This window comes from Nyctibius grandis, chromosome 10, assembly GCF_013368605.1.
Source record: "Nyctibius grandis isolate bNycGra1 chromosome 10, bNycGra1.pri, whole genome shotgun sequence".
NCBI lineage: Eukaryota > Metazoa > Chordata > Aves > Nyctibiiformes > Nyctibiidae > Nyctibius > Nyctibius grandis.
This window is the reverse complement of record NC_090667.1, coordinates 15,176,688-15,248,776: the sequence shown is the minus strand read 5'-3', so window position 1 is coordinate 15,248,776 and position 72,089 is coordinate 15,176,688. Positions and strand designations below refer to the sequence as shown.

General features: G+C 42.3%; 1 protein-coding gene across 1 annotated transcript; it reads right to left on the bottom strand.

The window, feature by feature from the left end:
* Positions 1–28,757: 28,757 nt before the first annotated feature.
* Positions 28,758–65,993, bottom strand: ABCB7 (ATP binding cassette subfamily B member 7). The gene is made up of 16 exons (XM_068409443.1): positions 65,826–65,993; positions 58,153–58,230; positions 56,447–56,533; positions 52,162–52,281; positions 43,993–44,125; positions 43,285–43,553; positions 41,976–42,064; positions 41,805–41,892; positions 40,658–40,832; positions 39,037–39,194; positions 38,328–38,491; positions 38,027–38,156; positions 37,366–37,537; positions 34,499–34,602; positions 33,256–33,363; positions 28,758–30,661 (listed from the first exon to the last, which is right to left on the bottom strand). Exons 1-16 carry the CDS (start codon positions 65,991–65,993, stop codon positions 30,476–30,478), a joined length of 2,229 nt encoding a protein of 742 aa, XP_068265544.1. The 3' UTR covers positions 28,758–30,475.
* Positions 65,994–72,089: the final 6,096 nt, after the last annotated feature.

Genomic DNA, 72,089 nt, shown 5'->3' with positions numbered 1-72,089 from the left:
GGAAGAAAGTTTTACAGACCAAACTTTGAAAGGTTGTCTTATTTTTTCAGCACTTAAGAGTACGCAATCTAAAATGTGCAGGGTCGGGTTCACTCGAGAGTCTAACAGTTGGCTGGTCCAAAAGGCTTCGCCTGCAGTTGCATTGGGGCTATTTGTCCTTCAAGAACACACCTGCGGTCACCACCTAGTCTCAGTACCAGGGGAAGTATTTCTCTCTCAAGATCTCATCTCACACCCCCAGGTCCATCCCCCCATACTCCCATTAGCCTGTCTGCTTCCCAGCTTTCTCTAAAGACGCAGCTAACATTGTCAGAGCTGTAAGGGTCCCTCCCAGTCTAAACACCTCCTTTAAATAGACGTGATGGAGTATCACTGCAAATGTGTGTCAATGCATACATGACCTGCAGACATTGCTCAGCTGGGAAAGCAGCAACCATGAAGTTCCATCAGCATAAGTCTTTTTGCCTCCTATTCACATTTTGTGTAATAACATACATACAAAAATCTGAATCTCAAATACAGGATAAAATACAATGTTTTACAAAAAAGTATATATACTGAAAGAGCCTAGGGATACTGCAAACAAACACCAAAAAAAAAATGTGAGGAGTAAACTCCAGCAGAAGAGGAGATATTTTTGCTAAAAGAAGTAGAAAAGTGTTCATAAAGCAGCAGTTGTAATAACGATCAGCACGGAGAGACTTCTTCAACACACTTTTCAAACCTTAACTAATTTTCACAGCACTCCTGGGAAGCAAACACATCCATATTAATAATCCCATTAAACAAGTGGGGCGAGCAGGACAGAAGAATGATGGCACTGTCATACGGCCAAGAGAAGTCAACGTTGGTGCTAGGGCTCTGGGACTCAGTTTGTTGGCTGATGTGCTCACACCACTAAGTGATACCTCCTTTGCATTTGAAATGTAAACCTACTTCCCTTGTCAACTGTTCCACTGTCATAACGCATTTTGGAAAATAGAATCTAATGCCAGAGAGGGGGACAGTAACTTAAGGCCACTGCTTCAGAGCATAGGTTCTGATCCCATCTACTTGTTAAATACTTGCCTGCCCAGCTCAACCTGCTTGGTCATCTTCCCTTCTAGACAACGGAGTATCTTCTACTGGAAATGTGTCCTTCTGCTCAGATGAGCATTAAACAATGCAAATAATGCTTGTCATATGTTGTTTGTTCTCTCATCCTCTCTGCAGGAGAGAAGCACATGCAACGGTTGTGATGTTTTTGAACAAATATGTGTTTGCAGTCAGTGTGGCACAACAAGACCATAACATATGACTGGTAAGAATACAAATACCAGCATACATGTTGCTACATGCTTATGCTACATGGCAAAGGCAAAGAAACACCCCCCACATCCAAACCAGCATTTGTTTTGTAGCTGTCTCTTGTTCCGGCGTTCATGATCCTACCGTCCTGAGCAAGCACTCCTTCCAAGACACGGTTTTTTCAACGGAGTGGATTAAGACCAGGAAGTTTCGCTCTTGCCAAGGAAGCAATGCTGCCAGCTACAGTCTTGATCTTGAAGACTTGTTAGGTCTTTCAGATATCATATGCACAAGGCACTTGCCTGAAGATAAAGACATTGAACTCCGTTCAAAATTAGGCAAGAGGCTGACAAAAAAAAAAACCAAAGCTTGGCCGGGTTGCAGTGGGCTATGGCGCAGTGGGCTGCACCCCATCTTTCTGCCTAAATGCTGAAGACTTCATGACCCGGTGTACCATACTGCTGTTATGCAGCCAAGGGGGACTGAAAATCTCAGATGAGGTCATTGTTCACCACCATGAGACAGACTCCTAACCCCCAGTGACAGCAGAAAGCATCACTCAAATGTATCGCTACACTGGAGCTCATCATCACTGCCTGAACCAGGAGCACTCCTCAGCTATGGACCAAAGGGACCAGAAGGGTGCCGGCTTTCCACCAGAGACCCCACCACAACTAAAACGCTTTCAGTGTCTTCCTCACCCGACCAACAAAGCCCACATGTAACTTGCTTTGGGTTTAAATTTTGGAGGCTGACTCTAATAACGTTTCTCGTACAAGAATGCTCAGCCTAGGTTTATTTCAAGCACAACTGTAACACAACTACTTCTTATTACAACACATAATTAGTGGCTAACTTTCCAAAATAAAAACGCCTGTGGAATTCAGAATAAGGCTATTCCTCTACAAAACAGTGATTTTTTGGCTCAAGCTCTCCCCAAATGTAAATCCACTTATGTTGACAAATGCCGTACAATTACACCTCTGGCCTACTGGCTTTATTTAGCTGATGTGATTCAAAGACCAGAAGTCCTATGCTTACAGACACTCTACTCTGCACATACATCCAGAAAATAAATACAATATGTAGATGTAGTAAACAGATTTGTAATGAGTATCGCTTGTCCCTGTCAACTGTGCTGATGAATAACGCTGTTAAAACGGATCAGAACGCCCACCAACTACGATCACAGCCTTCCCATGTCCAAAAGCCACGTGCTTCTCCAATTAGTTGCTCAAAACTAATTGTCTGATGTAATTTTCAGTCAGCAGTTCCTTCTTCCTTCCTCCTCCTTAATGTATTCCTTTCGCACACATTCCCCACAGCACCTGACTTGCTCAGCAATCTTTCCTCCCTGCCTTACACACTCATGCATTATGTCTTAGACCTAATCTCTCCTTACAGCTTTTGAGCAGAGCTCTTCCAGGCAGCTGACATATAAATAAGCTCTGTATTGACTTTCCTCCGCTGTACCTCGAGTCCTCCTTGTTTTCCTTATGTTCATATTCCAATTCAGCTTCTGTGCAGCTCCTTCCGAGGGTAACGGAAGCGGAGCTCAACTGATAATCAATAAATACCTTTACCCTGCAATCCCTTACACGTAAAGCCCAGAAGGAGATTCCACTCTCTTCGCATGCATATTCACTATTTTGGATAAACTTAAAAGGCAGAAAATGGTTTTTCCCAAATCTGCAGCATGTTTCAGACAACACTAAGCCTGTGAACTTTCCTTTAACTCGCATTAAACCGATACAACTTTTAATTAAAAAAGTAATTTTGAGAAATTGCTTGTGCGGTGCATAAGGTGATGTGCAGACAGCATCACTGATCCCTGGAGTTCTGCAGCCTTGAGTTTAATAAACTGAATTTTCAAAAGTAAACACAGCTTGCATCAGCATGAACCTTCTATTCTAGACTAATATTTTTCATCCATTTCTTTATTAGCCAGAAGAGGAAGTTTTCAGAGCACCACATGCTAAACCTTGCAGGGGTGTCACTGGACACTGGAAATGAAGAATATCTCCAGACCCTGGAGGAGCTTTGCCCACCTCCAGCCGAGGAAGCCTTGCCTCTGATGGAGCGCGGCAGGCAGGCGAGACGTCCTCTCTCCCATCCAGGAAGGCAACATCGACACCCAGCACCAACACGGCTGTAAGGACAAAAGGCTTCGGAAGCCCGGCTGTGGGAGCCGAGGCACGAAGTCACAGCCCTCCTGCTTCTTGCTGAAGAAAAGGCCAGGCACGAGGACTCCCATAAGATTTGCACCTGAGCCTGCACGTAATCCTACACTCACATAGCAGCCCCTGCTTCTACAACTATAATTTAGGATTTATTTTGCCTAATTCATTATTTCCTGTAGTAAGTAATCCAGCAGAGGGGAAGGGCAAAGGGGAAAACAAAAGCAAAATAAAAATCAAACCAAAATATTTTGCCCTAGGCAGAAACAAGTAAAAAACACTCTCAGGTTTCCTGCTGTTTGTTTTTATAACTGTTCACCTGTTCTTTTTGAAGTTCTTCTAAATGAATCATTTGAATTATCTTTAATCCAAGAGTTCAAAAAGACACTCAACAACAGTAGGTGTCATTTCCCCCTTTTCCCTCCTCTTTCCCCCTTATCAATCTATCACAAACAATTATCCTATTACCCCGCACACACGCACAAACGAGAGCTGGGAAGTCAAGATTCTCGGGTTCATCTCACGACTGCATTTCTAGCAGGTCATTAATTTCTCCATGAGCTGGTTGGCTCCTCTATACAGCAGGGAGAGGTGGGTTGGGCAGCTTTATCCAGTGTTTATAGAGTTTTGTGAATCGAGGCACCCTGTGCTGATCTGAAACATGAAGCACTTTGTTATTATACATAAATAAATATAAATATAGCCTTTTATATTACGTTACAGAATAGTCTAGTCTATTAATATAGCATTTACCATTTTCATCTCTACTTACTTGCATTTCTACTATTTTAAAACTTCTACTATTGTTAGAAATGCCAAAAGGAGACGACTTTATCTTCTCATGCCTATCCCACCAGGAAACGGTAGGCCTGCATGTAATTTCTTCCTTGCACTGAAACCCAGTGTATTTCTAACTGTATTTCCTCAGTCAAACCTTCATAAGAAAACAACTTTAAAGGTTCTGTTTCCAGCTGCAGTAATATAAACACTTCAACATTCAGTACTAACACCCACTGAGTGATGTATTTCATCTTCATGTCCCTAACTCTAAGCACCATTCCTGATTATCCTGCGAAACTTAACTTTGGGCAACATCTTATCTTATTAAACACATGTTCAGATTGGGTCAATATTTAAGCACATGCCTAAACATTAAGCGTGCAAGCACTCCACCGAGTTCTGGTTTTAGGCTATCTGGTAACACATACACCAAACCTCACAAGATCCAACACTCATTCTTTATCTGAAGAGCTCCACTCCACTGATCAGCCTTTCAGAGATGTGCCAGCTTCAGCTCTAACAAGCTCTTCACACTTTTTTAAGACTAATGGGCTCCACATATTCATCTCCAAAGAGTATAAATTCCCTTCCTCCCTTTCCCTTTTAAATATGCCAGGCAACATTACAAAAAATAACATCTGTGCCACAGTTATGCAAGAAGCAGCATGATAACCATTAAACTGCACTTTATAAGAGCAGGCTGAATTAAAATTAAAAAAAAAAAGCAGGAAAAAGAAATTCACCTTTAAACCTTGAGATCAGGGAGGTTTTCAGTACTGTCTCTCTTCCTTGCTTCTTCTAAACTCCCTGTTCTGCTGCCCCTCTTCATTGATGTTTCATGGCTATTAATGGGAAGTCTGAATATACATGCTAGGAACAACACAAACGGATTAAGTCTGGCTGGAAAGGGCTTAAACGTTCAGTAAGAAGATGAAGAATCCCCAAAGTGATTTTAGTACGTGTATACATTTCATCAGAGTATACAAACAGCACTATATATTTTCTTGCAACAGTTAGCAAGCCTTCTCTTTTCATAAATATAGGTCAACAGAGCTAAACTCTGTTTTTGCCTCAACTCCCACTTTAAATGCATAAAGAATTAGATTTTTAGGGAGCAGAATGAAAGAAATTGTGTATTTCATGCTATTATATACCCAGCCAAGGATCCCAAAGGGTTTGTTTGGGCTTTAAAAACAAAACAAAACCCTTGGCATTTGTCAGACTAAAACCATTTTTCTTTGCTCTTTGCACAACCATCCCTTCCAGATTTGAATAAATAACATCAAACAAATTCTTTTGACTTCCATTACCATGCAATGCACAGGAGTTGTTCAAGGAGAGATAGAGCAGGGTGTGAAAGCATTTGATAGCAAAGGACTAAGAGGAGAGCCCTGCACAACCACCATCAGATCTGGAAATGCTCCTTCCAACCCCTCCGCTACCCTTTTGTTATTTAATCAGCCTATAACAGCCAAGAAAGAGATCCGAACAGCCACTGAGGGCAAGTTGAGGAGCTACCACCCTGGGGTATTGCTTTACTCACAAACACATGCAGGGGTACTGAAGGTATCAACAAAATAACAAAAATACTGACTAAACAGTGAGCTACGCGTCAAGTTTTCGTCTTGACTCTTCATCTACTGACACTTGCAAATTTAGGTGTGATTTAAGACGGCCCCTTCAGCAAAAGCCCAGGCCTAACCGAACAGCAGAATATAATATTGTGTACCCTTAAATCCCCTTTTGTTTCAACATCAGTCTGCAGAACACAGGGCGAGAACTTATAGATGATATTGTCAGCTGCAGATTTTATATATTTTATGTTTATTACAGGCTGAAATGGGGAAATAACCCCTACGCTTTCACATGAGGTTTAAGGCACGACACAATCATTATGCATTTCTGATGTTTGGACTTCACCGTGCACAAACTTAAATACTGCAATGCAGATGAAGACTTTTCCATGCCACGCTGGGCAAACAGCTTCAAAGCACAATTCAAGCAGCATTTTCTTCTTCCCCCCATCACTGACAGGGAAATGTCACACTCACTATGTCGTTCCAGCACCACCACCCATCCCTTCCTAGGAGCCACCTTCCTCCATTCCTACTCTTGGCTCTTCTGGTGAAGCCTGCACTTGGGTTTTTGCTCAGTCTCAAGCCGCTCACGTTGCCAAACTTCCCCTCCAGACCACCGACCGACTACCTGCATAGTGGAAAAGTTAATCCAAGATGCTTCTGAATTCATCCTGAACTAACCTTTAGGAAGTCTTAAACTCGTCCTAGCATTTGCGGTGAGGAAATCCAGCACACATGCTGGCAGATTGTGCATATAGAGGTGAACGTCATAAACAAGGGGGGAAAGGAAGATGTAGTTTACAGGAAAAAAAAAAACAAAACAGGGGGACTGGGATACCAGGGTTTGCTTAACACATGGATCAGAATCAGTAATTCCGTACACCACATAACAGCCAATGCATCAGTCACAAACTAACTCTACGTTCAGCTCTGCATCACAACCAACACCCATCTTTCCTCAAAAAACAGAAATGCTTCAGAAGGGTAAAATCAGCGCTATACCCTGTTGATTATTAAGCACCAGGTCTTAACCCTCTACAGAAAGACCTTAAACAACCCTCTACAGAAGAAGGGGGAACTGTAAGTAACATGTGGCTCTTAGCTTGACACTGTGTACGGACATAAACTATAACCTGAAGGTAAACCCCGAACCGTAACTTTGTGTTGCCTAATACAGCAATAAATTCTGAGATTGAGCGATCAAGCCAATCAAAAATTCACCCTTTCAAACCAGAGACTTCTTGGAAATGTAGTAGATTGCCCAGCCTCCCGTTCAAAACCAGAAAGAAGCAGGCAAGGAATTAGCGCAAATTAAAGAAAGAAACAGGCACAGTAAACAAAACTGTTATTACTGCAGCACAAACTCACCATCAAATGACAAGCTAACCAGACAAATATGACAATTAAGTAAGGGAAGGTTACTGGGTTAGGACAAATTATTTTTTCTGCAGGAGGTTTCAGCTGACAGGTTTCTCCGCATTTGCCATGCCTGGCTGAGTTAACACCACGTGGCTCCTCTGCTTCAGATAAACTCATAGGCACCGTGGGCTAGTAATGGGCCTAAATTCCAGTATTATACGTTAGCCGTGCTGCTTGTCTCCTCATCTGCTGCATTTCTGCACAAGTTGGCAACGGCTGCTCAATGTACTTCAAAATTAATACATCACACGCACAAAGACTCTAAGACAAGCCACTGCATGGACAGGTGATTTTGATATAGTGGATTTCCTTAGATATAGACATAAACAAACCACGGGAAATTATTGCGTGTTGCTCCCTACAGAGCCAGCGGTGTCAGGAAGATCGGGGTTTGCTTGTTTGCTTTAATACGAGCTGAAAAATTGTGGTCAGCAGCAGACTTTCCCTTCTGATCTTCCCGAAAATTCTACCCATCCTTCCACGTTAAAAGCACAGCTATCGACCAAGTGAACCTGTTCATGTAACGTAAGCAAAACGTTTAAAAAAAAAAAAAACAAAACAACACATCACGACTTTTTGTAGCTAAAATAATCCCACCGCCCAACCGTTTTCTTCACACAAATGAGAACAGTGACCACCCTGAGAAAAGGCAATTTTCATTTTTACCCTCGAGGTTCAGGGAGAGCCAGGAGTACTAATTGCTCCATTCCCTGAAGCAGTATGAAGTAAGACCAAGCATCCATTTGTATTGCCACCAAAACACCGGCATGAACCTTAAATTCATTTTCAGAGTATTAAAACATGACCTTGCAGGCTAGAGGGAACAAGTGCTGCTCTCTGGCCAAACACACACCAGATTCACTTTGTCCTTGTTAAACTCCCACCCACAACCCTTGTTTCCGTGAAGCAGTTAAGGATTTCTCTGAAGTTATTCAACAACTGTGAAGGTCAAGTATTGTCCTAACTGGCCGGTTGCAAACAAACGCACCTTTCATGTCGGCATGTGCTTCTGCCTGCTACCAGCCACAGAGTAAAACCCTAATCAGCGGAGAAAAACGACAGTAAATTGGTAGCAAAGGGTACACACCTGGTCTATAGCGTACAGTCCATGCTTGCAGAGGATCTAGCTGACCCAGCTAGAGACCTGAAAATTGGGGCCAACGCAATGGATGGGAAAGAACTATTTTTTTTGATGTATAAAACTTATAGTTTCAGCTAAAATACTAAAAATTAAAAAAAAAAAAAAGAGCTTCAGTGGCACTTCTGAAGAATGAAAAAAAAGGCTTTGGAAGCTTTAGATTTGAAGCTTCACAAGCTTCTTATGAAAAATGCAAGCTTTGAAAAACTTCTGAAGATTTAATATTCTTTCTTTGGGCTCTTCTACTGCCAACGGACTATGGATGCTGTAACTAATAAAAAATAATTAATGCCAATAAACAGGCCCTTCATAAGGCTTCAGCTTCTCTTCTCCATCAAAGACTCAAGTCATTCATTGGGACACTGTACAGGAAACAAAATCCATTCATGGAGCCTGTCTTTTCTACATTTGGTTCTTCTGCACTATAACTCATAACCGAAAACCTTCTAAGTGTGAGGAAAGGAATTTGATTTTTTCTAAGTACGCAGCTCCAAAGGCAACTCCCAAGCACGGCAGAGACCTTACCTAGCATGGGACTGAGAAAGAGCGGGCAGTTTGTGTGCTCACCCTCCAAAGAGCCCAAGTCTCACGTAGGCAATGGAACGACCAGGCAGTTTCTCAGGAGTGCTCTGCACCAAGCAGGACCCTACGGTCCACCATGCCACATCCTGGCACTCCTGGAAGTCTAGCCATGTCCTGTGAGATTCACAAGAGCTGATCTTTCTGATAACCTCCATCTGGAAGTTTAAACACCCTCAAAAACATAACAGTCCCATAGCATCAGCCACCTTCTCACCAGTTTCGGCAGGCCAGGAAAAGCACTGTGACAATGCTTGAGTTTTAGTAGATGAGAAGCTCCTTACCCAGGGGGGAGAGGGGAAGAAGAAATTGCCTCAACTATTTTGTTTTGTTTTAGAAATCCTGACACTCCCCTCTCAAACTGACTCACTGGAGAAGCGTGTAACAGCTTCAGACAACAGCAGTGAACACCACAAAGCAGTAAGGACGGATGACCTTCACAACATGAACCGGCAATCCGTGCAGGAGGAGCCATTCTGTATAAGAGGCTCTCCGTAAGCAAGGCGAGAAAGCTGATAAATTGGCAAAAAACCTACCCAGTGTCTAGGCCAAGCGTACAACCTCTGCCGTTCCTGCCAGTTTCAATGACACTCTGAAGACTGGCATTGCAATGCCGCGCAAGGTGACATCCAGAAGTCCGACCTCAAGGTCTCACGGACTCTTAGGACAGCGATGCTCTTGGTCTCATGCCTGGGGATAACAACAGCTATTTGCAGAGGCAATGACCACAGCCATGATAACAACAATTCAGAAAGGTGTTAAAACTGATTTGGTAAATCAATCAGCTGGGGTCCAAGCAGAAGCAACACCAGCCCTCTTGGTCCAGCATACTATGGTCCTACCCTCCCAAGGGGCAACGGCAGTAAATCTAGACAAGAAGATCAATCAGAAACTTCTAGTGACACATCCACCCATGTTCTGAAGGTACAGCACAAACAAAACAAAACAAGAAATACAGGATCAGTGAAAGGAAACAGTCAGGCAACAGAATTTTCTATCATGGGAGACTATCAAGACAAGAGCTTGGATAAATTCAGGAAATCAGGCATCTTGGAGTAAAAAGCGCTTCCAGAGCTTTGTTAAAACCAAACAAGACTGCAAATATGAGCTCACATAGCTGGGCATAAATCACCTTCTGAATACTTAAGGGTCAGAAGCAAACTTTGCCCAGGGCCAACACTCTCCATGGCCACCTGCTCCCAGATCTCCCTGCAGTGCCCTCCGCCGCAGCCAGCGCGGACCCCTCCTGCGAGCGGAGGGCAGCGGGCCACGTCCCGGTGCCACCCGCAGAGCTGACGTAGCAATGCAGACACAGCTCCAGCTCATAGTATCACTGTTTGGAGACTGCATAATCACTCGGCTCGGCCCCTGCGAAAGCAATATGAGAACACCTTCTGTACACAAGAAATTCTCGAGATTTAAAGTTTTAACACAAGCTAACAAATGCCAGGGATGAAAGAAATCCTGGGATGAAAGATCTCCATGACACCTGCTTTGAATAAAAAGACACTGCTACAAAAATATCAGAGACCTGCTGGTCTAGAGCCTTTGCTACATGTCATTCCCCAGACATCAATTTGCAAGAGAGGCACACAAAAGCAGTATTACACAGATTACATGCTACTCCCCTGAACCGCAAACAAGATCTACCCAGCACCACCACCTCGCCATCCAAAGCACTACTGAACTAAAGCCACCTCCTCTTGCTGTTCATAAGATGACTTTGCGGAGGATAAGGCACGCAGCCGGGTTCAACGCTGATTTGCAGAACTGACAGCTCTTCCCGTAAACTTCGCTCCAGCTCAGCTTTACCAAATACCCCCAATTTTTCCTCAAGTCCACAGGCAGGGAAGCGATGGTACCAACACTCTGGCGCTGAGAGCAGGGCAGCTTACCCTCAATTTGTGCATCCTTCAGGCAAAACCCACGCCCAACGCCTGGATGCTCAAACCCGTTAATCATCTGCAGCATCTGTAACTTCCCCGCTTCCTACACAGCAACATAACACACGGTAATTATTTCACATTTCGTTGTAATGGCACCCAGGAGCCCTCAAATCGAAGGGCTGAGATCCCACCAAGCCTCTCACACCACACACAGGTAACAAATCAGGCACGTCCCTACGCCAGAGCAGCCCAGACCCCTGTACAGGTGACACCACGGGTGCGTACGACCAACTCGAAGGACGAAGGGAAGAGCAAGGTACCAACAACACATGGTTCGCTCGGTTTCATGCCGCATGGCTCATTTACTCACTGCTGGCAGCTTCCACAAAATCAGCCTCGTCAAGCACCTAACTGTATACACAGGTAATGATTATAAAGCCAACTCAAGCGGGGCTAAAAGTACACAAAGATCTAGCATAAAAATAAAAAAGTGCAATCCTCTCCCAGGTGAAAATACAGGACTTTGAACGTACCAGGTGGGTTATATCAAAATTATTTTGCTCCCAATTCTCAAAATAATTTTTTTAAACTCCCTCACAGACCAAAGATTGTCATTACTGAGAAGCAATAGCAATTTTACTGTGTTTAACATTCAGACTACTTGCCTCTCTCAGGGCCAAACACGCACCCAACTATGGCAGCACCTGCAGAGCCCCCACGTAAGGACTGGGGCAAGGTCTGGAGTGCCCACGGCTCTTCTCCCTGTGTTCTGCCCAAGGAAAAGCCTATTTCCGAACGTGGCTCTTTGTTTGTGATAGGGCATAAACTTGAAGTGGACGGTTCACTGTTGTGCTTGAGGAAATTAGCACGGTTGGTTTGTTATTACTCTGTCTACGATGGAAAAGCCTGAATTATCTGAGAAGTGCTGCTGCACCTTGTATCGATGGTTGCGTCCGACACCTGGGATGCACACGCGAGTCGGACCCCTTTGTTTGGGAACAGTTCCTCCCCAAGCCTCGCCTGGGTCATTCCTGGTCCTGCAAACATATTTAAGTCTTTCCATGTGTTTCTTTCCAAAGACAGGAAAAACATCCGCACATGATCCCTCACAAAAACATCCACGAGGCATCACCATCTCAAAAGAGGAGGACACCATCAAAGCACTGCCCCACACAGATGTTGTCCCTGTACCAGCCACAGAAGTTAAAATCCACTGGCCACAATCTTTCCCTTTTTATTTTTTTTAATCCAAAAGAGACTCCCCATCATTCAGAACTCAATGTTCAAGTGGGATGCCGGAGCCTCGCCTCCAAAAGGCATCAGCAAACACAAAAAAAAAGGAAAATCAAACCCACAGAAATCCCCCCTCCCCGTCCCCCAAAGCCAAGCGCCGGGTGAGGGGCAGAGAGGGAAAGGGGGACAAGGTGCCCGGGGAGGCCGGCCAGTTGCTCCCCTTTTCTGCCTCCCTTTTATTTCTGCTGAGTGCAGTAACACTTGAACTGGCTCTCTTTATTTGCAGCCGGATACGCGCTTTCAAAGATACTGTACTACTGTGTAGGCCAAGCAGGGACTCTCTTTCTTCCTTTAGTTAGGGCTTTTGGGAAAATAATTATTCACCAGCACTGCCATCGTGAACAGGGAAAGCTAAATCAATGTAGCTTTGTATGGGCCATTGCCACTGCAAAGCAAATACTCCATCAAGACACGGATCAGCGAGAATTTTATCACTAGGAATCCTTATGCACATCTTTGTGTATTTTTAATATCCATCTTATTACTCGGCATACCCCCTCCCTCGCCATGCTCCTGCACCCCACCCTCCCTGCGGATTTGTCTTGTGTCACTGGCAGCTACAGGGCTTGGCCGTGAGATTTACATGCTCAGTAGAAACATCTTAAATACACAGCCAGGTTTATCCCCTTAAAAATAAATATATAAATAAAGCAAGCATTGGTGCATAGCAGATTTATTCACTGAACAGGTTGATTTATTTAACAGACTTGACATACATCAAAACCTACTATGGGCTTACATAATTGTTACCCATTTAGCAGGTCTGCTTCTTTTGTCAAGTATTTGTTTTTAAGAAGCGATTCACTGAAGACTGCTGCCTTATGCACAGTTCACATCCCTTAACAAATGTAGTCTTGCACGGGGTATTAGCTGAAGTGACTTTAAATTGCCTCCTACCTGCCTGAGCGCTGCCGTTATTTTTTTAGTTCCTGTATTCTTCCCTTACCTAAACTAAAACCAAGCGTGAGCACGTGTACAGGCACACACCCGGCTCACTGTCCAGCAGACTCTGCTGTGGGCACAGCGGTTACCGCATTACCACGCTGCTCCAGCGATACCAGCAGGTACCTCCGACGCCGAGGACGCACACCCGAATACCAGGATGTTGATGGTTGCACGGCGGTTTCGGGCGCAGCCGGCCAGAGGGACTGGCGTGGAGCAGAAGGGACCAGCAAACCGCTGAGCGGAAGCGAGGGGAAAACCTCCGGGAAGGTTTAAGAACCACAGAGCCGTTTTGTTTGCACGCCAAGAGGCTCATTGAGGCCCTGGCTCGCACAGGCGCACCGCTCTCCTCCGGCCGCACGCAGCCACCCGCGACACCCATCCACGAGCTCCCCAAACACGCACCCATCCTGCGCTCCTTCCGAGCGGGAGGCGAAACACGGAGAGCATCGCCGAGAGAAAACGCGTAACCTCCGCTTCCACCGCCGGTCCCACTACGGCTTGTTTGGGTCAATATATCACAAACCCCACCGCTCGCTCGCGGCGCAGATCGTTTCGGAGACGAGGGTTTCATTATTCCCCCCCTCTCCCCGTTTCACCACCATCCACGCACACACACGGGTCACATCTTACACTTAGTAAGCAAAACACATTACCGCTGCCGCCGCTGCACGGCCGCGCAAGCGGCTCAGGAATTAAAGAGCCCGGAATAAAAACCGCAACGAACCCAATTCTCCACCGCTCGCTAGACAGATGGTTAATTATATTCACAGCCGCATTTTTCGCTGGGATAGAGTTTCAGACAATGAGCCAGTTTTATTTGATTAGCCAGTTTTCTAGTTTAATACGCGGAATGACAGTTACTTCCAGGGCTGAGGCTTCTTTTTTAAATAATAAAAAAAAATCCCATCCCCCCCTTCCCCCTTTTATTATATTTTTTTGTTCTGGCCGAGGCTGAAGTAAGTGCAGCCCCCCCGGCGCTGTAAATAAACCCCTCCGGGGCGTGAGGGGAGGCGGAGGGAGCCCCGAGGGGCGGCAGCGCTGCGGCCCTGAGGGTCCCGCTCCCCCCGGGGCCCTGTGGGGCGGCGCCCCCCGCCCAGCGCGGCACCTGCCCGGGGGGACGCGGAGCCCCGCGGCGGGGGGAGGCGACAACTTGCCCGCGCAGGCCGCCCCCCCCACACCGCACACACACACACCGGCCACCCCGCTCGTTCCCCCGCCGCGCAACTTCCCCGCAGGCCTCCGCGCCCCGCACCGCCGCGCAGGCCGGCGTTGCCATCAGCATCCCCCCCACACACCCCACGCCCCGGCCTCCCCTCCTCCCCCGCCCCGCCTCACGCCACCTCCCCCGCGGTGTGTGGGGAGGGTTCGGGGCGGGGGGGGGGAAAGCGCCGCCGCGGCGGGACTCACCTCAGCGCCGGGCCCGCGAGGGAGGCGGCCGCGCGGGGCCGGCGGGTCCCCCCGCCCGACAGGCGGTGTCGGCGGCGGCGGCGGATGCGGCGCTCACGCTGCTCCATGCGCCCGGGGCCCCGGCGCGCGCAGGTGGACGCGCCCGCCCCGCGCGCAGCCGGCCCCCGCCCCTCCCCCCGCGCGCCGGCCCCCCCCTCCCCCGCCGCCGCCGCCGCCGCCGCCGCCTCAGGGCCCGCGGCGAGCCGCCGCTCACGGCCCTCAGCGCCCCGGCGGCTCCCGGCCGGGCCCCCGCGGCGCGCAGCCAGCCCGCGCCGGCCCCGCGCTCCCCGCTGAGGGAGGGAGGGAGGGAGGAAGGCGGCTCCCGCCTCGCCCCTCCGCCGCCGCCGCCTCCTCCTCCTCCTCCGCCGCGGCCGCTCCCTCCTCGCCGCCGCCGCCGCCTCCCCACCCCCGGCCGCCTGTGCCCATTCAGGAGGTGCTGGGGAGCGCCGCCGCTGCCATTGTTCCCTCAGCCGCGGGACCGGCGCCCGCTCCCCCCCCCCCCTCCCCGTTCGCCCCCTCAGCCGGGCGGGAGCGCGCACCGCGCCGCCACCGGGCATAAAGGGCGCGTGGCCGCGGCCCCGCACAGGCGGGCCCGCACCCCGGCGGGGCGGCCTCACCTGCCGCCTGGGCCCGGGCAGGTGCCCGCCCGCTCTCGGTCGAGAGGGGCAGCGTCCCCCGGGAGGCGGGGCCGGGAGGAAGGCAAGGCAAGCGGTGCGCGGCCGGTGCTTCGCCCGCAGCCCGCTGGGCTGCCGGGAGGGGAAGGCCAGGCCGTTACCGGCAGGGAGTTTACAATGGAGGCGGCGGGCAGGGGCCGGGGCGGGCGCTGGGCCGGGTGTCACCGCTCCCTCCCGGCCTGCGGCCCCGGGGAGAGCTCGCTCGGAGCAGGAGAGTGAAGTCTGTCAATGCAGCTGAATTCTCTCAAGCGCCACAGATGCCAGAAGTGGAGGGGGGGGAACCGGGTCAGGGGTTGCAACAGCTCTTCAGCTTTATTTTCATTATCATATTATTAAGACATAACAGCTTCTAAAACGATGCTTTGCCATCAGCTGTTCATTAAAAGGGAGAGCCTGCCTCATCTCAAGATTGCTTAGGGCTTGCTGAGATGCCAGGGGAAGGCAGGGACTCGCCAGACGCTGCCTTTTGCAGAACAGGAGGGTGAGAGAAACTGAGGCAAGGCAGGAGTCTGCACCCATAGAGCCTGTGAGCTTATACAATCCATCCGTTCTCGCAGGACCCCACAACAGCTTTTAGTACTGCAACCCTTTCTCCATGACACCTGCAGCGCTGCTGGCCTCGCACCTGCACCCTGTCTGGAGTCACTGCACTGGCAACTGGAGGAAAGTTCTGCTATTGTGTCTTCTAAATCAACAGAATTGTTTAGCAAATAGAAAGCAAACCAGACACAACCATTTTAACTGCAGTTGAAAAAAAGCAAGATGAGGGTTAGCCTTTTGGTTTAATTAAATTCACTGTGATATTTAACAGAGGTTCCTATTCTTAAGTTACCACTTCAGCTCACATGAAATTCTGCTGCCTTTTCATCCTAGACAGCACAACGCATACAATCTCAAAAGTTGATTAGGTAATACTGTGACTAAAATTTTAAAATACCAAGCGCTTTAGTCCTTGTTCTCATGGCATCAGAGAGCCCCAGGTGTATATGCAGTAATAAAACAGAGCAGCGTGTAGTAACATACGTAATGCTCTCTGAATTCCGAACGCTTTACACATCAACTTTCAGTACTGCAAAATAAGAAACTAATCATCTCATTTGTTCTTTATTAGCAGTGGTACCCAGGATGTGCTGCTACACCTCACCTGCAAAGAAATGATTCCCTTGCACTGCAGCAGGGCACATCCTTGAAGTGTTACACCCTGGTGTAGAAACGGAGGCGAGCGGTAAGCAATTTGACTAAGGCCACGGAGCGAGGCACTGGCATACTGGTAGCACCTCCCAGTCCCATCCTCAGTTATGGTTTTCCTCTCCAGCATCACCACGTTGCTGTGGAAATCGCACAGTTCTGTCCCTAGAGCTTTGCACATTTGTAATCTCCACCATAATACTGCATTTAATTTCATAACATCCCCCCCCATTATATTCTTGACAGAAAGATTCAAGTAATGAGTAATTAATCAGGGTCATGTCAGACAGCGACTGCGCACCAGCAGTGCTCAGTAAAATAAATAAAATTTGGATGGTGTTCATTAACTGCTTTTAAAACTTCATGAACTCAGGGGAGGTTCTGCCCCCAGCACACTCACATCCAGGCTGTCACCTTCACAAGTGCCACCAAAGGCACGGAAGCAAATCTGGCAGCTCCTCTGCTGAGGCACCTCGCTGCACGCCGCAGTGGGCAGGAAGCACGGGACTGGAAGCACCAGGGCACTGACACCAACTTTGTCCAACCAGCCCAGCTCCTCGTGATGCCTTTGGAAAGGAGCCGGCAGCGGTGCTGCGTGCAGGGAGGCTGGCAACTACAGCCATCAGCAGGATATAACCCCAGAGATGAGACTGGACGTGAGCGTGGGGAGGGCTGTCGTGGAGATGAGGAGATACACTCAACCAAATAAGCACCGCACCTGGATCCAGCTTAGAAGACGATGACCCAGGTATTTATTTAAATGCCATCTTTTAGAGAGAAAGCAAACGTAAGGCACAAAGGTTATCCTTGTAGCTGTGATGATACAATATAATGCCTTTACTTTCACTCACCCATACGCTTCTCGTTTAAGGTACTACAATTACAGACCTACCGCAACACTAATCGATCAGCGGCATAAAATTCTGCACAGCATCTCGGGCACTCTTAAAAATTAACAGTCTGTGCACTGTCATCCTTTTATGCAGTGCCACAAACAGATGTAAGAAGTGCACTGCCATGGTGGAAGTGCACTACCCACCCTGGCTGGGTATTAATTTTCCAGACTGTCAAATAAAGAGACTCGCAGGTGTGAGAACAAGGTGCTAAGAAAACTCCTTTTGACAGGCAGAGATCAACAAAACCCTGCGCGAGGAGCGATTGCGATGCCAGCCAGCGCCTCGCTCTGCCCTGCCACGCACCCCACTGCTCCCCTGACCTCCCCAATGCGCTGCAGCTGCAACGTGCATCGTAATCATTCGCTACAACCTGTAAGATGGAGCAGATCAGACATTTACATCTGTCCCATCCTCTCAGCTGCCTTCACACCAAATCCGTGTGCCCGGACACATACACACGTCGGGAGCCTACGCTTGCTTGTCTGTTCAGGAAGCAGGAGTCAGAGTCTGAAATAGCAGAACCCGGATTATGGCAATAGGCCAATGCCATGGTGATTTCCAGTTCTGTAAGCGCCTATTCCTGATCCTTCCTCCTTCTCCTGACACGGGGAGCCTCACTGAGGCATACCCAATGAGGGCTAAAGTCTTCACTTGGCACAGCCTGATTCCCTTCTGCCATACACAGCCCCTCCGCTGAACAGTACCGAAAAAGGCAGAGGTTCACGGCAGGATTCTGGTTTCCCTGTGGCACAAGTACAACACGAATGTGATTTTCAAAGCTCTCAAATCCTACGCTCTTGGGCAAGCCTGGAAAACCATGGTTCAAGCAGAAAGCTACCCAGATGTTATGAACCTTAAAAAAACAGAGCAAAAGGCAGCAAGATCACCGGAGGCATCACCCTCCTATCCCACCCTACCACAAAGACCTGGAGAGGATTTCTTCCCTAACTCTGTCAGACTTTCAGGACCAACTTCTGAACAAGAAGGGTGTGATGCAGACTGCCGGCAGAGCAGGAGGCACTCCATGTGGGGGGCAGGCTGTGATTCCGGTGGGTGAGGGACTCACCCTATCTCGTCCTTCCTTCCTTCCTAGGTCCTGATGTGCCATTCAAAACTGTGTGCTGTGGGAAATAACGCTGAGCCTGCAAACAGTGAGTCATTCGTGCTGAGGCTGAAGCAATTCCTGAAGGAGAAACAAAGCTGGAATCATGAGCTGCCATGTACCGAATTTCTCCTTTCCCGTCTCTCACACCTGGCAAGCCTTAGAGCTTTGTCAAAAACCATCAAAAACCCCACCTGAAACAGTTGTCCATTATGAACCCCACTGGTTGCAGAAAGACTCCTCAACACTCCTGTCTTTTTGCATCCCCCTTGCGGTGTGCTAAGAGGAGCTGGAGGAACAGCGCTGCTATTGAGTCCATACCTGCTCTTTGCCCTGACGGGTGGTGTTTCAGAAACACTCAGGAGAATCTCAAGGCTGTTGGTGACCTCCCTGGGCAAGACACGTTTCCAATGGTGCCTGACAGAGCTAGAGAAGGAAGGAAGGTGAGGAGGGTCCCACATTCGTTTTCCAGGCTTCTCCATTCCTTGATATGCTCCTTGCTCCACCAGTCAACCCTCTCCACCCACAAAACCCCAGCCCTCCCTTGCAACGCCATCACAAGGCTAAAAAACCTCCTTATTCAATCAAAGTTCCAATAGGTTAATAGTCTCTGAGGCTCCCATGGCCCAACGCAACATTGAAACTATGCTGCTAACAGGCTCTGATCCCCCAAATTAGCCCATATCTATTTCTCCAGTGCCCCCACCTTCCTCCCAACATTTCAACCTCAAATTGTAAATCGTGTTCAAATTGGGCATTTGTCTTACTGCGTTTCCACGGCCAAACCCCTCATTAGTGGTGGCTTCTAAACAGGAGGAAATAAAAGCTTACATTTGTGCCTTGGCCAAGACAAGTGCTCTGTGGACAGAAGGCTCTGTGTTCTCTCATTTCCTTGGCAGGACTGACAACCTCGGCCCCTTTAGGGGAGGCTACTGTATTAGCGGGGGGAAAAAAAGGAAAAAAAAAAGAAAAAGAAAAGCAACCAGCAACAACAAAAAAGGCTCAAGAATGATTGCAGTGAGCCAGAGCACAGGTTAGAACAAACCTGGAGAAGGCAAGAGGATCAGGATACGTCAAGGGCCAAACTGTAGGAAGAGGGACCAACACGCTGAACAACAGCTTCTGAGACAGCACGACCAAGTGCAGCAGCAGAGCTGTTGAGGCGTTTGGCTCTTGAGAGCCCCCAAGCCGAAACTCCCGGTGCTGTATCACCGTCAGGCTGCCCGAGCCCCTTCTGCACTGCTCCTCCTTTAGCCCGTAGAGGGGCCACAGTCAGAGGGATGAGCAGGAAACAGAACGGCGAGATGGTGCTGAGCCCCTGGGCTGGAGGCTCCTGCATTTCTGCACAGAATGTTGGCGTGTGCGCAGTGAGCCCCACGCAGCCTGGGTGCACCTGATTTACTGCTCAGGCGTTGCTCTTCGGTCCAGCACGTGCCTGGACAACATCAGACCTGCCGTGGATTCATTATACATTTGACCTGCTCATGGGCAGTAGGAAATCTAGTGACCCAGGTGAGGTCGGACCCTCTGCGGTGTGCGCCAGGCTAATGACCTGCAGAGATGCGGTAGATGTTTCTGGATATCCCATAGTCCAAACCTAGTTGCTGCTCTGGCCAAGCTGGCTGGCATCTAAAGCTCCTGGATGAAGGCAGAGACAAAAGAGCTGGCGAGGACTCTGAACAGGTGGAGACTCAAACTTCTTTTAGCATTGCTGTCTTTCATGTTATGCTGTTGTCTCTGTTTGGGGTGGGCTGCACGAAAACAGAAGAAAGTTAAGCCCTGTCATTGCTGAAGGAGTTTGTTATGTGTAGTGTTCTAATGAATTATTTAACTTCTTTAGGCAACATGAAGCTCCTGTGCCTGGAGGCACCTTATCCTTTATGCTCTTGCTTCAAGTCTAGAGGATGCTCCAGCAGTGAACAGAAGTTACAGAGAGCAGAGCGATGAAAATGGTTGTTTTTAATTCAGACAGGGCAGCGACGTTACATGGCCACACAGGTCTTGCCATCCTAATTGCTGCTCGGCCAATCTTCAAAATAAATCCAACCTTGGAGAAAGACGTAAAGGTAAACTCATCTTCCCCAGCAGAAGTGTTCTCTAAAATGAATGTTCATGAAAATGCTCGCTTCCTTTGAACCTGAACAGCCTGAAACTATTTTCCTGAAGCACTCAAAGCTTGGTAAGTTCATCTGAGTTAGCTTGCAATTCCACCTCTGCATCAGCCTACAGAATCACTAAAGTTCAGCTCTCCACCTCATTTAAGCCCCATCTAATTATGCAACTTAACTACAGCGAGAACAACAGTTTTGCTGAATATGCAACAGTCCTCATCATCATATTTTGACGTGAGGAGACAGCAGGAAAAGGCTTTTTTTTTTTTAAAGCTCAAGCATTTCTACAGGGCTGGACTGATGTGGAGAAGCCAGAGCCCTCTTGGTACGTGTGAAGTCAAATACTTTTTTCTCGTGTGTCTTGGACGTGCCCACATCTACCTGAACAGAAAGGTATAAATGTTGGAGTTTTTCCTACCCCTTGTTCATCAGGACTGTAGTTCATTAACTACAAGAAACGCAGTTTTATTAATGTGCATTAACCAACAACTTTCCTATTGCCACTGCTGTCTCCAATCAAAGACTCATTTAGGGAAAACAAGGGCAGAGGGAACAACATGCTTTGGCAGCTTTAAGATTAGACGCCCAAAGCTTTATACCCTCTGTCTTATATTTTTATGTTAAAGCATCACGAGATATTACCATATTTTTCATTATTATTTGTGGCACTAAATACTGCCGCACACAGTGCCAGATGGCTAATATTCAGAATAAAAATAATGCAAGGCCAATCTTAGAAAGACTCAATGAGGATGTAACAGCATGTATTCATTCTGCTTTCCTAATGCCCACAGCTAAAATATTAGCAGACTTAAAATCTGGTTTTCCAATTTAGAAGAATTGCATAGTATAGAATTATATGCATGCATACATACATATATTTAAATATGAATGTATACAAAGTTTAATTTCTTTCCATTTTATTTGCATGGTTCAAGGGTCTTAACATAATACATGGGCACATCTTCTTTCACTCTTTAGAAGGTTATTTTGACCAGTAAAGAAAACCAAATAGTTTCAAAATGCCTTAGGAAGAGAAGCAAAAACCTTTTTCCTGAAACTGTTATTGGTACAAAATACTTTTTTTTTTTAATATATAAACAGCTTGAGTCCTAAACTTAACCAGATGGAAACGTGCCTACAAAGAGTTGGAGCTAATTCAGAAGAGACTGACAGCCAACAGACGAGCCAATTTAGACCGTCCTGTGCCAAAAATGGTCAATCATGTTATCTTATGTGTGACTCGACTCTGGCAGATGCCAACTCTATCCAAACAACTTCAAGCATCTTTTGGAAGAGAGGATTATTTTATACACACTTTAAAAAAATCATAATAATGCCTGATTTTTCTGGAAACATTCCACTTAGTTTCAGCGTTTGCACAAGAGATTCTTATTAATTTATTTTAAGGATAAATCTTCTTTTTTATAGCCTCCTAATGGAATAAATGCTTTCCAATCCAACAAAGACTGATTAAAAAAAATACTAAATCGCAGTTCAGTGACAGTCCCCCGTTTATTTAAATATTAATAAAAGGAAAGCTTTACACCTGTGCAAACCAATTTAGCTTCTTTCTTAAGGCAAAATGTTTACTTTCAAAACCACAAAGAAACACGGCAGTAAGTACAGATTAAATGTCCTGCATCCTTCATCACCTTCCCCAAAATTAAGACTAAAGTTAAAATCAAAGGACTTCGTTTTTTTATGGTGAGTGATCACAACCAAGGCTTTTTTTAAAAAAAAAATAGTAATTCATAATCTCTCAGTGAATTTTTTTTTTTTTTTTACCTTCCAGAAGACATATTGACAGCTATGCTGTTAATCTGCCTCAGACTGCAACAGCAAAGGACCTCCTCCTCTGTCTCCGCTGTAGCCTCCACTCTCCCCCTCGAGGGAATCCAGCCCTGGTATGCTTTCTCTTTTCCTCTGCCCCCTAACTTGAATAAGAGTAGTCAAAAAGGGGAAAAAACACTTTCTCAGTTATTAGTCCCTCCTAACAGCATAGGACCATTCAATTCCTTCTCCAATGCATCACACAACCTGTATTTAAGCCCTGTATCTGCTGTCAGTTTGGTCTCTGCTTAAACTCAGCCTGGATTTAGCTACACACTAAAGCCCTAGGAGGTCTCAGGTGGTGAGATTTCTCTGTCTGTTACATTGAAAGCTGCAGAAACCAGGGTAAATGTGTAGTAAACCATCATCTTTCACAGGACACCTTGAAAGGCCACATGTAAAAAGAGTAATGTCTTCAAATCTATTGTTTCCAGAGAGAATACCACAAGCTTTTCTTCCAAAGAAGAGGGCAGCAGTTCTGCTAGGTAGCTGTAGTTTGGGTGTCGTCTTCACAATCGCACGCAAAGTTGCAATTGCATTTTCCATTTGCTTCGTAGGCAATGGCACTGCCTGCGTGAAGTAACTTTACCTCGAATGGCTTAAGGGAGCCAGGCAATTATCTGCAGGACTTACAGAATCATAGAATCGTACGGCAAGGTCTCCATTTCCAACCTTTTTATAGTGTCTTTTGTGATGAGAGTCCCAAGATTTGAGATCCAGACATTAATCTAGACTGAAGTCTAACGCGTGGCAGGCTTTAGAGATCTTCCTTATAGGACAAATCCATATTCTCAGTTGTGTGATCATTTTCTTACATTGTTCCTGCTTCTCTTCAAAAAGACGGTGTCGAGCTGTGTATGACCAGAGAGCCTCACTGCAGATGTTGACCTTGCACTTGAGGCAACTCCCACAGAAGGGTTCACTCGTGCTGAAAAGGTTCACGTCCGTGCTTCCCGGGCATACAACATTCAGGTTTTGGCTGATTAAACCACTGGGGTTTGGGTAACCACACCCTGCTCACATCAAACTTGTCCCTAACTGGTCCTAGCTAGTTTGTAGATGATATTGTTCTTGCATGTTGGGCTCCAGTCTAGAACCATTCTAAGCTGTTTCAGCTAATCCTTACAGAGCCGTAGTATTTTTGACACCTTCAGAAACAGACCACCACACCAAACGGTGCAATACGCTGCAGACTGATCCCCAAAGATCACTTTCCAGGCTGCACCGGGGAGCAGCTTCAAGGTGACTCACTGGTAGGATCAGAGATGCTCTGTCCCAACCTGACCAAGGCTGGTGAGGTGGTGTGGAGCCCTTGGAAAGAACCACAAACTGCTGGAGAAGCTCTTGGGAAGTGAAATTTTATCACCTAGGTGGATCTGGTGGCTCAAGCGTTAAGAATGTGTCGTGGTCATTTATATAGAAATTCACCTGAATGACAATGTGGGTCCTTGATGAAGACTTTTGGCTCCCACTGTGGAACACAACCACTCCATTTCCATGAAATACCACTCGGCATCTCACTACAATCAACAGGAATAAAACCAAGTGTGTTTAACAGATGTCACAACGTTTCCAGATTGTCACAGCTTTCCAACGTTTTCTAGCTGATTGTTATTACAAGATTCCTGTAAGTCACCAGCAAGCAACGCAGCCTCTTCCTCTGCTCGTCGTGTTCCCACTGATGACGTGAGCTGTCAGACTGTAAACTCAAAGTTGCCAAATAGCTGTACTTTGCAGATTTAGGAAGAGAGCTTAACATTCCTCTGAGCAAACTACTTAAGGGATGTATTCAGTGGAATTTAAGGTCTGTGGAAGTCTGTACAGTTTTCTGTTAGAACAGGATCTCCACAGATCAGCTCAAATGTCAGTAAAGCAGCTTTGGTCTAAATCTGAGACTGCCATTAGCCATGAGCTTATATTCCCACTGAATGAATTTCCACAGAGCCTTTAATATCCGAGTCTAAAAACAGCCATTTGTAGGATTTGCTTTTCTAGACACCTGTGAGAATCACTAGGACATTCATTTGCTAGAACATGACTACTTTCCAGCAGACAAAATAACCGCCTCAAAGTTTTGGGCCTTAAATGAAAATAAAACAAAACCCACAAAATAATCAACAGAAAACACTTTTTGCCAGCTTCTGGAGCTGACCATACACTGAAAAGGAGTTTTCTGTATTTCCCTTTTGTTTTCAAACAAAAGGACACTGAAGCACTAAGGTGACCGCAGTCATGACTACTGCAGCTGTAGGAGATCTGCAGAGCAGCTCTGTGAATTCATTGATTTTCTTACGCACACAAACCATATTCCACCAGCTGTACTTTCACAAGTGCCCGGTGACTCAAAAGAAAGTTAATCACCATTTGCTCTCATGGGACGTGCCTTAAAGTCTATTTAGGAAGCTACCTGTAGCCTAGCGTGCAGCATCCTGGTGGGAGCCAAGAGGGAGCTGGGGATGGAACCACCTGGGCCTGCAGACCCTCCTCTGTGGGACTGACCTCTCAAGGTCTCTCTTGGTTTTCCAGGCTCCATAAAGCTCCTGTCTTTTCCCTGCGTTTAGTCACAACATCTGCAGAAACTGATCAAAAGTCACACAACAGAAATTTAAAAGATATTTTTCAGGGATTAACCATTTAAGGATTTTCTTAAAAAGAAATCAGATTTATACACAAAAGTCAAGAAGTAGCTGAATTCTAGAATTTACGTTCTACACGATTTACCTCCCCGTTTCATCAATGACATCACCATTTCATTACTAAGACAACTATATGTCACAGTACTGCCACATCACAACACTTTTTAAAAAATTTAATTATCATTTTAGAAACGTGCCCTGGCTCCTTCCAAGAAACACAACAAACCCCCCAGCGTGCACTTCAAAAGCACCCAGTTGCTGTCAAATCTCCCATCCTGTGCGCAGGCCGGACGATAGATCTCCAGTGGACGTCAGGACTAAAGGTAGGGAAGGCTCTGTAGATGCCCGACTAACCAAAATAAACATAACTGGGAATTTTTCACCGGGACACAGCAGATAATTGATAGACTATGGAATTGTCACTCGTGCAACCATTGTTGGAGCACAGACGGGATGTTACATGAGCACGGCAACCTCCAAGTGATTCCTAATTTACGTGAAGATTATAAAGTGCTGGATTTGTAATCACTGTTGTCCTCGATGCACGCATGCAACTCAAATTAGCACTAATAGAAGTTCTATGCATACATGAAGGAAAAAACCCCACCATACTCCCATTTTACTCTTTCCTCTCAAAAATTAATGACTTTTTTTGTCAGTAAGCACTTATGGAGTACTCCTGCCCGGTATCATCACAAGATTTAAAGATATAACAAATAAATCTTTAGACTAAACAACAGCTGGAAGTTCATCCAGTCGTACTTGAACCAACCCAGCCCGCTCCAGGATCTCCCACTTGTTCCTTGCAGACGTACAATGCGCTTTGCCAGACCACGCAGAGCTCCGTGACAATTGCCTTGAGACAGAGCGACAGCAGGACCAGCGGCCACTGTAGCTCCGATCAATACGGTGCAAGGGCATTAGAACTATCCAAATTACGTGTAAATAAAAAAACCCCAACATTTCCTGCTTTTTCCTTTGATAATGAGAAACTAGAGTTGCAGCTGCACAAAAAGGAAATCCATTCAGTAATTAGACACAATGTCATGTCAAGGGCTCAAGCAAATTCCTAAAGCAGATCTACTTCTGTTGTTCACAAGTTAAGAGTTCACATTTATAAAAATGCAGTATTTTCACGTCAGAAACAGTCAAGCTTTTAACAAGAATGTTCATTCTCATCAGCTTGATGCCTCTAACGAGTGCTCTTCACATGTTTTTGCAGCTCCAGACACTGAACATTCAGGGGATATAAAAGCTGAGTGGGAACAGAATGCAGGTGCTCCATCTGAACTTACCTCTCCATCGATCACCTGGAATGTGGTTGCCTTCCGCTAACCCACAGCCCCGTGATTTGTTGTCACCTTCTCTGCAAACAATTGCTTGTGCTACAAAGGCCAGTTCAAAGCTTCCCTTCCTGTGTGGACGGGCCACACTGCCATGGCTGGTATTAAAATCTCTGCTAGTCACACTCCCACACCAGTGACTATTTCCTCTGGAAACTGCTGCAAAGCTGGAAGAGCCATTTTGACAGGACACCCATTTCTATTCACAAAGATAATCCTTTATTTAGTAATAATTATCTATACACGGATGAACAGGAGTCAGGCTGAGAAGTCTTCCAGCAGAATGTTTCACACAATATGACCTTAAACTAGTTTTGTTGTTCTTGAACATCTGCCGTCTTACTGTGCAATGTGTATTTTACATTTCCATCTGAAAAGAAACTTGAACTATAATTTAAAATCTCAGTGTTAGGAGATGTGGGTAACTACTAATCCATAGAACAGAACTGCTGAGAGTAAACTGAGGGATCACCTGCAAGCAGCGAGGTAATGAATTTCCATTTGTAAAAAGCAAAACAACCTCCCCACCAACCACTAATTAAGGTTGCTAACTTGGAGGTGAGAAGAGCTAAAATTGTGTTGTGTCTTCATATCTGTGCCTCGTAAGTTTTTACATGGGAATGAAAATAAATTCTTTTAAGTTCACAGATGACTATACACTGCAAGAAGCAGCTCCCTTTTAACGTCCATTCTTCACAAACACATTTCCTTTAAAACAGAGAATGAAAGGGGAAAAAAATTTAATGGCTTTTTCCACTCTAAAATTGCAGACAAAGATTTTATGATGGTAGTAGATGACTTCGAATTTTGAAAAACAAGCAGCTAAAAGTCCAGACTATGAAAAGCTGCTGTTTAGAGAAGTGATGTGCCAGCTTACACAAGAGCCGAATTACCAAGATCCACAGAGGCTGTGAAAGAGCCCCAACAGGAGCCCGCTCCCCGTGAGAAGCCGCGAGGCTCTTTACAGACGCCCCACGCGCCGCCGTACACAGCCACCACGGGCAGAGTCTCTCCCAAGCCGTGACTCTCCCATTCAGCGTTTTAAACCTCTGCTTCAAATGGTGGCACTTTGGAGTCACAGTATATGAATAAAAATTTAAAAGAAAATTAAAAAAAAAACAACAAGAAGAAAGCACACGTTTTACTTTCTAGCAGACAGGAGAATCACCAGGTATCGGTACTGTTGCTCCCGAGATCCCTGCTCCACCCGCGAACCCAGCGCTCAGCGTTTGTTCTTGCAGCAGCTCTGTATGATCACTCGTTCACCTGAAAACTTCCCTTCACAAACACAATCCAATTTGGCATTAAAATGGCTTTTGGCTTCAGACATTTCAAAGATAATTCTGGTTTCTGTGCTCTCTGTAGACAATTTCTAGGATGTCTAAGCCCTGCAATACAGAAAACTGGTCATCGAGAAAAAAACTTTGCCTCCACCTTCCAGACCAGTGACATTTCTACTACTTGTGCCAAAGGAAAAAGAAATCTTCTGGATTGAAATACCACCATTTCCAGCCTTTGCACGTTGCCTACTGCATGCAACAACAGGCAAATTATTTCATTCCACAAACTAGCTCTTGTGGGGTGGGGAGCGATCAGGGAGGGTCAACACATGGTTTGGCTTTTTTATTAGCCATGATACAAGAAAGGGAGATGTCTCCTAAAAAGACTTTTTAATAAACCTTTGCTGTTTCTGGCAGTGCAGAGATAACTGCACCTTTATAGTCAACCGTACCGCTGTCAGAAACTAAAAAAGGAGACAATTAGTGAAAATAAAAGGAAGATTGTAAGCTAGAAGGGTTCTGAACTGCCACTGCATTAACAAGGCTTCACTTTGCTTCTGCACTCCAAGAATGAAAATCAAAGTCCTTGCACTCAATATACTTTAAAAATAATTTTTTAACTGGAGACTGATGCCAGGTTGGTTTCTTCACCCATCATTTTAACAGAGAGAAATGAGTGACTAGCAGAAAAGACAGCAAAGGTTTCACTCCCTTTAAGTTACTGTTCCTATATTTAGTTTCAGGGGAGGGTATAACACAAAAAAATAAATGTTATTTGCAACTAAATTTCCAGAAGCACCAAATTCAGTGCTTCGCTACTGCCCACACTGAGAAATCTTGCATCTCATTTAGAAATGTAATTATATCAGTGTCATTATACTGGTATAATTCCCCAGGAAAAAAAAGTTATTTTTCAACATCCAAGAGAAAGATTTTTATTTTTAAATTCAACATGAAGAATTATACCTCCCTGAACAGATAAGGTCTAAAAATACAATCCCGTTGTGGTGGGTAGACCCTGGCTGGACACCAGGTGCCCACCCAGCCGCTCTGTCACTCCCCTCCTCAGCTGGACAGGGGAGAGAAAATGTAATGAAAGGCTCATGGGTCGAGATAAGGACAGGGAGATCACTCAGCAGTTACCGTCACAGGTAAAACAGACTCGACTCGGGGAAATTAATTCAATTTATTGCCAATTAGAAGTCAGAGTAGGGTAATGAGAAATAAAACCAAATCTTAAAACACCTTCCCCCCACCCCTCACTTCTTCCTGGGCTCAACTTCACTCCCGATTTCTCTGCCTCCTCCCCCTGAGCAGCGCAGGGGGATGGGAATGGGGGTTGTGGTCAGTTCAACACATGTTGTCTCTGCCGCTCCTTCCCCTGCTCCAGCACGGGCTCTCCATGGGGTCCCGGCCTCCTTCGGGCGCATCCACCTGCTCCGGCATGGGGTCTTCCATGGGCTGCAGGTGGATATCTGCTCCACCGTGGACCTCCACAGGGACAGCCTGCCTCACCACAGTCTTCACCACGAACTGCAGGGGAATCTCTGCTCCGGCGCCTGGAGCACCTCCTCCCCCACTTCTTCACCGACCCTGGGGTCTGCAGAGTTGTTCCTCTCACATGTTCTCGCTTCTTTCAGCTGCTGTTTCACTGCGTTTCTTTTTCCCTCCCTTCTTAAATACGCTGTCCCAGAGGCGCTACCACCATCGCTGATGGGCTCAGCCTTGGCCAGCGGCTGGTCCCTCTTGGAGCTGGCTGGCCTTGGCTCTGTCGGACACGGGGGAAGCTTCTAGCAGCTTCTCACGGAAGCCACCCCTGTAGCCCCCTCTACCCACACCTTGCCACGCAAACCCAGTACAGCTGTAGTGCCCTGCAAATTGCCAAGAGTGAGGTTTCTTGACACTGAAGCAGTTTTGACTATGACATGAGATGATTATAGCAACGCTTTCAACATTATCCAGGACATTTTCTCATACATTAATGACATAATAGAAATTTATGGAACTCTTTATTGAATCTTAATTGCTCCCTAAGACCATGACTAAAATAGAAAAAGGGACTGCATTCTGCTTTGCCTGCTACAGCAGATGTTGAGGATACAGAATCCTGAACTCTCATTTTTTCATTTAAGGGAAACTTCCCGTTCTTTTTACTTACAGACACATTTTGTATGTTTTCTGTAGAGTCACACAATATTTTGTCAATTCCAGATTTTTGCCAGCTCTTAAAAATACTGTTAGTTTTCTTTTAGAATAATACCAGTACACTTCCTGCTAGTCCAGTTTGAAAGGTGTTTTTGAAGGGTGAGATGGATAATCCCAATATTTGGTTTGCTACTAGAAGCCTCTAATATTTTGTTGAGGCTTTTCTTATTCTTTACAAGGAAGAACTATTTAAACCCGAACAGCACTGAAGAATTTAAATTGCATCTTCCTCACTAGCAAATGAGTTCAAATTAGCCCAATTACAATTAAAACATGACATATTTATCAACCATTAATGATGAGAAATAATGTAAATCAAGGACAAATCTGTTTACAATTTAATAATCCACCTCCAGTGACTACCAGGGGAATTTACCAATGCCTAAAAACTGCCATAAATTACACTCTTAGTTGAGAAGTTTGAAGTTTTTGAAAAAGCTCAGGCCTTGCAGATGCCATTAGAGATTTCTAAAGATGTAAAAATAGAACTCCTTTGGTTGAAATTACATCCCTCTGAGAAACTGTACAAACCCCAAAACTGCAAAACCCAGGAAGTTTTTGAATGCTGACTTAGAAACAAGAGCCGCATTCATTGTGATCGTGTGCATTTTTAACCTGTTAGAGAAGATTCATCCAGGATCATACTTAGCAGGAACAGTTTCCACAGCCTTTCACACTATTCATAATTTTCTTCTTCTAGTTTCTTTCCTTTCCTCCTCTTTGGACATCCGATTATTTCTCTCTTCCCAATCTGGACTGTTATGACTGTTCAGTACTTTGCTGCTCTGTGTATGCCACATCTCGTAATAGAGATTGCTGGGACTTGCGAGGAGGTCTGCGTGTCTGCCACGTTCCACAACTCTACCCTGTAAAAGAAGGGGAGGAAAGTCAGTAATCAAATATTACCAGATCTTTAGGAATATAAATGCTGCCAACATACGGGCCACAGTTTTACAGTATAGATTATAGAAAGCCCACCAACATGGGAAGGTTTTACTATCTAAACTGGAAAGCTATTTGAAGTAAATGTAGACCTCTACATGAGGAGCAAGGGTGGTGAGCTACTAGTGCAAAAGTCATGGATGTACCAAAACAAACAGGTATTTGTCTTTGCTTGATAACAAACCCACTTACATAAAGAAGCTAAAGGAGCATACAGAGAGGGATTTGTACTAGATAAGCAAAACACATTTAAAATCAGATCCTAAAAACAATTAGTGTAAATTGGGCTTTTAGATGGGTGCTCAGTAACTTTGTGTCATGGCAATTGCCATCATGAAAACTGAGTGAGCAGTTCAGTTCACCTGTGCTGTTCTCAAGAGCAAAGATGATTTATTGAGCATCATTGTGGAAACGGGGAGATTTGGAGAGGAGAACTCAAGTCCTACAGACAGTGAAACAACACTACTCTTCAAAAAACCAGACTCATCTTTTTACTTTGAGATACACATTTACACTCACTGACTTCAAATTAAAAGGATGTATTCATTCTCCAGCTATTCCTTCTTCTGGGAAAAGACAGCATTATACAGACAACTACATGGATTTTATAGTAGTTCTACGTTCTGATCTACAATTAAATCTACCTCCTTGTGACAGCTGCTGATGAACATGCCAGGAAAAATTTGGGTCTTGTCACTTCTATTACTAGTCGTGCTGGTGGAATGTGAACAAATACACACTCGACCAACATAACTGCAGGAGTTACTTAAAAACTTTAAGTGGTTACTTTAGTGAGTTCATTGTAGTAGACACTAGGCTTTGAATTACAGCCTTTTTTTAAAATAACTAAATTAACAAAAATATACTTCTCTGTTCAGCTTCACAGCACTGAGATCAGTATCATTAATACAATGTTTGTTTACTCACTCCAGAATTATTCTGATTTTACCCAGGCAAAGGCGCTGAAATTGTGATGCCGTGTTTCCATTGCTAAGCAAAACCAGTCACAATCATCTTGTCTCATCTCCACTCCTGAGCCTTATTTATCTGGTTGCTAACACAGTGCTCATCAATCAAGCTGGGATGACAAGAGGCAACTTTCTGCTGAGCAATCGTCAGTGATGCCTCACGAAGCGGTCGGGCACTAGGAGTGATGCACCACGCTGCCTTACTCATTCACAATCCTCATTACACTACCATCATTCATGGAAGCGAGCACCCTAGCTGGTTTACAGTTTGAGGTTGTGCTTTTATTTTTAATTTAGCAGTTACACTGTAACACAAAACACACTCTTAGGAAGCTGTGAAAACTTGCCTCGGAAACAAAAAGTCGCAGATTGCCTTGTAACATGTTAAAACACATTTGCAAGATGTTTTAACATGCAGCTACATAAAGGATACACCTTAGGAAATGATTTTTCAGCAAAAGCTGAAAAAACAAGCAGATCAAAACCAAATAAAAACTCCACAGAGCGGTATGAGGGATTTATTCCACTACTTCATTTTGAGATTCATATGAAGCTGAGATTTGTATAGCAAAGATAGGCACGAATGTCACCATTTCCTAAGATTTTGTTCTAATCCTCCATGAAGTCATTTAACGTCCTGGAGGAATAATTTCTTTTCCTTTAGATATGCATATTTTAGTCACTAAATATACCTCTGATCACAAGCATATACAGAACAACTGAAAAAAATGAATGCAGAGATAAATTTAACAGTTATTATCAGCAGATTGAGCACTGTATTTTCAGCATTATCAGTTAAAAGAGTAACTATGAAGTTATAATAAGGACATTTGTTTATTTTAAAACTATAATCAGCCATGGGTACTAGATAAGAAAATGGACTTAGAACAGACTGAATGAGGTAACAGTTGAATAGTGATATTAGTAAATCAAATGTTGGAACTTTTCTTTTAAGAGAAGCATACAGAAAGGGAATAATCCCACTTTTCTACAGGTACAAGAGAGAACGGTGTTCAGGTTTATAAGATAACTAGATTGAACAATCCTACAACAGTTTTATCTGCACAGAAACAGAACATGCTGTCCTCTTTTTCCATTGAAAGAAAGAAACAATGGATGTATGTGAAAAATAGACACTGAGTAATGAGAATGAAGCATAAATTGGGGGAACACATTAGGAAACCTAATCTGACAGAAGCATGTCATAAATTAGATTAAAAACATGCAACATCAAGCCAGTCCCAGAGCTCAAGTGAAATTTGTCATAATCCATACAAAAGAACATGTCATTAAATGAACTATGCAAATGAAGTAAAAATACAAACATACAAGAGTCACACATGCAAGTTTCTGCAACTGATAAACTGTTAGTTGCAAAGAAGAGAAATACACAAAAAGCAAAGCTCGGCCAGCATTTTTCTAACACGTTTATTTCCAAAGAGCTTTCAGTAGCTCGGTGGGAGTTTAATATTTCAAACTGGATACAGAGACTCTCCAAAACAAACGCTGACATTATGTGAAAATTACCCAGCACAGGGTGATCACCTCACCTGATCCAGCACAATGATTTCATCTGCATCAACAACTGTTGACAACCTGTGAGCGATGAAAACTGATGTTCGATGTTTCACTATGTCCCTCATGGCACTGAGAATATTCTGCAAGATTAAAATAGAGACAAACTCTTACACACTCCTAGGTGGTATGACGAGAAATAAAATGCTGTCTGGAAATATGCAAATTACTGTAAATAAGTTTTGAGAAACATCTCCAGTACTGCTATAGCTTCACAGTAAGAAACAGCTCTGAGTATCTATAGGAGAAACAGAAGAATCCCAAGCATGAAATATCTGTGGCTCTGATAAAGTCCTCAAACTGCAAAAAAACCCTTTATGCATAGAATAATGCAGATACCCCAAGGGACGAAGGAAGAGAAGTGCTACTTGATTTCAGGAAAAACTTTCCTGTGCAGCCATGCTACAAAACCAACATAAACAGCAGTAAAGGCACCTGAAAATAATAAATCATAGTAACACTTTCCAACCAATGAAAGTTAAAGAAAAAAATCCCTCTCAGTATCATGCCAATGTGGAACATGAAGTTAAAGCAACCCTGGGAATTACCTATCTCTCCACTGCTTCCTTTGTGAACAGCCTTCCACCTTCCCAAACTGCATTCAGATGCAAGCAGCACTAATTGGGAATTTGTGCCCTCACTACAGTAAGTGAAGTGTCCACTTTATTCCCGCAAAAAATGCTTGTCTTTGTCAGAAAACATTTCGATTACCAGACATACTTTTGTGGGGAGGACTCGTTTTCATTTGCTGTCTTTAAAGTGCAGTTCTGCTCTGAAACTTTAAGCTTTGCTTATGATCCTTGCAATAAATACAGCAAAACAAGAGAGAGAAAGATTCCAAGTAGTGTTTTGTGGAATTGTGTGTTATGAGCATTTCCGCTCCAATGTGGAAGCTGTACTATATTTGAATGCTTTACTACACAGATGTACGGTTTGTACTCTGATTTCTTTGTATCTGGAAAATGAAAGTAATTTAGTGATTACAGGTCGATAAATTCACTCCATAATCTGCATAAGTGAACACAAACATCTCTGCTCTCGCCGTTAGGAAGAGGGCTTAGACATAGGATCTCTTAATAACACCACCAGGAAAACACATGATAGTGATCTGGCAAAGAGAACAGAATTCTTTCTGAGAGGAAAAGAACAAGGAAAAAACATCAGAGTCAGACATCATTACACCACTTAAGTTATATATTTTTTTTAATCCCAATTTACCTCTTCTGTAATTGAATCTAAAGATGATGTGGCTTCATCGTAGAGAAAAATAAGTGGCTCCTTTAACATTGCTCTAGCAATTGCAACTCTTTGCTTTTCTCCTCCTGAATGGGGAGGAAAAAAAAAAAAAGGATAAAGTTACAATCATGTTATTCTAAATTCAACAGCAGACATGACTGTTTTGGGGGTTGGTTCCTTTTTTTTTTTAATATACATCATAGTTGTTACTGATAAAGGTCTGTTACATAAGACACCATACGAGTTCCTGCTCTCTGAGAAATCCAACGTGATTCAAGCTTGCTTATCCTTTCAGACAAGGTCAGAGAACTATTTTGTATATGCTACAAGGCAAGAGACTCGCACAGGTAACTAACGACAATGTACAGTAACGCACTCTATACACCAGGGAGTATGAGCTCCTTCACCTGGGCTGAGCTATGCCCTGCACAGTAACTTTGCACACACACATCCTGTTCTCTCTGGCAAATAAACAATCCTCTGTCCAAGCCCACTGTATTTATTTCATGCATCTTGTACATATATTTTTTCTTTCAGGTCTCTCCTTGAAATTCATCTAACTTTCCACTCCACAATGGCCCAGATTTAACGTGTCCATACCCAACAGCTTTAACCAGCAGATTTCATTAAAGAATACAATTAATATGGTACTGAAAACCACCTTCATCATGCAATCTACTGCCTGTTGGTTTCTGATGAAACCACGTTTCAGACTCGTTTCCTTCCTTCACAATTCTTACAGCCAACATCTACTCCAGAATAACTCAGGACAACTTTTACAGACAGGAAAACAGGTGCATTTGAGAACACAAAACCTGCTAAGCATTTGGTATGCGATGCAAACATTTCACATTTGTGCACTTGTCCTCCTTTGTTTTACTGAAGACTTCAAAACATTCCATTTAATACCATTAATGTTAATGTTAATGTTCCATTCCTATTAGGAGAGAACATTCTTTAATAAACCATTTAAAAGGCTCATAATAATGCTGCAGTTCAAATTGTAAACTGTCTTTGGCAGAACTCAGTAGCAATTAGAACTGCACAATTTACTCAGTCTGTTTTAATATACTCTCCCTCTCTCCTTTAAAGCACGTTCAAAACTCACAGCTTGACAACATCCATGTTTGAAAGACATACTACAGTAACAAAATCCAAAGCCTTTCCTTACATTTGTAGCAGACTGACTTGGTTCATGTTCTTCCCCATTCACACTGAGGACAGCAGCACAGTTTTGTTCACAAAGTCAGGGTTTGGGGCTGTTAGAGCTCTGTCTATTACACTTTTATAGAAAACACTGAAATGGATTCTACTTGAAAAAGCCAAAACCACCTTGTTTTTCAAGATACCAAACCAATATGAAAAACTGCCCCATCACTGTTCGTATTGGCTAGCAATTTTAAGAAAAACTTTAGTGTATTTTGCTTTTTCAAAACAACAGGAGATGGTTTTAACGAACTTTGCAAATGCATCTTCTACTTCTCATAATATCCACCAAGGAGGGGAACCAAACCCATCAGTGAAATAGGAAAACCTCTTGAAATGAGTATCCCATTTTATCTTGCATCAAATATCTATTAAAAAACTATAGAAGCTATAAGAAGACAAAGACTTATTTAAAATATAATAAAATAACCTAATAATAATATATCCTTCAACCAAAAGAGTAATTTCATTTTTGTTTCATTCAATGCACATTTAGTGTGTTACACTTGTGAGGGACATCACTATTAGCTTTGTCTCAATGCAACTTCAACCTAAGAGATTTGAGATCAAAAGCATTCCAGTGGAATCTAGCTACTACCTAAAAAGTTATACTTGAACTCTGTATTTTTAAAAATCTACGTCCTCTCAATATAAAACAGAAAAAGGACATGGGAAATTATTTAGACATTTCCCAGTTTCCATGTGATCCCTCATCTTGCATTATCACTCCCTTAACTCTGCCACAGGAAGAATGTTTGTCTTCAAGCATCGTCTTCCCTACGAACAAGTGTATGTAACTTTAATATTACAGACAGCTGTAGAGAAGGAGTAGTAAAGTAAATTTTTTGTAAGAGTGGCCCTGAATGGCTATCATGCCTAGCAAAGCCTGGCTAATGCCATGATACAATCTTTCCAGTCTAGAACAGTTACACTGTTTTAGAGAGTGCACACCCAAACACGCAGGGACTTTGAGAATCTAAACTCATGCTGTTTTTTGTTTCAGTACCAAGGTTCTGTAATATAAGTCCATAGCCTGCAGATATGCAGACACCATTTTCATGTTGTTTCTTACACAACTCACGGGTAAGAAACACGCAAGACATGAAGGCCCTTCCATTATGAACAGGGCTCAAAATGACTGCCCTGCAACAGCATATCCCATTGCCTTACTTACCAGCAACAGCAAAAACAAAACACCACCTAACTTTCAGCTGTTACAATTAGATTTAAGAAGATTTAAGATTTACTTCTTAGATTTAAGAAGTCCAATTTGGAAGGTCTATGCATATATATAAGCCTATCACATCCTACATGCAAAGCACACGTACATAAAGTGCCCAATCCTATTCACACACATTCCACTTCCCAAATAGATCATGAGAAAAATCATTTTTACTTAGATGCATCTACATGCTTGTGTATCAACTCTTTAACACTATCCCCTGAAAATACCTTCCTTTCAGTATCTTGTAGACTACAGTTGCCTTAAACTACAGATCTTTGTATTAATATTTAGCCTTACAATTATGTTATAATGTAAATAAGCTAAAAGCAACTCTGACTGAGTTGCATTTAGCAACTGAGTTACATTTAGCAACCATGCATTGAACTTTGAGGTAGTAAAAGGGATACAAAGAACCTACCTGAGAGCTTGAGTCCCCGTTCACCGACCTGCGTGTTGTAACCATTCGGCATTCGGAGGACAGCGTCGTGGATTCCTGCCAGCTTTGCCACTGCATACACATCTGCTGGTGTTGCGCCGATATTGCCGTAGAGCAGATTGTAATAGATAGTGTTATGGAAGAGAACAGCATCCTACATTTATGGAAAGAATATTTTAAACAAGGAACCATGAACAATACTTTAAAAACTGTCCCCAATCCATGAAATAAATCAATACACAATAGCTTATATATTTATAAAAGCCTGAAGGTAAAAGTATTTGGGGAAATTTCTTTTCCCAAAAAGGGGATTAATACATTTTGTGTCCTAAATATATATATGTCATGCATACTTTTACCACTTTGCTAACTCATCATGGGTCGTAATCAGCTATAAAGCTAAATCACTTAAAGCTGGAGGCAGTTTCTCATGAAGAGGCTTAAGCACATTTCAGAAATTGGATCTATATGATGATGCACATAAAAACATAATATTTCCTGGGGCAGGGGGTGGGGAAAGCAGCATGGTGGCTTTCAAAGGAACTAGACGATACCACTGCATTAGGATTGGCCTTCACTGAACCACAGTGTCACAACACTGAGAATTACTATTACTATTTGGGGAGAAAGAAACATGGTATACCTGAGGTACAACTCCTATTGCCTTTCTCAGGCTTTCCAAACTGACATCTTGTATGTTCTGTCCAGCAACATAAATATTTCCTTTCTGAGGTTCATAGAAACGAAATAACAATCTCACAATTGTGCTCTTCCTGAAATTGAAAAGAATTGAAGCTAATGTTACCTTCCTGGTTTGCCATTTACAATCTCCAAATAGAACTGATGTCACAAACAAAAATAATTAAGAGAGAAACACAAGAACAGACACATTTAAGAAATACAATTCTGCATCATTGATTGGCGTATTTAGTCCATTTACCCACCCTGACCCACTACCTCCTACAATGGCCACTTTCTTTCCCGCAGGGACTTCAAAAGACACTCCAGCAAGGACTTTCTGCCCCTCAGCATATTCAAAATGCACATTATCAAAGGTGATGGCAGCAGTCTGTGGTGTGATCTGCAGGGGCGGAGCCAGCTCTTTGTCCTATTAAAAGAAGAGTGTCACTTTATATGCTGCCCAGAAAGTATCTCAAGCAGTTCAACAAGCTGAACAGTCCGTTTTCTAGCTCAGAAAAAGGCAAATCGACACTCCAGCTTGGATACATTTGAAAATAATTAGAATCCGCCACACAAGTGAAACTGGTTTGTTCCTCCATTTCCCCAAAGAACGTAAAAATTTGTGCCGTAAACACTCTGCTTCACAACTTCTTTTGCGGTAATAAATTCTGCATCATTAATTACAAATAAAAGTTCAAGCACAAGGCATGAATACTTATATTAAAAAAAAAATCTCAATACAAACACAGCTTTCGTGAAGCAACTTTTGCTGTTGCTAAAAAGTTCTGCAAGAAAAAAGCAGCTGCTATTGCACTAACTGCACTTAAAGAGGAGGCAGAACAGCATCCTTACACAACATCTCTTGATTAGAAATTAAACCTGGAAGGTAACAAACAGGGTGAAGTGATGGCATTGCCAGAAAACAGCCCTATTAAATACCCAGATACTTTAGGAAAATAAGCTACTACTTACTTTAATTTTGGTATCTACACTGAGAAGTGTAAACAAGGTATTCATATCTATAAGTGCTTGTCTTGTCTCTCTGTATACTGTTCCCAGGAAGTTTAGGGGAAGAGAAAGCTGGAACAGCAATCCATTCACCATTACTAGATCTCCAACAGAAAGGCTGCCTTAAGACAAAACGGGTGTGAGAGAATAAGGAGACTTGAAGGGTTGTCTTGTTAGGAAGCACCAAAAGATTTTAAAAAAAATAATCAAGTCAATCAAGTCTAGTTTCTTTTATCTCATTTCTAAAACCAGATGTTTAAATAGTAAACAAAACGCATTCCCAGAAGATCAGATTTTATATAGGAAGGTGCCTGAAACGAATGGCAACGTTTGTGTGGATTTCACTAAAAAGAAAAAGGTATAGTAGCACCTGGCAAATAAGGCAAGCAGCATATCAGGACATTCATGGAAAACTTCAGATTGTAAAGCTGTAATTCCACAGAGGTAAACACAAAGGGGTCTGAATAAGTTAGAAGGGGAGGAACTGATATATGAAAGCAAGAATCAGGAAAGACAATCTTAAGTACAATTACAGACAAATCCAAATGATAGAATTTGTCATGATCAAGAGAGAGCACTTTCATACTGTATACAACAGAGCTGCTGAAACATACAGTGACAACCTCTGGGCAGCTTAATATCAAATATGCTGATCAAGGAAAAACTCAGGATGACACACTAAAGGTAAGTGCTGGGTCAGTTCAGCTGAAACACCTCCAGAAAGATGATTTAAAGCCATATTTCCACCATCCCGCTTAAAGGCTATCCTAAATTTTCTTAAGGACACCCATAAACTACACCTACTGCCTTATCCATTCACAGTGTAACCCTTCCCTGTCCTGGCATCTCTTAAAAAGAGCAAAGCAGATGCAAGACAGACAACACGATACAAAGGTCTAGCCTTCAAACCCATCTGGGTGCTAACAGTGTTTGAAGCATCATTACTTTTACTCTAAAACCACCTTGCTTTAGCTGAGCCTCCTCCCAGTTCTGCATTCATCTACTGTATTTGAAGCTTGTACTGTGTCTTCCTAAACAAGCAGGCTTTACTTTATGGAGTAAATTAGACAAATGTAGATGAAAAACTCTAACATATGGGAACAATTTTTTAATAATGTGCCCTTATTAATGTAAGGCAAGTGAAGAACACGTAATAAAGCTACTGGAGACAAAGCACATGGGTATATACACATTGGGGAAAAGTTCTGAATCTTGCCAACATGGCAAGGAAGAAAGGTAAAAAGAAAGGACTTTTGTAGAAGGTCCACAGAAGTATTTGTATTTATACAAGTGTCTTTCACAACCCTTCCACAGAAACTTCCCAGAGTTACACTTTCCTAGGATCTTTCTGTAACTGCTAAACTTTTAAAATGTTTCTAATAAAATCGTATTAGTTACTGATATGTATATATATGTATAAAAAATGGAAATAATACTCCAAGAAGCAGAAATATCCAAAATTCTCAAGGAAAAACTCTCAAAGTGAATTATCACATCAACCGTAAGTTAATTAAAATTAACACCTCTATTATGGATGAATTAAGGCATAGGAGAGTCATTTTTAGCTTATAGACAGAGGAGTTACCTGCAACAATGCCCTGGCTAGCAAGCACCATGATGGCCGTTAAGCCAATGCTAAATATAGCACTCTGTCCAAAGTTCAGGAGAGCTAAAGTCGAGGTAGTCTTCAGGGAGGCATTTTCATATATCTTCAAGAATTCATCGTAGCGCTGGGCTTCATATTTTTCATTATTGAAATACTATGATATATACAAAAACAATAAATGTCACATTCTCAAACATACTAGACCATATATTTAAGTAGTTATAAAGTTCAGAACAAACATACATGCACAGATACACACACAACCCCTCTTCAACACTTCTAACAACTCAAGAGAAAAGATAAAAGATTAGTGTGTGCAGACAAAACCCATGAGCACATCCCAGCATGTTCTGCACCGGGAAAGGAGACATTATGGAGGTCCCTACATCCTCATATCCTAGTAACGCTGGGTGTCTGTCTTGCAGAACTTCTACCTGATCAAAACCAAACACCAGCTGCCACCAGATACTAAAAAGAAGAAAAAGTTACTGTCCTCTATGTACTAGAACATTGTCACTGTGATCATGGCAAATTCTCTAGAACAGTACTTCTCACACAACATCTACTTATGGGTCCTTCTTCACAGATAACTCCACTGCTTATCTTTGCAGTTCTAGCTCTCCAGTGAAAAGAAGCATAAAATAAGCATAAGCCTGGATGATTTCAAAGCTGTCTACAGGATTTTTTAATAGTAGCAGTAGAAGAACCAAGAGAGACTTGTTCTTTCATGCAAACATTGCAATGGAGTGCTACAAACCGCAGTAGGCAGTGAGAACAGTACACATGGTCATTTGAGAAGACCATATGTTGCAGGCTGACCAGAAGACAATTTTGCAAACAAGTGAAGAGAAGCTTCTTCAAGTTTACATTTAGCAGAAACTGATGGTCAGGGCGATTCAGTCATGAAAGAAACTTCTCACTCTATTAGCAAATAGGTTTTTTCAAGCCCCACTAACAACTTTCACGCTACTCTGTCAGTATCATGTAGTACTCTTCAAATGAATAGCGTTTTAAAAATATGCTGTTGTTCCAGATATGCAGCCCTATAAAAGATGAATCTTATGACTCACTTTCCTGACGCTGACAGAAGTAAGACAAAGAGCCTGGTAGTAAAGATTGGTCTTACCTTCACAGTCTCATAATTTAGCAGCGAGTCAATTGCAGCATTACCCGCATCATTATCTGCTTTGTTCATTTCTATTCGAAACTTAGTCCTGTAAAATGAAGACTTAATACAGTCAAGAGTTCAGACTGAGGCAACGTTAAGCCCCCTGATGAATCTGAGGTCATGCCTTACCTCCACTGTGTAATTCCTATCGTGAATGCTGCATAGGCTCCTAGTGTCCCCAGAGTTACTAAAGCAAACTCTGCACCGCACCTGTAATACTAGAATATTTAAAATAAAAGAAAAAGTCATAATAATTTTCAAAACTTCACTGTTGTCTCAAAATTATGATAGTTTAGCCCGAGACAAGAACTCTGATGGTCCCTCCCAAAACACTCCCTGTTCTGACCAGCTTACAACAGGCATAAACTCAAAAGGAAAGTGGCAAGGAGAAGCATATAGACTAAAAGGTAGGAGATAACCAAGAGCTAGTGTGTAACAACACTGGCAAGTTACTTTTGCCCTTATAAAACATAGAAGTTGCTGATGCTTGTGCTGTTAACACAAATAAGTATTTTTTTTACATGCTTTTTGGGTGGATTTTGGAAGAAAGATGAAGACTGCAGAAGATTAAATAAATGGCCTTGCAAAACAATTTATGAAGCGTTTTCTCTGCTTCAAGGTACATCAGGAGAAAAAAGCCGTAAGAAGAAAAATTAAAGCGTCGTGGCAGGTTGGCTGACAGCCAGCTTGATTTGCAACTTCCAAAGGTTATAAAATTTAACCCAATATCAACAGGGGTTTTAACTCATATTGTTACATTCAAATTTGATTGAGTCCTTCTAAGAAGAATGGGAACAAACAAAACAAGGGTCTTGCTTTTAATTTAGTTTAAGCTACATAACTGATATCTAGATTTTAGCATATAAATATCCGAAGGTCCTGACTTCAAAGACAGTGTGATTTATAAAAGAGAAGTTTAAAATTGAGCTTATTAAGCTTAAAACCTGCAGGAAGGAGAAGCCTATTTTCCAAAAGATAATTTTCACTTCTAAGTTCTGCATAAGAAAAGACCACACTTCAGAAGAGAGACAATAATCACTCCCTCCTCTATCCTCAACACACCAACACACAACGTTCCTGGACATTTATATTCTGCTTCCTCAGTATTTACCCAGATGTATTTGACACTTGTGTGCACAGTTCACTTTTCTGATTTCATTTTTTCAACAATTCTGAAGAAAACCATTAAAAACTGTCCACATAAATATCATTGGCTGAAGACAGGCATTAAATGTGAAAATAATTTCAAATAAGCCAATTTAGAGTAACTAATATTTGAAAAATATTGATTGCTCTCCTTTACAGTAGTTGCTTTCACAACCACCTTGTAAATTCAATTATTATTATTATTATTAATGCTCAGTAGACTCTGGTAAAAGAAAACCAATGTATTATTCCTAAATGAGACAATTCCAACTCATTAATAAACACCACCTACCAGAATTCCACTGACTAGTGCCACTTCAAACATGGTAGGTCCCAGATTAAATACTAAAGCGCTGAGAACAAAACTGATGCCTCTTGTTCCTCTGTCAATGGTTTTTGACAGAGCTCCGGTTTGCCTACTCAGATGGAACGCCAAATCCAGGTTGTGAAGATGCAGGAAAACATTCTTTGCTATCCTTCTGATTGAGTTTTGAGCTACTTTCCCAAATACTGCATTTCTAGCTTCATTAAATAACGCTGCCCCAGCTCTTGAGACACCATCTAAAAAAAAAGATGAAAATGTTTATAAAATGAAAATAATTATATTTCCAACTTCCCTTCATGCATGAAATTACATTAGACTCGTTCTTTATATATTTTCAACATTTTTAGTTCAAAGGTAATTTATACTTAATTGGTCTAAAACTTTATGCTATTTTTCATTTATAAACCACTGCACACACATTTTAAATCATTCTTTTGCAGCTGCTTATAAGAAAGGGTAGGATTTATAATCAAGAGTCGTTTCTATTAGCATGATTTCATTTTTTAATTGGAATACCAGAAGCAAGGTCACGGAACGTTGGAAACGGATGTCAACAGAGAAGTAACTCTGAAATAACCCTCCTAGGTGCTGAGTACAAAGGTCAGGAGCTCTGCTACCCCACCACCTTACTGAAGAACGTTAACACTGGCCAACAGATTTGGGAACGCCACTTACAGCCGATGAGAACAGCAGTTGCCACCGTTGCCACTGTATTTGGTGCATCACTGAGGTTGAGTATGTTTCCAGATACCTGGTTGAGGTTGTCTACTGCGTATTTAAACATGAAGGGAACCAATATATTCATGGCCTAAAAGCATAAGAACACCAATTAGTCCATATGCATTAAAACATCTGTGTAGCATGACTATGTTTTCTGAAACTGCTGTACTGTTATATTTAGTTCTTAACCACTTAGTGAGGGTGAGATGGCTCTTGATTTCAAGCACAATATTCTCCATACATTAAGTCTTTACTCCTGGGACTGCAGGGTTAGTTTGTCTCTCTCTCTGGCTTCTTTTAAACATCAATTTCTATCCTAAACAAACTGCACACTGCAAAGGCACTTAAACTGAGGCTGAGCACTCAGCACGGCAACGGCAACGCCAGGAATGAATCAAGTAGCAGACACTGCACGACACATACTCACAATGCTACTAAATTATGTCGTCATTACAGGTTGTTTGCTCCTTGTGATACCAGCAATGTGCAGTATGAAGAATTACTACTACAAAAGAAACAACTCCCCCACATATTGCTAACACCAGGTCAACCAATATGTACTCAACCAAAGCTCTAGTGAGGTCAAAGAGAAGAAGTTAACCTATCCTTTGTCTCTGCTGTTAATACTACCTGAATATTTCAATAATGTGTTCCATTTGCAACATCACTATAAACATTAACTTACTACCTACATTAACCCTAGTGTTCAGCACAGCAGCACAAAAGACATTCCATACAGTCTACAAGACACTACGAATTACTTTAACGATATGAGCTTTGAAACAAAATACTGAAGTCACATCCATGGCCTAACACATAGTATGTCACCAGATATTTCTGTAAGGGCATCAAAACCCAAATGTGTCTTCTCTAACAGTGGTGTCTCCTCTACAAGTGAAAAGCAAGACAGCTAGAAACGTAAACAGACCAACTTTAGGATTTTTTCTTTGCACAATTGTAGCACGAGAAAATACTGAAAATCTTAAAGAAAACAAAATTCTTAAGTCTTTTTAGTGTTCCGTTGTTACATCACTCACTTGTACCAACAAGAAAAAAAACTTACTGTCAAACTTCATATAAATAGAATTCATTAATTCAAACTGTGAAGATTTGAAAATAGGGTATACAAGTTTTTTAGCAGCTGAACAAGTATGTTAAGACCTACAATCTTATAATCGTGGCAGATGTTAAAATACTTTACAGTGAGTGGACTTTGCTTAAAGTTAGGGGTTTTTTTTCCTCAATATTTGGAAAAAAAATGTGGGTAGATGACAAATTATTTTACATGAGAAGGAACAAAGAACCAAAACAGATTGACGAAGATATTTCAGTTCTCTCCACCAAATGTTTTGTATACCCACTTAGATCTCAGTTGTATTTAGGGATGTCTGTCAGAGCTGAAAGCCCAGCAAAAAAACCTGTAAATTAACTGGATAAAACTAGGCTTCAAGCAAAAAAAACTGGTAAAATCTTTCATAACTTCAGTCCAAATTCAAGCTGGAAGACAGGCTTTTAGTAATTATAATAACCATCCCAGTACCAAATATTCCCAGTGTTACAATTACTGTAAGTAGTGGAAGACAGGTACTTCAAGAAGGGAAACTGGAGTTTTGAAAATACTTCTTTTCACTATAGGATTAAAGAAAAATTAAGTTAATTTTTTGAATCTGTTCTGTTTATTTTTTTAAAACATTGTTTTAGGTAAAAGTTTTAAATGCAAACGAGGAAGGTATCCATTTTGTCCTCCCCTCCTGTGTCTCCCTATGAAATACACTCAGCAAGGCAGGGGAGGGGAAAGACTGCCAAATTCTCCATACAGCATAATCCAGACAACTCCTGAGAGATGAGATCTGAGCGCATCTAGGTGAGATTATCACTGGTTCGTTTGTGACTGAAAAAAGAAAACAGCTGAAAGATCAGGTCCTACGTCAAATACATCCTTCTGAAATGTATCCAGTGCAAGCCTGAGAGGCGTTCAGCAACAGCTCCCCTTTTAACAGATCGAAATTGTGGAAATCTCCATTTAAAAAAAAGACCCGAGGTTCACATTATCTGCAGAAAGCCAACAAATACCATCAAAGCAGCAGTATACAATAATGTCTGATAGCTTCAATTACACGCAGCAGACCAGCAGGTTACTGCCATTACATGCTTAAACCTTAAGCATAAAGCCCCACAAAGAACTGAAGATGCATTAACAGAGAGTTTGAATCTTTACAATACTGAAATTCCAATCCCCCCTCCCTTCCCCAGTATAATCAAAAAGCACTACTTTCCCTTCAGAGTTACTGAAACTCAATTTTTGGCTGGCATTTTGTTCTTAATAAAGATGAATATACTACCATGTGCGTTCCAGTGACGACCAATATGACAAAGTGCAGGTTTTCCTGGGAGAGACTACTCAGTAGAAAATAAAGAGTATTGTAATGCAGATTGTCTTGATTTACTGCAGATTCTCACAAATCCTTCTGCGGGGATTTTACTCTTCAGTAGACTATGCTACACTACAGGGAGCTTAGAAATAGAACTACAGATATATTTTAAAGTCCATTTAAAGAAAAGAGATGTATTCTTTAAATAGCTGTTCTCCACTTGCAATTAATTTAACCGGTAACAGCCTACAATTTTGCAGAAATGTCTTCTTTTACATCAATATAATTCTACCCAACAGAGTTTTAAATGAAATTTAAAGCCTGGTCTCAGGTTATAGTTGTTCTGACTCCTGCAGGGTAAAGCTTGAATAAGAACAAGGAAGCATGGCATTGTGTTTCATTAGCAATCAAGACAGGCTGCTTTCCAGTAATTTAAAAAGAAAAAAGTTAATCTTACAAAGTTTATAGCAAGAGAGATGAGAGGCCATTATTAGAAACAGGCCTTTCCTACTCAATTTGTTAAGTCAATGAGATCGCACTCACATTAAGGGAAACAACATTTCAGCCTTCTACATAAACTCCCAGCTACCTCGTTAGTAGCCTGGATTTGCTGGCACAGAACAAACAGCTTTACGCACACCCAGTTACACCATGAAAAGCCACCACGCAAAACAACTGTCCTGTGCAATATACCTCTGTAGGCTTCCCTCCTCATCCTAACGCCTGAAAGCTTGATAACAATTCCCATTAAAAAGGCCCTTTTAATATAAATTTGTACATTTTCTATTTATAATTTTGAATTAATAGCTTATCCCTGCCTGAATTTATTGGCAAGCAACTACAGCACCCATGAAGTCATCCCAACTCAATTGCCCACATTTAACAGCACGTTATACTGTAATACATCATGCTTAAATGAGTTTAAACATTTTTTTAAACGACGGCACTATTTTAAGCTGACAATGCATCATCATCTCTATTCCCTTGTGTGACTACACTACTTTTAAGGCAAACAGTCTTATATTTCGGTTTGCTCTTCCCAGTATTTCTTATTTAATAAACATGATGAATTAGTGACAGGCTGAGCCTCAATACGATAAAACTGGTCTACAGCGAACTCTTCTTTTGCCAATAACTCAATGAGAAACGTTGACGTGAAGATGACTGAATTTATCTCTGGACCAATATAAATGTACACATCCAACAACTCTATCCGTGGAAATCTAAACAGAAAACTCCACCCCTTACAGAGGTAAGGCTGCTAAACGAGCTACAAAATGTGGTCCAAGAGGGAATCACAGAATCAACCAGGTTGGAAGAGCCCTCTGGGATCATCGAGTCCAACCATTGCCCTGACACCACCATGGCAACTAGACCAGGGCACTAAGTGCCATGTCCAGTCTTGTCTTAAACCCCTCCAGAGATGGTGACTCCACCACCTCCCTGGGCAGCCCCTTCCAATGGCTAATGACCCTTGCTGAGAAGAAGCATCTGGCTTCATGCCTTCTTTGAATTTAATGATGACCTGAAACATACTTTTTCCAGTTAGAGAGAGGGGAAAAAAAAATAAAAAAATAAAAATACTTTTCACCTTAAGCTTCTCAAAAAGCTAACAGTTTCTAAAGGTTTAATGTAATTATCTAACTCCATCTGAGCCCACAAAAAGGGCTCAAACAGCAAGATCATACAGACCTACTTAACTGATCGGACAGACAGCGTTATCTTTGCACACAGACAAAATTTACAATACAACACTTGTGTCTTGCCTCCTTGGTCGAACAATTTCTTCTCTGGAAACTTACAGAATTAGTAGTCAGTAGAAATGCAGATAGTTTGAAAGATTTCTCTGGCTCATGAATAACACATGCTTGGTCTGTGACCAAGAGGCCAAAAACCATTACAGGTTGACAGAGGTGACAAGCGATTTTGTCATATCCATGTGTCTAACCCAGCTTCTCAGAAGTCCAGGCACTTTTTCTTCTTATGCCACAGAAGATAAAGGGAAGAAACACAAAAGTAAAGAAGCATTTACTATACATACCCCAGTAGAGACGACACAGAGTGGGAGAGGGAATGTGGGAAAAGAAAAACCAGGTATGTAGAACCTGAGCAGGCTAATCTATGGGCCTGAAAACATAGATAATGCCTTGTGTACTCCTCTCACCTATCTTCCCATTGCATCTTTCAGATCACACACGTCTAGATAGGCTATAAATATTTAAGATAAAAATTTAAAGCATGTCATAATACAACAAATCTTCCAAGAAAAAAAAACCCTTACTAGCCCTAGAGCAGCCTCCATCCTGTCAGCTCCCAGTCATACAAAGCCATACAAACAGCTCACTTTGAAGGCTAACACTACTACTAGCAGTTACGTGTAGACAAAAAGGAACCAAAAATCACAGTAATTTGTTCAATGACAGGCAACTGGGCCCCACAAAAGGAGTCAAGACAGACTGTAACCGCAGGCTCTTCAGTAGCTGCACACAAACTGGCTTTTGTTTTGAAATTGAATTCTACTGATCTTGAAGATTTAAAGAAACAAATTATTCTCAAGCAGCAGGACAAGGAGGTATGATCTCCAGCTTTTTTGTGTTTTGTGGGTAAGTAAGCCCAATCAAACTGGGTGTGAACTCCTATTTTTTTCCCCTGTGGCTGAGGATTTCATAACCTACCTCTCCCCTGTGATTTCTCTGGAGTTTTCTCAGAACAAAATCCAAGCCACCCTACAGCCTCTGTCTCAGAGAACCACCATTTGGATCTCTTCTTCGAACTGGACACTTAACTTTATAAATATAGAGGTATAAAACCTCACCAAACTTTTGTCAAACTCAGAAGAAATTGGCCAAAAGGCTTACAAGAGTATTTCTTATTGGGGAAGGTGATTAGTAGCAGGCATCATGATCATACAGTTCTCTGTGCAAAACCCCTAAGAACAAGCAGCCTTTAGACAAAATCCGTAATAAGGATGTAAATCCTTCAGATGCAGACAAGTTCACAGTGAACAAAGAAATCGGGCCAGGACTGCAGTGAGGAGAAAGAGATGCTGGCATTCTTGTGCTGACACAACTATAGAGCAGAGAAACTTTAACGAACTGCTTGTGTGGTCTATCAAGTACATTGTAATTAACCTCACAAGCAACCAGAACAAAGGGCTCCCAAATGGGATAATAAGGAAACTGCACAGGATTATACATGGTCCAGGCAAGCTACAGGTAAACTAATTTGTATCTAATTTTCTCTAGGACAAAGTGACATTTAGTTTGCTCTGGAAGAAAAGCAGATGTTCTGGGCTCAAAGACATGACAGACTTACTATAGCTACTGCATGTCAGTTATGTCACAATAACTACAGGCATACTTAGCATGTGTAAAGTATGAAGCAATTTAAGAAAATTTACCCCATAAAGGAAGAGCAGACATAGCTCAGGTGATGAGGGGTAACTTGTTAAATTGCAGCTATTCAAAAATGCTTGAGTTCTAACACAGCTTTGTTATGACAGAGAACAAACCAAAGAACATGAGCAAAGGATGGCTACAAGGCACCAGTGAAATTTTTCACCCCAGTCAGTTATAATATATATTCTGTAGAGAGCTTGCTGCGTGTTTTCCCAATAAAATCCTTGTTTGCCAAAACAAACATTCTCACAAAACACTTCTGCTTTAACAGGCATCTCCTAAAACCTGGGCAAAACTCAACAGGTTTTCTGCTCTGCTTCTGGGAATCTGCTCTGGACATCAGCACTTCCAGTCTGCCTTGTACAGAATCTGAAGCAGGAAATTTAAAAGAACACTTGAGAGATCCAAACATCCAGTTACTTCCCCAAAGAGCGATTAAGCGTCTGATTTTCTGACGGGGGAAACATCTCTCTCTCCCAGTAGAAATATAATAGCTCTGTATTATACCAAATACAGAGCTATCTGCAAGAGTCAGGCATCCTGGCCAGCAATTTTGCTTTCATTACACCCCAGAAAGTTGCTTGCAACATTAATAGATTTCCTAAAAGCAAGGTACAACGCTGCCACATGCAGGACTAGATTCTGGGTTCACCTTCTCCATCATATTCATATAACCCTACAAATTAGGAAAGTGGGGGGAAAGAGCAGAAGAAAAAAATACTTCAAACTGATTTCAAAATTGCCTTCAGATTATTATTAACATTACTAATACGAGGCTTTGACAAGAAAGTGAGTTAGAAGAATTTTCATATCCATCTGGTAAATGAGGTATTCTTAAATATACATCACAAAACCTCAACAAACCAAGCATATAATCAGCTAAATATTATTGTGAGGGGAACTGCACAGCATACAAGGCAAAACACTCCTAGCATCTGCATTTTGAGCAGATAGATAGCTTCCCAGATAGTTTTTAAGTGTCATCGAAAGCACTGCTGTATATTTCGCCCAGGCATACAACAAGGGTGGAAGCTTACTTGTACCAACACGCCGTATTCTGCATGTCATCACCTGCATTATTAGCAACGTCCTGAACAGCAGCACAAACCACAATATCTATGGCAGAGAGTACCAGCTAGCACCTGATAGACTGCTCATGAGAAAGAGCTGTACACCAGAAGATTGGCCTTTCCTCTTCAGCTCAAATAAATGAGCACATTTCTCCTCCAAGCACTCTTCTTTTAACCCCTACGTAGCTGAAATTTGTTGCTTTTCTCCTTTCATAACACTGCAATGCTGCTGAATGCTAGTAAGTTGCTACTGCAACTAGCTTAAGTGCTAAAACTGATTCCTGAGTAGCACCTACTTCAGCTTATCCCAGCTAGATACTAAATCAGCTTTACGTTTGGTAAAAATTGCCATAGTGAAAAGCAACCCAGTTGGGCCCTATGTCTCAATAAAATTTACAAAATTTACTCCCAATATTTTGCAATCAAATATTTCTTTTTTTTTTCCAAAAGCAAAAGTTTTTTGCAAAAAGTTAATATTTGCTCTTCTGAACTATTTCTACAAGGTTTGCACAAAATTGGAATTATATCCTCCATTAATCTGAGGAAAGCTTTTGCATGCCTATTTCTTTCTAAGAACTAATAAACACTAATTTTGTGGCAGGCAAGAGTATAAAAGATCCTTTCATACAATGAAGTAAAGGTAAGAGCAAATCCTCCATTTGATAATCAAAAGACCACAAGAAAAATCACTGAATGAAAGCATGGTTCAATATAAAAAGGAAGTTATACAGCTGCTTTCACATTAGGACACCAGAGGAGACCCTGGAACAATAGAAATTCCACTGTCATCTGACAGAGAACTACCAAGAAAATACTGAGCTCAAATCCCCTCTTCCATAGCACAGCAAGAGTTGTGAGTAGGTACCACCACACTGCTCAAGTTCAGAGTGGAGAATGGGCACAGAGCCCTGCAGAAATCCCGTTTGATAGATACGGCACCACACGAGAAGAGAAGATCTGTAAGCAACCTTTAACTCACATTTCCCGTAACTTATGATGTAAGTGATTAATTGTCAATGGAAAATCCTGGACTAAAACAACGTGAGCAATGAAAATAAAAATTCTGGTCATCATCATCATCTCCCTAACCACACACACGCATATCACACATACATACCCCATTAAAAAATCCAAGCTATTATTTCAAATACTACATGCTCCTCATACAGGAAACACACATCGTAACACTGTAAAAGCCATTAAATAATAAAAGAGAAAATTATTCCTTGTGTGAACTCCAGATTAATAGCAACGATCACAGTACAATGAAGTATCTGTTCTTACCTTTGCACTCGCTAAAAACCCCAGCGATATCGCTACTCTGGCTCGCAGGTCTGGTCTGTCTTTGGGCCACACATAAGACAGCATTGCTCTGATAATCTTTTTGGCATCTATCTCTTTCAGCTATTGGAAAGAACAAACAAAGGCATTGCATTACAAAGAGACGCCAGGAAGCAAAATAACAGTATAAATAAGAATGAATTTTATACATTTAGATCACTTCTGTATTTTATTTGATAGGCAATCAACGCTTCACAATGCTTGAGACTAGGACTGCATATTAAAATTCCAAGAGGTCAGTTTTTAGGTTTATATCCATGACACGCCGTTAAAACAGATGAATTGCTCTTAATTCACATGTCCTCAAGAGTGCAAGCACAGCTAGCTGTAAATGGAGTACAGAGAAAGCCACAATACACCGTAGCTGAAATACTTCACAGAACAAATAAACTGACCCTTCTTTTTTATCTTCTCAAGATTTCTGTACAAAATGCAAGGGCTTGGTATTTTTTCTTTGGAAGCTGTTTTAACATAGCATAGAAACAACGGGAGGGAAAATGCAAAAAAAAAATAGAAAAATTTAATGAAGTAACAAAAAACTAAAGAAGGAGGTCTGGAAGGTCTACAATAAACATAAGTAATTTGGGGAACATTCAGTGAGTCACAATAGAATACAGTATTTAAAAAAATCACTAGCATGATAGCAACTCAAACAAATCTCTGAAACGGAACACTTATGCTGATATATAAACAGAAGTGAATATAAGTTTCAGCTCAGATGATTTGGTTGCATTACTACAAATTTAAGCATTTCTAACAATCACTTTCACAGTTTTTTGGTCATCTTATAACCTTTGCAGAGAAGTAAGGAATACTCTCCTTCTGCCCATGTCTCCCAGGGCATGTTTTCAGGAACCCAAAGGGTCGTCCTTCAATGCGTGCCCAATGACGTTACGACTACCAGCAAGAAAACTATTCTAGTGGCCTTAACTCAGCTTCCAATGTCACCGCTTCATTTTATGTCACCATTAATAACTCAGCTTCCAATGTCACCATTTCATTTCAGAATAGCCCCTGAAACTGGGTTATGAGGCTTCACGAGGCAGAAGATGTACATGGCCACACGTTAGCTTAACTAATTACGCCAATTTTTAATGAGCTCTTCAAACAGGTCCTCCTTCTCCAAACCTCAATTTTTTCTCTAAACAAGACCACAATTCAGTTAACAAGTCTTCTTCAGAAATACTAGGTTTTTTGGTTTGGGGATTTTGGGGGTTTTGTTTTGGGATTTTATTGCTGTTGTTGGTTTTGGTTGTTGTATCTTTTACAAAAATATGTTACGTTATGATGGATAATGTCCATCTCACTTACACTTGAGATATATTCCACTGAACTCCCAAGCTAAATATACTACCTGAAGCCTAAACCCTGCTACCCAATAAAGAATAACAGCACAGGCAGTAACATAACAGCACAAGTATCAACAACTCGTTTTTCCATGTTGGCTGCCCTGAGGTTAACTTGAAAGACATGAAGGTTATCTAAAGCTGAAGGGAGGGCAGCAAGGAGCAGCTAATCTCTCCATTTCAGGCAATGTTCTGTAGTTGAGAGGAGGTGGGGGGAAACAAAAAGTTAGTCCACACCTTTAAGGATGACTTTTTGCTACAGAAGTCAGTAGAAAGGGAGAGTTTTACAATATTTTTTAATGTTTCCCTCACTAGATTGTGTATTTTAAATGCTCCCTCCTCGACTTTGAGGATAAACCAAATTAGAATAGAAATTCCCTGCTAAGGTCCAGTGTGAATGAGCAAGGAAGAAGAGTTCTGTTAAAAGGCAAGATTGCTGAGGCAACCAGGGAAGACAATCCTCTTAAAATGTAAGGTTTTAAAAGCACTGGAAAATTCACCTCAGTGTTTCTAGTCATAGCTTCAAAGCAAACCAAAGGGTAAGAGATGTTGCATTGTGTCAACAACTGCAAATGTACTGGAGCATTACACAGCATGAGCACATTCCAAACGACTTCTAAAAAATGGATATATGGAAGATTTGTAAGTGAAGAGAGGATGCAAAACTGTTTCTGTTATGTCCTACCCATTCAGGCGATGGAGGTATCTGCTGCAGCATATACATGAATCTATTTGAGCCAAGGATATGCGTAAGTAGCAGTTCAAACATTTGGAAAATATCTTTGATCAACACGTACAGGTTAAAAGGAAGTGAAAAAAACAGCATCACATTAACACAGAAGATACTAGTGTAACCAGAGCAGTTCTAATTATATGTTGCTATTGGCTAGTCAGACTTTGCAAAGAAAAGCTATTAAAAAGAACAAACTACACTGGCTGCAAACAAGGAATCTATTTCCATTTCTTCGTGGCTCTGAATGGTGACAGAAGTAAATCCGTTCAGAAAAAAAAGAAGTCAGAAGGCAGCCAGTCATTTGCCAAAGGCCTTGCAAAGGAACAAGAAGAAATATCAAAGGAGATGCAAAATGCACACATATTACATCAAAGTTTACCATGAAATAAATGTTATTGTTGTACAGAAACACAAGTTGGAAATGGTTTAAGTATGCAAGTGGCAACATTAAGAATTAAAATGAGCAACCTGTTTAATGGACTCAGGCCCTTTTTTGATTCTCTGTGGTATATAAAAAGGTTAAGAGATGCATTTATTTTATCTCCTTTTAAGTGGCAGTACCGTTTTATACTTTCTTCCAAGGCCTAGTTCTACAGAAATTGAAGGAATAGAAAGAAAAGTATTACAAATCTACTATAGCAGGGAGTTGTGAAAAATGAAGTTATAACAGCAAACAGGAAACATTCAGCCGACCAACATACCCAGAAAAACAAATTCTAGTAGGAAAAAAAAAACCCAAGAAAAATAGTTAAGCCTAACAGATGCACGATGACCGAAGTGCCAACACAGGGGGTAAATATCCTTCTCCCATTTACAGGAGAAATACAATCCATAATAATTATATTTCATAACATATATAATTAGGGTAAACACAGAGGACAGTCTGCTAACTTTAAAGTCTGTTTTGCCTAGGAAATCTTTGAAAGAGCCTACACCTGTTGCAAGGAGGGTCTTAAAATTAATGTTACTTGCAGAGCCAGTAGTACTACAGACTGAAGATGTCCGATTATTCTGTTTTCCCCTGTGCCTTACGCAGAAAAGATCACAGATGTTTGCTAAAACTCGCTGGCTATACTCTAAGTTATGAAATTCCCTCTTACTACCAAAGCATAAATTTTGGTAGCATCTTTCCTGACTTCTGCCTGTAGCACAAAAAGGTTTGGATTCAATGAAGGGACAACTCTCAGACCAAAATTTAAGAGGAAATCCTATGTTTAACTCTTCAGTTTCATTACAAATGAGGCTGTAGGAAAGACATCGTCAGAACAGTTCAGCGTGAGCAAACCAGCCCTGAAAGACCCGGATCCTGCACTGAAATTTCAGTTTGTCATCAACATGGTCTTCACTAATTTTAGTGAAGATCCCACCCAAGTTTGAACAAGTTATAATCATCACACAGAATCGTTCTGCAAATACACAGAAATAAGTTTGCACAGGAAGTGAGAAAATTAAAGTTACATACAAGAGCTTTGATTTTGCAATTTTAACCATGCAAAGTTTATATTGTGTTGTTTTAACCAAAAGCTTGCCTCATTTTCTAACTGTAATAATTTGGTCTAATAAAAGATACTGCTTCTCCTTACTCACCTATCATAATTATTTCAACATGTGCTTCCTGAATATAAATACAGTCAAAATATATCAGATGCATCAATATTAAATCCAAGTAAAAATACATGCAGTTTAATTACTTCTCTCCCCCCTCGCTTCAAGTACAATTTTACCAACTGATGCACTAACTTGTACCCACAAGCTGATTTCTACTATCCTGAATGTCAAGTCACAGGCAAATATCAGTCACAAACAAGAATAATGAACCACAATAAATTACAATGGAACGTACTTTCCACGAAAAAAATCTAACATAATGCAGGCCAATTTCAAAGGAGCGTGTGACACTAGGACAGTATTTTTAATAAAACTGAAGCACTTCAACACAATTATTACAAACATTTGGTGATTTCAGAGCTAGTAAGCCTACATCAACAATTAAACAGTTATCTACTGTGCTACGGTATTCATATATCTACCAATACAGTTTTTCACAAATTGTTGCTTGGGGTCTTCAGCTTTTTGGGGTGGGTAGGGCAGGGAGGAAGCTGATCACATTTTTTATTTTAAAAGCAATACTAATTAAGCAATTTTTTACCCCTTCCTTTGGATCTGTGTGAAGCCCTCCGCCTGCATGACCATGCCAACACATTCTCTTTTCTATCAGTCGCCATCTCGGGAGGATCTGTGTGAAAATGAAAGTCAATTTGCAAGAACCTCAGGAACATGCATGTAAAAGCCAACAGAAAGAAGAACTAACGGTCTGTTTTCCCTCCCTCATTCCCCAACTGTATCAGCTTGCTTTAATAAAAGATATTACTTTTCTCTAAAAACCTTGCCTTGCTTAAGGAAACAATAGTAAGAGACTATAAATCTAGCAGTATAGGAAAGAGCAAGTTCCAAGCACCCAGGAGGTAAAGATAACAGAGCCTTAAATATTTCTGTTCAAAGGACATGTAAAAACTGAAAAGTGGACTAAAGAACACAGAAAAGAAATTGAAGTTTTGGAGGATAACTGTATTCAGGCACATATAAAGTGGAACACACTTAAGCAGTAATACTCTTTTCATGTATGGAAAGAGTAACTTTACTTGGGGAGCAAAATAAATAGATAAATCTGCTTCACACTTCTCTCTCCATGGGGATGAGAATGGCCTGTTGGGTGCCATACGACAGGTACAAGTTAACCTGGCCCAGAGCCCCTGCTGCAATCCATGTACAGGCGTAGTTAGGAAAAGAACCTGCTTTTTTTAAAAAAAAATGATCACTTCTCTTAGCACGTGGCCAAGATTCCCTGCTAAATAAATACAGAGAAAATTTCTGAATTTACTAATGCATGTAGATGTACTAAAGAATAATAACTCACTACCACTAGGCATTTCTCCGAGTTCAGTTTCAAAGAGCCTTCCACAAACAATGGACATGTTAAAGCTTTTCAAAAAGAATCTGCATTTTGTTTAAAAGATTTGCTACATGTTGACAATTTCTGGGTTCGAGTTATGTAAAAGCTCTTTAGGAATCTCATGTAATGTATATGGTTTGATAGCAGTCCTCAGGGATTCCCAAATCAAAATTTCGCTTTTCGTATTTTAAAGAAAAACATTATAAAAAAAAAAATCTAAGTAGATTTCATGCTTTGAAGTCCCAGTGATCCTCAAGAGATTTTAGCTGCTTAAGTCAGTTCTATGAGTGGGGGTTTTTAATAATAAAAAAGCCAAAAAACAAGACAAATATATTTCCTAGCTTCATTCAAGCAAAGTGTGTTACTTTGAAATGTGTTATAATTATCCCATGAACAGTAAAGATTGCATCTTCCTTACGGTTACATTAGTGTTAAGGCAAGCAGACCTCACAGGAATAAGAGCCTGACACCCTGGCACTCAGTATGATGAGTTTTCTTGATATTCCACAATCTAAGCAGAATTTTGAAGTAATAAAGCTCTACATACTCAGGAAAACTCACAGCTTTTTATGCATTGGTATTTTCTGTGCCTGACAACTTGAATCTAAGTACCAACACACAAAACCTACATCTTTAAGAACTCTTCTTTGTAAGTTACTGTAGTTTCTAGAGATTCAAAAAGACTTCTTGAGGAGAGTGCCACAGTCTGAAGTTTCTAAGCGAAGTTACCTCCTTTTCTAGAGGCAGAAACATAACTTGCCATTTAACTTGCTGCACTTCAAAACTGTAAATAGTGAAACTAAAAAAAAAACAAAACAAAACAGCAGACTAAACTGAAAGATGCTCCAAGTGCTTCAGGTTCCTCTGACCTGCAATTAGGAAGAAAAAGAATTTATACCTACCTCTGAAGCCTCTAAGAATGGCCTTGAATAATCTCCTCCCAGTCTGTGCCATGATCTTTGCTTGCAGATTGGTGGAATCTACAGAATAAAAAGGAGGAAAAAAAAAAAAGGTGAAAATGGAGTCATGCAGAACATGCACTTCACATTCAGAGAATATTCACCTAGTTTATGTAAACAAGCATAACATGAAAACAAGGCAGGTGGCTTTGGTTTTTAACAACTGACCACAGAAAAAGAAAACTGGTGGGGAGCAGCTGTAAAACAAATTACATTCAACCATTAAAAATGCTGAGTGACAATGAACCTTTCCCTCCCCACTCCCATCAGACTTCGCTGCTTTTGTATCATGAAAGCCCGAAGTTTTCCCTTTCTTCTCATTTTAATTTTCTCCCAGGTTGTCTTCTGACTTCTTTCAAATATTCTTTTGTTCTGTTTTTCATTATGAATTGTTATGCTTATAGGTTCTGCCATTTCCACTTCCTCTTGGCTCAGCTCATGCCATGCTCATCTTACAGACCACAAGGCTAATGAAAGCTACGGCTCTTGACTGGGAAGCACTGGGACTATCAGAAATTAGAGCGTGGCTGACTACAAGTTTTAGGCAGGCAGGACTCAAGCTAACCAATATTCACATATCTACCTCTAATAGATACACTGCTAGGCACCATCTGTAGCATGCTTTACATGTTACATTGAAAGCAATCCATTTTCCATACAAACTTCAAAGGACCATTTATTTTCCTCAGATGGACTAGCTGGCAGTGCCTCGCCAGTGGCAAAACAGGGACCTCTCTTTTGGTTAGCAGTGATGGTGCCACATCATCTTCGACACATTCAATATTACATCTTTTACTGCTCTGTTGCAACATTAACCACACGCCTCGCACTATATAAAAATCACTATCACAGAGCAAAACAGAGAAAGAACTGCTCGTCAGCCCGAGGCAAAGGACAAATGTCAGAAAGGAAAAAAAAACGACCATAAAAAAGGGTATTTTTAACCTTGACAAACAGCAGCACCATCATATATTTTATACCTTGCCTTATATGTTCCTTTGCTCTTGTCCTAAGACACATATCATAAGTTATAATTTAGTTATTTTTAAGAAAATGATGATCGTTCCCCCACAAGTCACCATATGGGACCTGCTTATTTCAAATATTTCCACTATGTGACATTACATACAGAGAAAGAGCAAACATTAGAATTATACACTTTGCACTTAGTAGAGCTAACTGGCCTGGGTGAATGCCCTGATGCTTCCATGACCTGGGTTAAGTGAAGGAGCAGCATTTATAAGGTACTTTGTTGTAGATATGGTCATAACTTCACAGTTTCATGTCAGCACAGAGGATTCCATCTAAACTAACATGCTCACCATATGAACAGCGACAGTTTCATAAACAGAAAATATAATGGAAAGAGAAGGACTTCACGATGCCTCAGCACATCCCAAGTTGCTGCAAATCAATGTAATCATGACAAAGGCATGGTTATTTTGGATAAAAGTTCCCACCAACATGCAAAAGGAGGAGTGAGCACTCCTAGCAGTAACCACTATTGTGGCATCCGGGAAGTACTGGTCTGGGAATTCAACACCAAATTAAGTTGTACAACCAATGCAAAAGGCAGCAGCGTTCTCTAACTCAGCAAAGGCAGGGACATCAATACAACTCCACCTGCGTCACCAGAGGCCATTCAGAAGTATGGATTAAACCATGACAATTTAGAATTTACAGCAGAGACACAATCCAGGGTGAGAGGCTTACTACCAGCAAGTCCTACATTCATATCAGTGAGACTGAGCTCCTGTCTCCTACAGCCTAGATCGCAGTCAGCATATCGAAACCCTCAGCATCTTTACGCCAGCATTTACACTTCTTTAAACACATGATGCTGATAAAAGACCACGAAAAAGAGAAGTTTAGGGGCTGATGAACCACTGCTTACAACTATGCTTTAGCTTCTCTTAAGACAACACAGCTGGAACCTCTCCTGAGCAGTACCATTCTCTCCTGCTTGGCCTTGCAAGAAAAAAAATCTTGAGTACTGTAAAAATTGAAATACAGGTATTTAACTCTGAATGCACTTTTGTTGTTGTTGTTGTATATTCCTAGCACATGGGAGCAGACAACCGATGCTGCAACAGCTACTGGGAAAGAACTAACTACTGTTCTTCTAGAGTGTACTTATAGGACATCATGAAAGTATTTTAATAATTCATATCCTTTGAGCCCAAAGCTCACAAAGTTCTCTTCTGACTGACGTATGAGACAATCAACATCACAGAAACAACTTCTATTGAGACACCAGCAGATCTGGTCTCCATTACTGCATGAGATAGCCTACTTACTTGATTGAAGCTATAAACTGCCATGGGGTTAAGAGATGAATACAGCAAAAAGATAAAAAGATCTGCACAAGGTACACAGGAAAACTTGTTCTTATTTTCAGTCTTGAGCCTGGAAGACTGGAGGTTTCAATCCTCACCCAAGCTCCTGCTAAAAATTAAGTCTTGGTAAAGAAATAAAGAATTAAACAAGATGAACAATTTACTTCACTGATTAGTCCTCTGGCCATCACAGTATTAGTAGCAAAACTGCTCAGATTAGCGGGACAGAAGCTTGCCCTGTCACACTCCACACAACCTGTGGGCAGACTTGGGACTCCACTTTCCCCCACTACAACTCCTTCCCAATAGATTTAAGAGTACAAAGGAAAGGAATTCTTGAACTTATTGCAACAGATAGAAGTAGCAGGTTATTGCTTTAAAGGAGCAGGAGCAAGTCCTGCTTGTTTCTGAATTTCAGAAATGATACGGAGAACTTTAATTCTGGCATTTCCTAACTTTTGAATGCCTGACTCTCCACCATCATGTTCTTTTAATGTATTTTTGGATATGGTTCTATACACTCCAAAGGGTGAAGCAGATGTCTAGTACTGATTGCACATAAAAGTCATATTGCTGAAGTGTCATGACTGTTGGCAGTAGTTTAAAACTATAAATGCAAACAAACAACAGGGATTAAACACATTTGCAGAAGGTCAAATCCACGCTTAGAAGCTTCTCTCTGGAGTATGTTATGTACTGTTCCAGATGAACAGCACTAATCTGATGGGGATATTTTTTTTAAACTAACTGTAACAGAAAAGATAATGGAAGGTAGGATTCAAGTACCTGTGCAGTATTCAAGACCCGCTGTGAATTTTGCTAAGTTTGCAAAGCAAGAAAAGAAAAGATGAATCGGAAAGAGCAGAGGAAGATGAGAGAAAAGGTGAAAATATTCTGGTATAAATATAGACTAAACTGTCACCAATATGAACTATAAACTGAACCGGAGTTATGTTTAACACTGGCCAACGTGGAATTGCTCTGTACACATATCCAGAGCAAATGAAACCAAGCAGTTTAACAAAACGATACCTTAAGGAGTTTTCCCCAAACATCTTACTAATACACCCTCACATCTGGCTTGTTTTGGTAAAACACATTGCAACGGCAGAAGGGAACCCCCACACAGCATCAACAGCAGGCACCCCAACGTACCCCACAGCACCCGCGATGACAGGGAGCGTTGCTTACCCTGGGCCTCTCCACATGCTCCCCAAAAGACTTTCAGACCAAGTTCCCATATTTCCATCTGTTCTATGTCATTATATATCCTTCCTCGCAACAATTCTCAGTATTACGAGATGTCCATTTTTATAGACAGACGTATGGGACTGCTGATCCTGCTCAGCAGCAATACTTCCTCTATAAAGGGATTTTGAAAATTCAAGGAATTTCCAATACTCCGTTACAAAGCATAGATCTGTCAGTAAAGACTGTTGACTAACGGAGGCTGTTGATTAATAGCTCCCATGCATCATCTCTAGACCATCAAAGTCTAGAGAAAAGAATTTAGCAATGCACACCGACATGTGAAATGATGTCTGGACAAAAAATGTCAGTATAATTTTAGAGAACAGACCAGGCTTCAGGTAAAAAAAAAAAAAGCAAAACTTCAATAAATTTAATGAAAATACCTGAAACTTCTCTTACAACCACTTCCAGAACAAGGGATATTATTAAATTATGCAGAAGAACAGGCTTTTTATCACATGCCATGTGGCAGCTGGAAGGGCAAGATAATGCAAGAAGGGAAAAAAAAAAGTATTTTCTATTTTTTACTGTTACACTTAAAATAATTTACAAAGCCCTGCTTTCTACAACTGCCAGAGTCCTCTCTGAAAGAAACCCCTGAGTGTATTTCTTGACTTATACAGATTCCTAGTAAAATAATTACCCTTAGTTAAAGGCTATTGGACCTTTTCAGATAAATGCTATTTTCCTTCCTTTTAAGTTTTAGACTGAATAGAATTTGCCGTTGCTTTTATTTCAGATGGAGGCAAACTGTTCTACAAAATAAACCCCTAAGCTTCATAGAAAAAAAATACAGTCTTTGGGTACTTCTCAAAGTTCACCAAGCAGGCCACATCCAACATGCCCGTTCTCGCTATTGCTACTCAGCCGAGATCCTAAATGCAAACCACGAGTTCTGACATGATGAGCCCCTGCCTACTCCAACGCAGGAGGGTGAACTGAAGGAGCCACATTTAGGAAATACAAACTGATCTCAGTATCAAGAAATGGAGCCTGACCACAGTTCCACAATGTTTATGACATCTGTTTTTCCCCTCTACAAATGTAGCTGTTTTCCTCTCCAGGATACAAATGTTACATGTCTTAGGTCAGAAAAGCAAGACTAATCAAAACTATTGAAAAATGTGTGAGGGAAGAAAGACATGGATCTGTAACGCAACAGCACCCAAACACCTACTATATTTGAACCTCATTGAACTAAGTGCCATAGAAAATACATATATTGTACTCTAATACAATTTAAAAAATAATACAGTTTAAAAGAAGCTTACAACCGACATGAAACAATGAAGATGGGAGGAATCAAGTACTGCTCGGATGCAAACTAGAGCAGAAGGATGATGAGCAAGTGTTTGAAATCATATTTTTCAAAAAAAGACTGGTCAGTAACTTTGCTTTTATGGTTATATTTCACCAGAGCTTTTTCCTTCCTTTAACCACATTTTTTTCTCACAAGGCAAGCTATGGCTACACTGTTTACCAGTCTGAGCTGTAAAAGGCACAACTCTCAACTGACACAGCTACACCATCAGAAACCTCTGCTATTTGTATAGTTACAGCAATAGAGGCAGAACTGTGGTTGTACAACTGATTTTACTCACAAAAGTGATTCTACTACAGCAGCGAGAAGCACCGTGTTGCTGGTGTAACCACGTCCCATGAGGTGTGCCCTCCTGGGAAGGCCCTTGCTACCTAGGAGCGCTTTGGGGAAGACACACCATTAAAGCCAACTATCTGGATCGCACAAGTGGTTGGGTCCTGCCAGTCTCCCATCTCCTGTGAGATCAAGAGGCTGGATCATGGGCATTTCTTCCACATTTACTGCCCTTCATTATATTCAACAAGCTAGTGCAAAATCTAACCCATACTTGATACCTAGAATACAGCAATAAAGGTAATATAAGAGCTTTCCCACACACTAAAGTATATATACTAAGATGTGTCACCACACAGTAGCCTGGAGGCTTTCACACGAACATGCGCTATACAACACTACCTTCCTTAAACCTTATTCCCAGATGGCTCTGAAGCATGGAGCTTAGGACCACAGCAAGCGAGTTTAAGTTGTTTTAAATGCAAAACTAGGTGTGTTTCTTCAACTTTTTAATACACAGAACAGCTTTCAGAATAAGCATGTTAAAAATATTTATAGTCTTCATTAGTGTATAAACATAGCAAAATAATTAAATAACTGAAACTAAAATAGGATGCACATACTTGCTCCCAGATTTTTTAAACATTGAATTACCTAATTTATAAAAATCAATGGCTAATCACTCTAAATACAACCTGCTGAAGTGCCTAGCCAACTTCCAACAGACACTTCTGTTAATGCAGGCACAAGATTTCTCGAACTAGCTGAAAAATGAGAAGAAAAAAAAAAGGAAACGGAAGGCGAAGGACATTGCATTTTCCTCTGTCAGCAAATTTAATTACATGTTAAAAAAAAATCATGTCAACTAGTCCCAAAATTTGGAAGGACATTATAACCAAAAACTCCAGAACACAAAGTTTTTAGAGCCTCCTGCTAGATAAGAATCAAATAAATTTGCACAACACACTTATATAAAACGTGTTGCCTATTTGTCATAATGTGGCATAGAGTTCTTATCTAACAAAATGTAAGATCTTGCTCGTGCATTTAATGAATTCTAATTTCCACCCAAATAGAGCTTGATGCAGAAGTGAAGTAAAAATTAATCACCAGACTATTAAAAAAAAGAAAGAAATGCATAATTGACCACTTTCTAACACAGAAATGCCTAGAAACTAAAAGGCCAAACAGATGAACACGGATATATACTACAGACTCAGCCTTAGCTTTCTAGTTCAGAAAATCTAGTGCAAATCAACATTTAGCAGCATGTGGCAATTAAAACTTATCAGCAAGAACTGGCATTTCTCACATGAAAATAAGAACATTCAGAAGGAAAACGGGATTGTAATTAATGCTTCAATACATCACCATAACACCGTTGTTTATTCACTAACATCTGATATAAGTTTCCAGGCACACTGGACAACACTGAGTACCCAGATCGATTTTAACATTTGGTCTGCATCAACTTCAACTCTCAGCTTCTTGTCTTGCACAAGCTTCAAAACTAAAACCCTCAAAAATTTACTACTTCAGTCCTGCTCATCTCGTCTACTAAGTAATATGAACTTGACTACAGTCCATGACAGAATTCTGCCTGTCGGGGGCAACTAATCAAGGCAGGTGACAATGAAGAGCTAGTCATAAACAGTGGTACTCTGAGGGGGGGAAAAAAAGGTTATCATCACACAGAAATAATAGCTGAGAGTTTATGGAAAGTTCATTCACTCAGTCTTTGATACACGCTTCCTTCACTCACTTTGAAAAATGCCTATGAATTATTGAAAGCTAGACTCATTCAATTTGAGATACGTGCTCAATTCTTGACTTGTAACAAAAAAAAAAATCATTCACTGGAACGTTACAGCCTTCCACTACTGACAGGAAGAATTCCAATTCCAATTTCCTTTCCCTACATAACGGCAAAATTAGCTGTTAGCATAAGTTATTCTCCATACAAATGTGTAGCATCCCTTCAAAGGCATTGTTTTTTTAATGCCTGTCCACAAAAAGACGACCAAATGCTCGAACGCACCGTAAAGACACAGAAGGGTCACCTGAGCACGACCACACCGGCGGCCGCGGTTCAGCCTGAAGGCGTCTGGGCCCACACTTGCCCAAGACTTTATCAGCCACGACCCGCCCCCCCCCGCCCACGCACGCTGCACAGGCAGCACCACGCCACGGCCCGCCGGCCCCTCTGCAGGGGGCTCCCCCGCCGGGGCTCACCGCAGGGCCGGCTTCCTGGAGCCCGCCGGCGGCACCGGCGCCCCGGGCCCCCCCGCCCCGGGCCCCTGCCGGGCGGCGAGCGCGGACAACCGGGCACGGCAAGAACGAAACCGGCCGCCCTCGCAGAGCTCGTGGTGGCAGCACGGCGGGGCCCGGCGCCCCCCCTCAGCCCCTCACCGCCCGCCCTCGGCGCCCCCACTCACCTGGTCGGTCCCCGGCGCCGCGTGGGCCCGCTGCCGCCCGCTCCCCGCCAGCCAACCATGCGCGCAGGCGGCGGCGGCCGCCGGAGGCCGCAGCAAGGCGAGGGCGAGCAGCCGGCGCTTGTGGGAGGCGGCTGCCGCCAGGCTCCGCGGGGCCCCCAGCAGCGCCATCTTGCGCGGGCGGGAGAGCAGAGGACTGTGGGACGCCGGCGGACTCGCGGGGAGGGGCGGCGGGGCGGGGCCGCCCTGAGGAGCCCGCCGGGACCGCGCTCCCGCCCCCGGGAGCCCTGGATCTGGGGAGCCCTCGCCTCCGTGAGCCCCCGCCCCGGGGAGCCCTGGATCCGGGGAGCCCTCGCCCTGCCACCGCCTCCTGCGGCCCCGGCCGCGGCAGCGCGGCTTGCCCGCCCCCCCGCCGGGGCCGTTTGGTCTGGCCGGTGGCAGCGGCGAGGCGGGCGCGCGCCGAGGCCGCCCTCAGCCCTGCCATGGCGCCCTGAGGGGGACGGGCGCTTCCCTGCCGAGCGGCCAAGCCCTTCCCGAGCTGTCGCCTCCTCGAGAGGATTTTTGTTCTGACCGTGCAGATCACGGCATCCTTTCTGAGAAATGGGGCTGTAGAAACTGCGGGTCCTGAAGCCCAAACCACACAACCGCCAGCGTCACTCATATTGGTCAGCAGCTCCGTTAACGCAGCGGCACAGGTAACACCACCGTGATCACAACCCAGCCGTAGTTCCTTTGAGATCAGAATAGTACAGTTCCTAATTAAACACCAATTTAGGAAGATAGAAAGAGATATGCCATGGATTACATTCACAATGGCCTGTACACTCCCACCTGATTGGTATGCAGAGCCATGAGGAAGCTGTAACTCTGTGTGGCATTTTTAATCACATAAAGATTTCTTCAAAGCTACCAGAGCTTGACTACTGATGCTCTTGCCTTGAGGGAGAGTTGTAAGCTCATTTGCAGGGGACACAGACAGATGGAAAGGAAAAGGACAATTGGCTTAAAGCTGATTTTTAATGAGGCAGGCTTTTCTCTGGCCTGCGCTTTGATACACAACCTTGCTTCTGACCAGGATTCACTTTAAACAAGGTGACATTTCTCTGTCACTAATCGAATTCTTCTGCATAATTGCATTTGGCAGAGCGTGGTCTGGACAGTGCCGCCCAGTGGCACCATTCAGAAAGATAAACAGAAATTGTAGGCTTGTGGCTTCCACGCAGCCACTTCCTTCGGCATGGGCTTTCAACACGGAAGTTGGAACAGGCAAAAATGTGCTAATCCTGACTCTCTGGAACAGCCTGCACAGGCAGACTGGCCAACGCTGCAGTGATTGAAATCGAGTGATTTCAAATGTTTCTGCAAGCATGGCTGAGATAGTGTTCACAGGTACACTGTATGTATGTATACAGAGTGCATGCTGGATAGCTCAGCCCTGCAGCACACGCTCTCAGTCATGTATATATGTCCACTGTTTCCACTGTATCAAGCTTTTTGGACATTCTTAAACCTCACAATACCATTCTGAGATAACTGTATCATTACAGTCTTGTCTTCATCAAATAGAGAGAGAAGAGCAGGTGCCATATGCCTGTACACTGCGCCAGTGATGGAACACGTCACACACGTCCCATAAGACCCTAAAACTGAAGATGGAAAACGTGAATTTGATCATTCAGTTCGTACTCTCTTTAGTACAGTCTAGCACTAATTTTTTTGACTAATACAGTTCTAAAGTTCCGCAGCAAGTACCAACTGCATAAGAAATTAATAGATTTCTCCCATGAAATAGGAGAAGGAATGTTTAGTGTTCTGGTGGAATATTGAAAATGACATTCTGTCATTCATCTAACACTGAAAAAACACAGCAGCAGACTGCTGGAGAGGAGGGGATTCATTTTGGAAGAGGGATTAAAAGTGCTAGCAGCTTAGTTTACAGATAACTAAGGGGTGAATGTACCCTATGCTGCAAACATTTGAGAAGGGTGAGAAATGATTAATGATGACAGAAGGGAGGAGTACTGGAAATAATGGGGTCAACTTAAATACAGGAAAGCTAAAGGTAAATATCTGGCAAATAACTGTCATAATGGAAATGTGATGGGGTAGTTGGTACCCCCTCGTTTAGGATATTTAGAATGAAAATGGCTAAGACATGAGAAAATTATCTGCACTGAAAAAATCTGGCATTACATATAGATGTATAGACTTACCATATCAAATAGCTATCTGGTATTTGATGGAAAAATTTATAATTGATAATTTTAATATTCCATTCTCATGAACTGAGCAAAAACTCAGCTTTAGAGTTTTAATTTTCTGTGCTAATGCATATAATTTTATTTTTTCTACACTTTTAAGGCTAATAGGGTACTCATTATCTTTGAAAATATTTTCCCTGCAAATGCTGCCAGTCCCTTTTCACTAGATGGCATGCTTTCTAGCGACTTAACGCTGACACACTTGTAGGTGTCTCAGCAAACAGGAGAGCTTTGTAAACTTCTCCTGTTTAAAGTAACTTGTCACAGAACAATAAGAACAACCCCAAACTGTTTCTCTGCAGATTTAGCTGTAGAAGCAGAGGATCTCCTTGGATAAGCCAGAAAGAAATCAATGCATACTCCAGAGCTGGCAGTGAGAAAAGATGACAGAAGCAGCTTGGTACAAGAAATAGAAGCTCTGGGAATGGAAATAACACCACAGAAGAGAATTGTGAATAGTATCCTAAAAGATATCTAATCTGGTCTTTTCCCACACCACCTCCCAAAGCACCACAAAATACTATGCTGCCAGTACTAAAATACTAAAATATTAAATACTAAAATACTGTGCTAAACTAATTGTACTAATTGGAGGGGTGCACCTGGGGATACTCTGGCATACAGTCACCAGTGCTTCCAAGAGATGTGTAGACAGAAACTAGGGCTTGAGAACAAGGTCAGTGAACCGAATGGGAACATGCTGTACAGCTATGTACGTCGGGCATGTCTCAGTATCCCCAACAGCAAAATGAAGATAAAAAAATGAAGACACCCCTGACATACAGGGTGTTGGCATGAAGACTAATTTGCTCATGTTCTTGCAACACTGTGAAAGCATAATCTGCCTAATAAAAGATATTGGAAGCAGGTACTTAGATAGTTTTTGCCTTAAGAACCATACATCAGGGTGTAGTGCAGAAGCACAGAAATTCCACTGTGGAGGTATTACATACCTCATAAAATGAAGGCATTTCAGAGGAAATAAACTGGAATTAATTTATTCTATTTATTTCAAAATAGATGCATGGGGGAAAACGTAGTCAGAATGGACAAAAAAATGACATGCAGATGGAAGTGAACAGCGAAATAAAGGGCAGAATGAAAGAATGAGCTGCAATAAAACAAGAGGTTTTATAAAAAGTTATAAAAATTGGCTCAAATGATTCCCATAGGTATATTAATTCAGGCCTTTTGAAGCATCAGTTTTTATCACAGAATCCTCAAAGACAAGGTTGATATTGTTCCTTGTAAACCCATTCTCATCCTGAATATGTTTGATTATGACTGCATTTAATCCCGATCAATAAATAGTAACAAGACACAGGCTTATTTATAGTCTGGTAAGAAGCAGAGCTGGCAACTTACATGCTTATATGAAACCAGCTTCACTGTGTGAAGAATGTATCCAGGTGGAGGGAGCACTGCTAATAGGTAACAGGTATATTGCTAACAGGTTTGTGAGTGCTTAATGTTGAAGTACTGGAAGAACTATTAAGAAATCTCATTTATTGTATGGACAGAAGATGGTTCCAACTCCCTCCAAGGAAAAAACATTTCTAAAGATAGGATTGGGGTACACTAAACCCTTCAAGGGGAATGTTAAAATGAGGTACGAATCCAAAGTTACGAATCCCAGAAAATTCTTGGAAGAGAAAGGTCTCAGTGAAAAGTTGGGGACAGCTTGGATATGTACGTCCTAACTCAGGATGCTCTTTGATGAAAGCTAAATCCTAGACAAGAGTTTCACTTCTGGATCTCATCCACAAAACTATGACACCATCTGTCAGCTGGATAGCTGGAGCAGGGGGAGAAAAATCTCAGAGCTAGATATATGCATGTCCTTAAAATAATGCTTCACACCTGCCTCTAAATATAGTAACTGTGTTGTTAATATATGGACTTACATATGTAGTTCCTTTCTTCGTTCTTACCTTCTATTTTGCGTTAGGAATAGTTTCAAGGCATTTGGTAAACACTAAGACAATTCCCTGGTATGAAGGAACAAAAAATAATAACCCCCACAAAATTAGTAATGAAGAATTCTGTGTATCAGTGAAATATTATGAGGCCACACTGGTAGCATAGACAGTAACATACATGATCACCCACATGGTATTTCTTTAATATTATGTGGCTGATGATTGTTTCAGCTGACTAAGAGGCAATGAAGAATAATTTGATGATTCACTCATGTTTCTGAGGCTTCCTTGAGGTTTAAATGCCTCAAGCATTAACAGCTTCACTAGGCAGCTAGCAAAGAGGCTTATGAAGTAATACCAGGAATTTTCCTCAAATAAGGATAGTTTGTTTATGCTTTCCTTCTGTTGTTGTTGATGAGTTTTTCATAAGTAATATAGAACAGTTAATTATTTAAACATACACTGAGGAACAGCATCAATATATGAACATTATACACTCTGTGAACCTAAAAATAAATTCTCCTGTTTGTTTGTAATGAAGGTAATGACTAGAGCAGATGGCTAGTCTACAGTGTTAAATGAAAAAAAATGCAAGAAAACAGCCCATTTACTCTTAAACGATAGCAGAACATGAAAATAATTTATGGACACCAGCCACCATAACAGGGTGGCCATATACCTATAGTGGCCATAGACCTGTAGTCGTCAGAAACATGACAACCCCTTCTCTCAAAGTGAACTAATAGTAGCAACATTTTTAATTAAAAAAAAAACCTCTGCCCAATCACAAAAGATCTCTCGGCTATAACGTGAACCACTTTTGAGGTGAGTAAGATGATGTTTAAAGGCAGAGCTGGGGCGAGGAGACGAGAGCTGGGGACTCTGGCCTCTGGGTACTTACCCCAGCCCCTGCCTGTGCCGGGCTTTGCACCGCCGTGTCCTCGGGGTCAGGAGCGCCCCAGGCACGGTGACGCAGCAGCGATGGGCTGGGCACGGCCAGGTCCAGCCTCCCTTCTGCCCTCGGCGGGCTGCTGAACAGAGGCGGCACTTTGAAAACTCTCTGGAATTAAAACCAACCATTTTCATTGCTCTGCTCTCTGTAACCTCTGTTCACTGCTGGAGCATCCTCTACACTTGAAGCAAGAGCATAAAGGATAAGGTGCCTCCAGGCACAAGGAGCTTCATGTTGCCTAAAGAAAATAAGTTATTGGAACACTGCACATAACAACAACTTCAGCAATGAACAGGGCTTAATTTTCTTCTGTTTTCGTGCAGCCCACTCCAAACAGAGACAACAGCATAACATGAAAGACAGAAATGCTAAAAGAAGTTTGAGTTTCCACCTGTTCACAGAGTCCTCGACAGCTCTTTTGTCTCTGCCATCTTTATCCAGGAGCTTTAGATGCCAGCCAGCTTGGCCAGAGCAGCAACTAGGTTTGGACTATGGGATATCCAGAAACATCTACCGCATCTCTGCAGGTCATTAGCCTGGCGCACATAGCAGAGGGTCCGACCTCACCTGGGTCACTAGATTTCCTACTGCCCGTGAGCAGGTCAAATCTACAATGAATCCACGGCAGGTCTGATGTGGTCCAGGCACGTGCTGGACCGAAGATCAACGCCTGAGCAGTAAATCAGGTGCACCCAGGCTGCGTGGGGCTCACTGCGCACACGCCAACATTCTGTGCAGCAATGCAGGAGCCTCCAGCCCAGGGGCTCAGCACCATCTCGCCATTCTGTTTCCTGCTCATCCCTCTGACTGCGGCCCCTCTACGGGCTAAAGGAGGAGCAGTGCAGAAGGGGCTCGGGCACCCTGACGGTGATACAGCACCGGGAGTTTCGGCTTGGGGGCTCTCAAGAGCCAAATGCCTCAACAGCTCTGCTGCTGCTCTTGGTCGTGCTGTCCCAGAAGCTGTTGTTCAGCGTGTTGGTCCCTCTTCCCTTCAGTTTGGCCTTGACGTATCCTGATCCTCTTGCCTTCTCCAGGTTTTGTTCTAACCTGTGCTCTGGCTCACTGCAATCATTCTTGAGCCTTTTTGTTACTGCTGGTTGCTTTTCTTTTTCTTTTTTTTCCCCCCCCTGCTAAT

Excerpts from the sequence above, each read along its gene's own strand:
- ABCB7 (XM_068409443.1), bottom strand. The coding sequence starts at position 65,993 with ATGGCGCTGCTGGGGGCCCCGCGGAGCCTGGCGGCAGCCGCCTCCCAC. Across the intron at positions 40,833-41,804 it reads TAAATTATGAGACTGTGAAG|TATTTCAATAATGAAAAATA; the intron begins GTAAGACCAATC and ends TATATATCATAG. Across the intron at positions 38,157-38,327 it reads GTAGGAGGTAGTGGGTCAGG|GAAGAGCACAATTGTGAGAT; the intron begins GTGGGTAAATGG and ends TTTCAATTTCAG.